This window comes from Dendropsophus ebraccatus, chromosome 9 (assembly GCF_027789765.1).
Source record: "Dendropsophus ebraccatus isolate aDenEbr1 chromosome 9, aDenEbr1.pat, whole genome shotgun sequence".
NCBI lineage: Eukaryota > Metazoa > Chordata > Amphibia > Anura > Hylidae > Dendropsophus > Dendropsophus ebraccatus.
This window is the reverse complement of record NC_091462.1, coordinates 114,421,682-114,490,566: the sequence shown is the minus strand read 5'-3', so window position 1 is coordinate 114,490,566 and position 68,885 is coordinate 114,421,682. Positions and strand designations below refer to the sequence as shown.

The 68,885-nt window shown below is 46.6% G+C and overlaps 3 protein-coding genes across 3 annotated transcripts; 1 reads left to right on the top strand and 2 right to left on the bottom strand.

The window, feature by feature from the left end:
• The first annotated feature begins 10,397 nt into the window (after positions 1-10,397).
• On the top strand, positions 10,398-27,106 carry PRSS53 (serine protease 53). Its single transcript, XM_069984608.1, has 14 exons — positions 10,398-10,480; positions 19,381-19,410; positions 21,268-21,430; positions 21,529-21,812; positions 21,892-22,058; positions 22,153-22,396; positions 22,756-22,906; positions 23,180-23,442; positions 23,540-23,700; positions 23,813-24,041; positions 24,476-24,638; positions 24,717-24,985; positions 25,614-25,756; positions 25,840-27,106. The coding sequence occupies exons 1-14, from the start codon at positions 10,441-10,443 to the stop codon at positions 26,296-26,298; spliced, it is 2,766 nt and encodes a 921-aa protein (XP_069840709.1). The 5' UTR covers positions 10,398-10,440; the 3' UTR covers positions 26,299-27,106.
• Positions 27,107-30,348: 3,242 nt separating this feature from the next.
• On the bottom strand, positions 30,349-36,405 carry LOC138801870 (cardiotrophin-2-like). Its single transcript, XM_069984969.1, has 3 exons — positions 36,390-36,405; positions 33,430-33,566; positions 30,349-31,341 (listed from the first exon to the last, which is right to left on the bottom strand). Exons 1-3 carry the CDS (start codon positions 36,403-36,405, stop codon positions 30,844-30,846), a joined length of 651 nt encoding a protein of 216 aa, XP_069841070.1. The 3' UTR covers positions 30,349-30,843.
• A 10,208-nt stretch (positions 36,406-46,613) lies between these two features.
• FBXL19 (F-box and leucine rich repeat protein 19) lies at positions 46,614-60,747 on the bottom strand. Its single transcript, XM_069984607.1, has 11 exons — positions 59,739-60,747; positions 59,460-59,648; positions 59,186-59,329; positions 58,285-58,371; positions 57,684-57,854; positions 57,429-57,461; positions 56,709-57,343; positions 55,753-55,916; positions 54,411-54,575; positions 49,355-49,570; positions 46,614-47,867 (listed from the first exon to the last, which is right to left on the bottom strand). The coding sequence occupies exons 2-11, from the start codon at positions 59,625-59,627 to the stop codon at positions 47,677-47,679; spliced, it is 1,974 nt and encodes a 657-aa protein (XP_069840708.1). The 5' UTR covers positions 59,628-59,648; positions 59,739-60,747; the 3' UTR covers positions 46,614-47,676.
• Between the last annotated feature and the right edge of the window lie 8,138 nt (positions 60,748-68,885).

Sequence of the window (68,885 nt, the reverse complement as noted above, 5' to 3'; positions counted from 1 at the left end):
TGTAAGAAATAATGGATGAATGGCAATGGCTTGCTAGATCGAATCTACATCTCAAATCTGAAGAAAACTGCTTTTGTGCAAACTTAACATCCTGGATATTTAGGTGTCCATGACCCAACCAATCACGTCTGTGTATCTGAGGCGTTAGAATTTTAGTGCTCCATCCAGTAGTGATTCTACCTTCTCTCCGTTTCTGGTAGAAACCTGGAGGATATAGTGGCTGGTGGAGGATATGCAATCATATTGAACCCATCAGTGCGTGCCACTACTAGCAGACATCTACATTAGGGCCTTGAGTAGCTATAAAACAAAATGGTTTGGGATCCTGTCATTGGAACTTATGAGTAGCAGTCAAAATGTATATATGTTCGAAGAAGAAATGGAAGCCAGAATTTTTGAGGAGAGGAAAGCTGGGCTATGGTCTTAAATCCCTCTCTGCCAAGCATAATGTCACCCGTATGGCCAAAGCAATCACTGATCTCAGGGACACCAGCTAAAGAAGATACTGTAGTTCACTGTTTAAGGCGCCCAACACAGCGACACTAAGTGTATTACCTATATTACCAGACCATTTCGGTCAAAAATATAATGTAGATGTGATAGCAGATGTTCTCTAGCTTACCTTGTCAATCAAAGAATATAGACTAGTTGGGGATACATTGGCAAATAGATTGCTGGAACCAGAACTAAAGGTCTTCATACACATTAGAAAAAAAATCAGATGATGATGTTGAAGCATATAAAACTATAAAAAATATAATCATTTAGCAAGGGCTGCACAGACTTCCTTAGTAGAGATGAGCAAACCCGGTTCGGGTTCGAGTCCATCCGAACCTGAACGATCGGTATTTGATTAGCTGGGGCTGCTGAACTTGGATAAAGCTCTAAGGTTGTCTGGAAAACATGGATACATCCAATGACTATATCCATGTTTTCCACATAGCCTTAGGGCTTTATCCAACTTCAGCAGCCACCGCTAATCAAATGCCGAAAGTTCGGGTTCGGATGGACTCCAGCATGCTCCAGGTTCGCTCATCTCTAATCCTTAGCGAAATCCGTGCAGCCCTTAACCAAACAGTTCTTACTTTACCTGTCCACGTTTCCAATGTTTTCCTGCTCCTATGATTATGATTAATTAGTAGTATTTAACAACACAATTAATTTAAGAGCCTGCTTGTAGGCAGCAGTAAATTTATTACGATGGGATGTTGTGCTGCCTCGGGACTCATGAAGAGGAAAATTTGAACCTTCCCTTACTTTGCTAGCAGCACATGGCAGGGAAATTGAAAAGCAATAAAGAAAATGGGAATTAAATAAATTCCATTTCAAGCATTTGTCTACTGAAGATCGCTGCTTGGTTAGCCAGGATATCCAGTCTGTAATAGTTGATAACTGTACATAGAGGCTGCCCTGCAGATTTCATCCAAGCACATCTGGTTCAAAAAGCTGCTACATATTGTAGAATATCCTCTAAAACCTTTTGGAATGACCTGAAGAAGTGCTCTCTTGATCTCCTAAAAAATTAGATGTGAAAACTTTCTTAATGGTTCCTGGAAGCCACCAGGAACAGAGTCCACTCAGATAGTTGGCTCTGGTAACAGAAATCCAAGCATTTTTTACCCTTGCAATTCCCTTACTATTGGTGATGGTCACAAAGTAAGGTTTCCCGTGTTCGATGTTTGACGTCTGCCAAGCTAGTTGAACTGAAAGCTGGTCGTCCTCTGGATGGCTGCTAAAGGAAAGTGTCCCTTAGTGATGAGTGAACTTGACGAATAATTGGGTCATCCAAAGACTCAGCATTTTACTCCCACTGCCTCCCTAGGGAGTCCTGGCTGTATCCATGCTTTCCCAGCAGCCCTGGGACTATATCAAGCTTCTCCAGCTACCAGGAGTCACATGCTGAGTTTTTGGGTTCAGATGAACCTAATCGTTTGGCAAGTTCGCGCATCACTAGTGTCCCACAGACCAGGGCAAAGCTAATACACAGGAGGTTTCTGTAAATTTCTTGGCTTTCTCTTTTCCTCGATCTTTCCTTTTCCTCGATTGAGTTAATATGGCCAATATAAACTGTTATCTAGGTTAAACACACCACCTACTCTAAGGGTTCTACATTCTACGTAGTTGGGAAACGCAACAAACCAGCGATGTGTGTGGGATGATCTCTGCACCGACCACATACAGTAGCAGCATCACAAACATTCACTGTTTAAACACGATCAGCACAAACCTGGTTAACCGCAGATCATTACAGACAACTATTCACACTAAGGTAACATGTACTCTGATACCGTGATCTTTCTTTCTCTCACCCAACCACAAATGCCAAGTGTACTGGAGCACTGCAGACGGATCTCCCTGAGGAGAAGTGGAGAGAGACTTCGCCACTCACACCAGCTCCGAGAGAAGCTCACCTGAGAATTACAAATGAAACGGTCCTGGTTCCAGGAATGTCCGTTCCATTGGAAGAATAGTAAGTGGTGACATGGACCTTGGTGCAAGCCACTGCATCTACAGAAAAGAACACAATACCCATGGTCATCATATCTATAACCCCTGATAACTAAGAACTGAATCCAAGAGCTGGATGTAGTCACTCTTGCTCTAACCTTGGAGAAAGGGGAGACTGGTGTAATTGGTTAGAGTTCCTCCCTCAAGAGATTCTTTTTGAAGTAAAAAGAGGGGCCCCTTAATCCTGGGACATTGCTGCCCACCTCGCCGTCTCTGAAAGGGTCCGAACCTAGACTTTTTGGGAACTTGAGGAAAGCCTGCACCCTTTTTCTCTTTCAGGGGCTCCAGGATGAGCTTTAAGTGAGGCCTAATAAGAGTGTTGGGTTGGAAGAGGAGGTCATAAAAATATTTCTTGGAACTGACCTCTCCTGACTATTCCTTAATCCTGAGCCCTCTCCTGGATCTTGTGGACAGGATCAGAATCTTTAAGCTCAGTCTTTGCAGATCCGAGAGAACGTCTGCCAGAAATTTACCTGGGAGGTGCATATCAAGGAAACAGTACTTAAAAGTGAAAGAATCTGTAGCTTTTATTCACACCCTAAGGGCCCTATTCCACAGTAACGATAATCGGTCGAATAGAGATAACGATCCACCGATGATCGTGTCATCGGCTGATCGTTCATTTAGCGCCAGACCTAAAATCATCGTTCCCCCACCGCACATCGCTACGGTTGAATAGCGGTGCACGGCAGGCGACCGACGCTTTGAGAAGCAGCGGCCTGTGATTGGCTGAGTGGCCTGTCAGATGACAAGCCATTCTGAAGCCAGAGCGCGTGGGACCCGGGGAGGAAGACGGAGCGGAGCAGAAGACCTGACAGGTAATGTATGCTGCAAGGACATCGGTAACGATGTCCCTGCAGCCCTCGCTCAACGATCATCGGGCCGTGGAATAGGCCCAGTAAACGAGTGGCGATCTAGCAGATCGACGCTCGTTTACATCGTTGTTCGGGCCCTTCTCGGCCCGTGAAATAGTACCCTTACACAGTAGCCTTTTTTAATTTGAAAGATGTGAATAAAAAGGCACAGATTTTTTTGCTGTCTCCTTCAGTTCTTTGGATGATCTGGACATGAGCCCAGTCTGGTGAGGCGTGCACTATCCTTAAATATTGTGGTGGAGCTTCTTTTTGCCAGTGCTGTTATACCTCCCATGTCATATCAAGAAGAGACTTAAGAATATCTTTCCTGGAAACTCCATCCTGAAGAATTCTGGAAAGCCGACTAAGATAGATCTTGAGAGCAACAGGAATAGAGGCAGTGGAAGCTTTACAGGGAGAGGCAGCCACAGAGAAGATTCAGACAGATCTTGGAGAATCTTATGACTGCTAAATCCACCTTAGGGGGATTCTCCCAGGTCACAGAGCAATTATGTTCTTTATTGGGTTTAGCTCAATGAGACGGCGTAAAGGACGTCAGTAGAATCCTTAATACTGGAAATACAGACATAAAGGTTCTGCAGAAAATGGTAGAGAACTTCCTTCTTTGGCAAAACTTGAAAAATGACCTCACTTTCAACTACCTCCTTGACTTAAAGGAGAAGTCTGGCCGAAACATCTGCTGCAGGCAGGGGGGTGCAGGAACATTATAAAGGATGTATACTTACCTATCCCAGTGCTCTCACAGCACTGTGTCACAGACGGGAAGGGCCTGCTCAGTCAGTCAGCGATTTCAGCAGTGTCTTACCCTAGTCACTGACTGGCTGAGCAGGGTTATGGCTTTGCAGGAGCAGAAGATGCAGTCAGCCGACGGGGGTCTGGGAGCAGTAACACAGCACTGCAGCGCCACGGGAGGGGTAATTTGACCGGGCACAAAATGAGGAGACGTCCTCTGTACCACTGTCAGTGATTGTTAACATTGCAGGGACATCCTGAGCCCTTCTGTCCTGCTTCTTTTTCCTGAAGACTTCATCTGAGCATCCATCTTCAAGAAGAGGAGCCAAAACCTGATGCCAGATGTTATATGATACACATAAGGAGACCACTAGGACTAGGGTTCTTCTAACACTAAAGAGCATAGCCTGGTAGGGTAAAGCACATACAGTACAATTGTAAAAAGGCAGACGAGACTCTGACACCGATGTCCTGCCCTCTTAGGACTGACAGGAGAGGGACCAATGAGTGTGACGGTGGAGAGGAGAATAGAGCCTGGAAAAAAACACCTGTACCAGCTCCTGGACTAAGGGCAAGGCAAAAGTCAATGCTGACCATCCAGCAGATAGGCCAAAGCTGATAAAGTTTACCACAATGGCCAGACATGGCGTGGACTGTGCCAACATAGACTTTTGGAGGGCGGCTGAGCACCATATTCCTTTTAATCAGATAAGAACAAAGCAGCCTGGTTCAGGGTTTCTATTTTTATAGACTCTTTGCTTGTTATGTTAATTCCTGTTTATGCATTAGGCGTGTTTTTTTTTTCTATCTTCATAGGAAAAGAGGAAGTGTTAAGGGACACGATGGAAAAATTCTGGGAATTGATTATTCTATATGTAAATCTACCTCTGCCCTTGCATCTCTGCCGGTAGCTCATATATGAGGTGTGTTCAGGCCTCTAACATTCCTAGTCATACACTTCATTTTGATTTAGCCATCGGTATATATTATGGAGGTGAAAATTGTAGTGGTTGGGAAAATATGCAGGTCAATAAGAGGAGTGTTACTCATAGGGGTTCATGAACTATGTTCTAGTATGTCGTATCTGTATTCTTCCAGCCAGCCCAGAGTGACTGGTGCCAAGGGCCTGCTTCTTGCAGACGGGTTCTGGTGTCCATGTTCTGCTGGGTACAAACTCCTAGTGCCCTGAATACCAAGTGATTAGGAAAGTCTCATTAGCAAATACACAAATCACAGATATGACACAAGGCAATGTTTTAATAGCAGAGCATTCCGGCTTCATGGAAAATCCCTCACACGCATGAAAGGAAATGGTTTTATTACTTTTTTAGAGTTCAGGTAAAGGACAAGATTATGGAATCGTTCACTAATGAAAACGTTTTGGAAACACCTCAGAATTCCATTTGTGAAAGAAATTCCGCACAAGGCTAACACGTAAATGATCTGCAGATTAATGACAAAGTGCACAAAGATGTTACCGGACTGATGTGGCCTCAGTGATAGAAAACATGGCCCCACAGGAGAGCTGTCTATTGTATCAGCTGGAAGATACAACTGCCTCAGGATGGAAAACATAGCAGAAGATGGTGTCGATACTTAGCCGACGATCGGTGTCGATCATCAGCCGATGATCGTTAATCGCTTCGTGTAATAAAGACAACGATCATCGGCTGATCGTGTCTATTGGTTTGGACGTAAAATCATCGGCCACCAACCATCCAATGCTTCATGTGATAGTGATGTGCGACCGAGGGCTGATGAATCTGTAAAAAATATAATAAAGTACATATGTTACATGTCCATGCTCCTGGTGTCTTTCTGTCTTCTCCCCGCTCCCTGCAGCCTTTGGTGCAACTTCAGAGCTGGTGTCTGAAGTGACAGGCCGCACAGCCAATCACTGTCTGGGACCGCTGTGGCCAGTGATTGGCTGAGCGGCCTGTCACTTCAAAGACCAGCTTTGAAGTTGCACTGAAGGCTGCGGGGAGAAGACAGAAAGACACCAGGACCATGGAGAGGCAACGTATAAACTTTGATAGATTGATATTTAAACTTTAATAGTTGATAGAAATATAATCCTGAATTGATAAGAACTCATTGTCTACCTTCTTTGGGGGCTCAAGGGCCTAAGACCACAGGGGACAGATCCCACTGAGGACCAAAACTTTCAATCTGGTAGAATCTTTGAGGTATGTCTTGATCAAGGGATCCTTACATAAGAAACTGCCTTGGAAGATGGAGATGGCTTATCTCTCCAATAACAAATGGGTCGGCTGGTGAAAATTTATCAATCCTATCTCCACCTACATGATGAGAAGCGTCCATAATCCCTTAATAAAGTTATCCGCACCTGCTGCTTGTGGCAGGTTCACCTGTCGTGTATGAGGGCTTTTTAACTTCGGTTGAGACATGTGGCATCTGAAGTCGACCTGCTATGGAAGGTGTAGGCTCTGAGGTCTAGGTCAATGGATATGATACACCTAGTTTCTACATCCTATCCTATGTACTCCCTGAAATGCTGCAGAATTAAAACTTTAAAAAATTTGTAACCATTCTGCGTGTCAAAGACCAAGACCAACTACACGGACTTTGTCCCACCGAATACCTTTACATATGTGGGAGCTGACGGAGTCCCTTGAGCATCATCCCAGGCCTATGGGACGTGTGACACATCGGAGCTGAATGACTTCTGCAATGACTGGGTGTGTGACCGTCTCATTATTTTAATGGTTCCCTTGTTATGGATGATGTAAGGACATGCTATGTGCTGTATGTCTATGGGGACGGCTCCTTTAAAGATTTATTTTAGGCTCAGTCTGTACATTACACAATTACTCCATTACTCAGTGTTTGTGTCTGTCATTGTTTGGATCCCAAAGGAAATTTTTTTTTTTTACCGAGACCGTTTCCCATCCATGTCAAGTTGTCTAGTGTTGGTTGAGGTGAATATTTATCAGCTTGTATGATTGTTAGTCTCCTGGGGCATTGAACGCCCAATGCTGGACGGGATCCATCATTGCGTAACTACATAGACTTGCCGCAGAGAAGCTGAGTGAGAGCCCAGTACATATACAGAACATACATTTATATAAACTGTTGACCATCTCAGAAATTTCAAATATTCTAAGGATTTTGGTTAATATGTGAAGTTCCTTGTCTGTGAGATCATGGCCGTAGTAAGAGAAAGGGCTCAGACCTTACATTAGAGAAATGTTCATTATCCAACTTACAAGATGGTTACTCATAATTCATCACCGCTATGAATACCTAATTGTTTTATAGACACATTGTGATTCTCATTACCAGCTGTGCCGACATCCCCGTACATCACTCATCACTCTGGATCTTGTGGCATTCTCCGATTTGTAAACACTGCGCTGACGTTTCTACGATAGAGCCATTATTCCATTATTCCAAACTTGATTGTCGACAACGAGCCCGAAATCTCCCTCACTTCTCCAACATGATGACTTTTCAGATCGATCCCAACTTCTTACTTCACCATCTCTGAGTTACAAATATCAAAAAAGTGGGAGAACCTAGAACATCACTTTTATTTACCATATGTAAAATACACCAAATTGTGAACCCATCACCAAAGCAAAGGTAAGTTCTCAACAATAACCCACCGATGTAGAAAAGCCACAAAGTATACACAATCAATGACCAATCGTAGTCACAAAGAACTCAGGTATATACAGGCTATGGGTGAGAGAAATCACTGTAATATGTACATAGGTTATCATCAATGGTATTGTAAATAACCACTGGATACCATATCAATTTCTCCCAACGAGTTTCTGCTGCAGTATCGCTGTGTCATCAGGGGAAAATGGGAGAAACATAAACTTATGTAAAGGACCATTCCCTGTAATGTGTAGCAGGGTTGAAGTAATTATAAATTGCAATCTGAGGGGTAAGCGTAGTTTGCACAGCCTGGTCTAATAGTTAGAGGCTACTCACTGTTCCCCCTGGACCATCAATAGACCCTCCAACAGAAGGCTGCTGCAAGGTTCTACAATGTAAATGAATATACAACATCAGTTTCTCATGTATATTCTATATATATATATAACATGGATAAGCATTGCTGTCCCATGGTGAATAGCACCACCAGTCACCATCTCTGAGTCACGTCACAGCCACCCAAAATCTCTCATCTTCTCTATTCAAGTCTAATCCAAACCAGCCCTTTTGTCTATGTAGCTATGAGTATGCCGCCTCTACCCGAATCCAGCCTATCATTAAAGCATCTCTACACCAGTCTCACCTTCTTGGTGGATTCACCTCCCATTTTATCCATCATCGGAACCCTCCATCACTGTATTCTGAAGCATCATCCACACATAGGTCTCTATATGTCCACCAGAGGGTCACCTTTAATCCAACCCATCAACATCCGATCCCATCAGCTTCTTCCTCTCCAGGCCTCTCTGCCCTGTGTCTTCCCCCCCCCCCCCAGCTCCTATCATGCACTCTTAGTTTTGATCTATAGGGGCCACACTTGGACTCTTTAAGGGGCCAAACGCCTACTTCTTACCTTTCTCCCACTTATCCTAACTAAGAGTATTCCACCAGGATCCTGTGAAGGTGTCCTTGCTTAAGGTGTGCTATCCTGATCCCAATAGTGTTTGTATCCTGACCCATGCTCGTTTCCTGATTTCTGATTCTGCCTGACCCTTCCCCCCATCATATATGTCATTTATCTCCGCATAAAGATAGCCATTGACATAACCCATACACATACACTGTTCGGCTGATAGGTGTTTCTTCCAGTTTCCTTATAAACATGAACACTCAGCTCTTTCAGAATGGAGGGGAATGTCTGTACCCTAGGCCCGCACCTCTCCTCCTTCTTCTTCCTTCCACCCCCTTGTCTTTAGTTATGTACCTGGCCTGGATTTCTCCTATTCAGCCCTGCTTAAAATACTGCACAAGCGCATGGACACAGCGAAGCTTCCTGTTCTAGGCTACCATGTCAGTGCGCTTGCTACCATGAGCCACTTCAGGTCGCTCTTGCACATGTGCAGTATTTCAAGCAAGGCTGAATAGAAGAAATCCAGTTTGGAAGCCAGAAGGAGGAGAGGCCCAGGCCTGGAGCACGGACGCTCTAGGCTACACCTATTTTATAAGACATGGGATCAAATGAACGATAGCAGTGTCTTAGCGGGGGGAGGATAGTGGATACAGATTCACTTTAAAGTCAGGAATTTGATCTAAAGCTCAACAATTTTAGAATTCTATGGTCATCATCGTATCCCTTGTCTCCTTCAATCACAGTAACGTCCACGTGGCCATCCTGCAACAAACCATATAATTAAACGTTTCTAAACCTTGGACTTGCAGTCGAGTGTTGATGGAACTTGTTCTCTCCTGATAAAGGAGTTTCCCACAATGCCCTTCTTCTTCATGACTCACAATTCTTTACACATGAGTATTCATTGGAAACAAATTCCAAAGCAAATTTTTTTGCATTTCCTTTTAATAATCTTGAAGTATTTGGCAATCATGTGGGATAGGCAGCAACGTTCTCCTCTAACATTCCACCTAACTTATGTGTCCCTAATAATCAGGGTCAATGGTTGGAGTCTACTTGGCCTTAATTTCCAAGTTGGCCCACTTTTCCCGGACTCACAAAAAAAAATATTTCCTAGTTTATATAGTAGAGATAAATGGATTTGGCATATTCTGTGACGACTCGTCAATCTACCCTTATGTCATGCTCATGTTTCTATCAACCTGATGGACCTTGGAAAGGCTAAAGTCATGAAGTTACCCAGAAGAGGACACCTAACCTGCAAGTTACAAATTGCCCTGTCCAACCCTCCTTGATCAATAACCCAACAATTGGTGCAAAAATCCAAATTTGAAGAACCTTAAAATTTTAGCCAAAACTGTCATCTTCTGGTGGAATTTGCAAGGTTTACTTTGTGCCTCGACCAATTTCCTCCATAAAATAAATTTTCCTTCTCGTAAATTAATAATTAGACGTCCAAAAACAATTAGCTTCATGCCTAATACATGACGTGGACGTGATGTTAACCGTTGTAATCGACTAAACAACAACCAATCAGCAAATGAGTGGTCAGAGGAAATCATTAGCGACGGCGTGGAGCCATCACGTGCAGATCAAGGTGGCATCTGCCATGTCAGGACTCCAGGAGAAAGTGACTAGTCTTCAGAGATGAATGCCACATGTTCAGACAATGATAGAGGAGGAGTGGAGGGTGTGTCTGCGCTCGGCTACATAGGTGTGCCTGCTTCATCTATATATTTACACCTGACAGGTAAACTCATCTAGAAATACAGTCTCATCCAAAGACGCAACATGGTTCTGCTGGTGGCTACACTTCTCTTCTGCACCACAGGTAAGTCTAAAATCCAGGCTTACTACATGAGGTCAGTATACTAGGGGCAGGGGGTAAGTACGTAAGGCCATACCCTGGGCACAAGGGGCTAAGGCTACCTGGGAAATAAGCACAGGAGTCTGCAGGTCAGGGACATAGTCTCCATATTTCATGTTCTGCTAAGTTGGTGAATGTCCTGTGAAATCTTAGTAACCAATATGGTGGCCGCACCACGTTCACAGTGATAATCCCCCAGGTTAGAATTAGAGAAGAATTAGGAGGATATTTTCTGAACATTTTCGAGATGCTTAAGGCAGAATACGGCTTGATGGAGTTGTAAATGATGAGACTAGAGTTTATATTCTCTCTTGTTCTGTACTCGGGTTATAATCCCTGTTTACAACTTCCAGTAAGGTTTATAGGGAACCACGGTGACCCACTTCTCGTAATCCTAATAACGGTGCTAAGTACACCGCACGCTCCTCTTACATTACTGCAACCATTGCTTGTTTATAGCCGTATGACCAAACACCAACCATATACTGTCACATTTTATGTATGTTCTATGACCGATTATATCATATATTGACTTATGCAATGTATACCATTATTACCTGATATATAACTACTCTAATACTACTACTACTATAATACTGCTTCCTATATACAAGAATACAACTACTATAAGGCCATATTCATACAACGTAAGTTCCGTACTAATCACAGCTGTTGTGCTGCAGGCCGAGGGAATCCCTAGCGGTGTTGTAGAAAACTGACATGCCGAAATCCCTGTCAGTGCACAATATGGAGTGTGCGGCCAGAGTGTGCAGTGGGGAGTTCTGATGCGGGCGCGCACGGATGCACCCACATCGGAACTCAGCGGTGCTAAAGGATGATCTTTTCTGAGAACGGCCGGGTCACGGAACGGCCGGTCTTATACAGCGTGTGAGCATAGCCTAATATAGCATCCTATATACAAGAATATAACTACTATAATACTGCTCCTATATACAAGAATATACTACTATAATACTGCTCCTATATACAAAAATATACTACTATAATACTGCTCCTATATACAAGAATATAACTACTATAATGCTGTTCCTATATACAGGAATATAACTACTATAATACTGCTCCTATATACAGGAATATAACTACTATAATACTGCTCCTATATACAGGAATATAACTACTATAATACTGCTCCTATATACAGGAATATAACTACTATAATACTGCTCCCTATATACAGGAATATAACTACTATAATACTGCTCTTATATACAGGACTATAACTACTATAATACTGCCCCCTATATACAGGAATATAACTACTATAATACTGCTCCTATATACAGGAATATAACTACTATAATACTGCTCCTATATACAGGAATATAACTACTATAATACTGCTCCTATATACAGGAATATAACTACTATAATACTGCTCCCTATATACAGGAATATAACTACTATAATACTGCTCTTATATACAGGAATATAACTACTATAATACTGCCCCCTATATACAGGAATATAACTACTATAATACTGCTCCTATATACAGGAATATAACTACTATAATACTGCTCCTATATACAGGAATATAACTACTATTATACTGCTCCTTTATACAGGAATACAACTACTATAATACTGCCCCCTATATACAAGAATATACTACTATAATACTGCTCCTACAGTGAGTCCAAGAAGTATTTGATCCCTTGCTCATTTTCTTTGTTTGCCCACTAATAAAGACATGATCATTCTATACTTTTAATGGTAGATATATTCTAACATGGAGAGACAGAATATCAAGAAAAAAATCCAGAATATAATTTTAAAGAATATATTTTAATTAATTTGTATTTTAATGAGGAAAATAAGTATTTGATCCCTCTTGCCAAACACACTCAATACTTAGTGGCAAAGCCTTTGTTTGCAAGCACAGCGGTGAGACGTTTGTTGTAGTTAACCACAAGTTTAGCGCACACACCAGGGGGAATTTTGGCCCACTCTTCTTTGCAGATTCTCTCTAAATCATGAAGGTTGGTGGGCTGTCGCTTGGCAACTCTGACCTTCAGCTCCCTCCATAGATTTTCCATCGGATTGAGGTCTGGCGACTGGCTGAGCCACTCCATGACCTTAATGTGATTTTTCTTGAGCCAATCCTTTGTTGCCTTTGCTGTATGTTTAGGGTCGTTATCATGTTGGAAGACCCAACCACGGCCCATTTTCAGAACCCTGGCAGAGGGGAGGAGGTTGTCCCTCAGGATTGTGCGGTACATGGCTCCATCCATCTTCCCAGTGATGCGGTGAAGTAGCCCTGTACCCTTGGCAGAGAAACACCCCCAAAACATTATGCTTCCACCTCCATGCTTGATGGTGGGCACAGTGTTCTTGGGGTCATAGGCAGCATTTTTCTTCCTCCACACATGGCGGGTGGAGTTGAGGCCAAAAAGTTCAATTTTGGTCTCATCTGACCACAAAACCTTCTCTCAATAACTTGCTTCATCTTTCAAATGATCATTGGCATACTTGAGGCGCGCCTCCACATGTGCTCTCTTCAGCAGGGGTACCTTTCGGGCACTGCAGGATGTGAATCCATTGTTGCGCAAAGTGTTGCCAATTGTTTCCTTGCAAACTGTGGTCCCAGCTGCCTTCAGGTCATTTGCTAACTCCTACCGAGTGGTTGCAGGACGATTTCTGACTGTTCTCAGCATCATTGCCACCCCACGAGGCGAAATCTTCTTTGGAGCATCGGGCCGAGGTCTGTTGATTGTCATGTTATACTGTTTAAACTTTCTGATAATTGCACCAATAGTTGCTACTTTCATATCCAACACCTTACTAATCTTTTTGTAGCCCATTCCAGCTTTGTGAAGGTCAACAATTCTGACTCTGAGGTCCTGTGACAGCTCTTTGGTTTTACCCATGTTGGAGACTTGAAATCTGTGTGATCTGTCTGATTCTGTGGACAGTTGTTTTTCACACAAGTGATTAGTGAGAACAGGCGGCTTCAGGTCAGGTAACAAGTTGATTGGGAGTGTCTAACTGGTCTGTAAAAGCCAGAACTGCTAATGAATACTAAGGGATCAAATACTTATTTCACTCGATGAAATACAAATCAATTAATATATATTCCTTAGATTTATTTTCTGGATTTTCTTTTTAATATTCTGTCTCTCCATGTAAGAATACATCTACCATTAAAAGTATAGAATGATCATGTCTTTATTAGTGGGCAAACAAAGAAAATCAGCAAGGGATCAAATACTTCTTGGACTCACTGTATATACAAAAATATACTACTATAATACTGCTCCTATATACAAGAATATAACTACTATAATGCTGTTCCTATATACAGGAATATAACTACTATAATACTGCTCCTATATACAGGAATATAACTACTATAATACTGCTCCCTATATACAGGAATATAACTACTATAATACTGCTCCTATATACAGGAATATAACTACTATAATACTGCTCCCTATATACAGGAATATAACTACTATAATACTGCTCTTATATACAGGAATATAACTACTATAATACTGCCCCCTATATACAGGAATATAACTACTATAATACTGCTCCTATATACAGGAATATAACTACTATAATACTGCTCCTATATACAGGAATATAACTACTATAATACGAACTGGAGAGAGTGGAACGGCTGCACATCCCATCTATGGCTGATACTAATGCCGCTAGGCCTATATTAAAAATCAACACCAGAGTGTCTGTATATGAATTGATCAAGCCATATTGCCCCGTGTACCACCGCGCAGGTCCTCTGGTCCACACGGGTCCCTACGCTAACTCCACACCGTGTCGGTCAGCGACCGCCAACCCCGCAAAGCGTGCAGGTGCAGGGAAGGGAGGCCATGGAACGGCCCTGCAACCCCAATGTCACAGGACCAGACCCAAAAAGCCCCACCAAAATTAGCAGGAGACACCTGAGTGCACATGGTTTTAATGCCTCCTGTTTTTTCCCATTCTGTTTGCTGCAGCTATGGTGAGTGTAATTCCTTATTCAGACTTGTGCTGCTTGGGGGCGACCTTCTCCGCCGGTGGTGCTGGCCGGGTTCTGGTGTGGTGTTTTTGGGTCTGGTCCTGTGGCATGGGGGTCGCAGGGCCGTCCCATGGCCCCCGTTCCCTGACTGTGCACGCCTGCGGGGTTGGTGGCCACTGACTGGCACGGTGTGGACTTAGTGTAGGGACCCATGTGTATCAGATACCGGCACGAGGTACATGGGGCAGTATGGCTTGATCAATTCATACACTAAATTCTGATGTGTTTTTTATTTAGCCAAGCGGCACTAGTATCAGCCATAGGTGTGAGGTGCAGCACTCTGTTTCTTCCCTAAACCGCATAACTACTATAATACTGCTCCTATATACAGGGATATACTACTATAATACTGCTCCTATATACAGGAATATAACTACTATAATACTGCTCCTATATACAGGAATATACTACTATAATACTGCCCCCTATATACAGGAATATAACTACTATAATACTGCCCCCTATATACAGGAATATAACTACTATAATACTGCCCCCTATATACAGGAATATAACTACTATAATACTGCCCCTATATACAGGGATATAACTACTATAATACTGCTCCTATATACAGGAATATAACTACTATAATACTGCCCCTATATACAGGGATATAACTACTATAATACTGCTCCTATATACAGGAATATAACTACTATAATACTGCTCCTATATACAGAAATATAACTACTATAATACTGCTCCTATATACAGGAATATAACTACTATAATACTGCCCCCTATATACAGGAATATAACTACTATAATACTGCTCCTATCCCCTATCTGGTATAGTACGGTGTAGTCTCCATGTATGACTATGCTGTGATTAGTAGAGACTTTGGTTGGATTTGTAGGACGCTGTTCTCTTTATCCTTATCTGCTAGTTATAATGTTGCTCGGGGCTGTACACAGAGGTGCGATCATCTGCATAATCCGCACACAGGAATGAACATGTTCCGCTTCTCTCGGTGACTGATATAAATGTTCATAAGAAATGGCGACACCGTTATCAGAATCTGCACATAGTGTCCGGACAGGGTGCGATGCGCTGTAATGCTCTGCAGGTATATAGGAGTTATAGACGTATACACTGATCACAGTGATCATTGCTCCACTGAGCTGATACTGAGCCTTACGACTAGCAGATAGAACAAGAGAAGTGGTACTGTGCATGTCCATACATACAGGATAAGAGAAGTGGTACTGTGCGGTGTCCATACATACAGGATAAGAGAAGTGGTACTGTGCGGTGTCCATACATACAGGATAAGAGAAGTGGTACTGTGCATGTCCATACATACAGGATAAGAGAAGTGGTACTGTGCATGTCCATACATACAGGATAAGAGAAGTGGTACTGTGCATGTCCATACATACAGGATAAGAGAAGTGGTACTGTGCGGTGTCCATACATACAGGATAAGAGAAGTGGTACTGTGTGGTGTCCATACATACAGGATAAGAGAAGTGGTACTGTGCATGTCAATACATACAGGATAAGAGAAGTGGTACTGTGCGGTGTCCATACATACAGGATAAGAGAAGTGGTACTGTGCATGCCCATACATACAGGATAAGAGAAGTAATACTGTGCATGTCAATACATACAGGATAAGAGAAGTAATACTGTGCATGTCCATACATACAGGATAAGAGAAGTGGTACTGTGCATGTCCATACATACAGGATAAGAGAAGTGGTACTGTGCATGTCCATACATACAGGATAAGAGAAGTGGTACTGTGCATGTCCATACATACAGGATAAGAGAAGTGGTACTGTGCATGTCCATACATACAGGATAAGAGAAGTGGTACTGTGCATGTCCATACATACAGGATAAGAGAAGTAATACTGTGCGGTGTCCATACATACAGGATAAGAGAAGTGGTACTGTGCATGTCCATACATACAGGATAAGAGAAGTGGTACTGTGCATGTCCATACATACAGGATAAGTTGTGTGGTAACTACTGTCATAGTGGCCATATTGGTTGCTATTATATACATAGGTGTATATATATATATATATATATATATATATATATATATATATGTGTCAGTGTGCGTTCCTGGCCCCTCCAGGTGTCACACCAGGGAGGGCACACCACTGTATATGGTGTATGTAGGTGTGAGTGTGCGTTCCTGGCTCCTCCGGGTGTCACACCACTGTATATGGTGTATGTAGGTGTGAGTGTGCGTTCCTGGCTCCTCCGGGTGTCACACCACTGTATATGGTGTATGTAGGTGTGAGTGTGCGTTCCTGGCTCCTCCGGGTGTCACACCTCTGTATATGGTGTATGTAGGTGTGAGTGTGCGTTCCTGGCTCCTCCGGGTGTCACACCACTGTATATGGTGTATGTAGGTGTGAGTGTGCGTTCCTGGCCCCTCAGAATGGCACACCACTTTATATGGTGTATGTAGGTGTGAGTGTGCGTTCCCGGCTCCTCCAGGCGTCAGGGTGTTGTCCTAACAGAAAATAATTATCAGGAAGCAGAACCTTGAGTCATGGCTGCAGGAATCCTCCCGTTTGACTCTCTACAAGTGACAGTGGCCGCATAAACCTAGTCAGTCAGTGAGGAGGTCACATCGCAGACACTCATCGAGTCATCGCACTAGCCACAAGGGTCCCTGACAGCAGAGAACTGTGACTCGGGGCCTCAGGGATGATGTGCAGCAGGTGGTGTCTGGAACCCATCAGTTCCATCACCCTCCTGGGTCCTGGTCCAACATACTGAGTAGTTATAGGTAGTTATAGGCTGCTACTGGCTGCGGTGAGACAACAGCTACAAGCATGGACACGGGGGCAGGAGACAATGACCTTCCTGATGACTAACACAAGTGATCGGACCTTGTAAACGACCTCAATCACAGTCAATCGCAAGGATCGGTGCTCGTTTTACAGGTGGCCTCGGACCATCGAGTAGGGCTCTTGTACAAATGGAAAGGCGGCCATACACATAACATAGAAGTAGGCAGCAGAAGCATCGAACAAGCGGTTCTCTGGTAAATGATCATGTCACTAACACGGCCATACATTTATTAGTCCAGATTGGCCGTAAAGGTGCCCTTACACCTTCAATAATTGTCTACCGACTGTTCATTTGGCCAAAACCTATTCTACCTGTTCAATGGTGAATGGTCGGCTTGGCTGAATGTAAATGTGTTGGGAATAATGAGGGGAGGATAGCCAAGGTCAGACTCCTCTCGCAATGGATCATCTCCTGGAAAACAAAATGGTTGTGTAGTGGAAATTCAACATACCTGTTCGGGGGAGAGCATCCTGGGACATACACATTGGGCCATCATCCACAGAGTCAGCCAGTCATGCTAAAATTGTTGTGGTCATATGACTTTTCTCTAAAGTGTATGGGGACCTTAAAATAGCTGTTGCTCCCTAACAGTGTTGAGCGAACCTGCCGAAAGTTCGGCTTCGGCAAAGTTTGCCCAAACCTGAATTTGACTGTCGCTGGCTGGAGGAGTTGGATGCTGCCCTTGGGCTGCCAGGCTACATGGCCTATGACTGTATCCATGTTTTCCACCCTCAAACGTTGAAGGTTTGGGTTTGGCCAAATGTTGCAGAACCTGAACTTTCAGCATGTTCCCTCAACACTATTGCCTAACCCCCCGATACACATAAACACTTGGCTCATGTATATAGTAGAGGCAGGGAGGTTAGCCATTGGCTGACTCCAGAGAACCACAGGATCAGCGAGTTGATATGTCAGCTAGCCCAATACTTCTCTTCCCCAACATCATCTATCGGGATAGTCAGAAGGTCTCCATACACATTAGATGGTCGCTGGTCCCATAAAAGTTCAGTAAAGTCAGATGACACATGTCCAAGGTATATGGGGGTCTTCACAGACCTCAAACTGACCATGATGGAGCCCATCGGCTGAATGGCATTCCGAGACCAATCTTTTCTGCCCAATTTCAACCGTATTCTGCCTTGGTAATTATAATATTATTATTATATTGGAAGAAATATTTTCTTACCTTCATTGTTGAACGAACTTGCTAAAGGTTCGGCTTGGGCAATGTTCGTGTGAACCCCAACATTCGACTCTCAGGGTCTGGGGAAGTTGGATGCAGCTCGACTTCACCAGCCAACGGAAGTTAAATGCCACCTGTTCGGGTTCAGATGAACGTTGCCGAACCCAAACCTTTAGCAAGTTTGTTTAACACACGTTACCTCACCTTAAATGTAACAAGTGAGTAAAACTGAGCTATTGAAGTTTATATGATTATTAGTACAGTGTTGAGTCACCCAGCACCCAGTGTCAGGCAGCTGCTGCCAAGGCCGATAAGATTACGTGATGCATAAGTGCATGATAAGAACATACTGTAATTTTCACTGACTGGCCCGCACATTGTTTACAGTCCTGAGCGCCATTGTTATGGTAGGATGCAACAGAGTTGGACGGGGTCCAGACCTAGTGACCTTAATAATTGGCGGAATGTCTAGGTTACATTACCCAGACAAATTACGGAAACTGTGGCCGCCCAGGTGACCTTATTACCCGTATAAGTATAACCCTGGTCAGGCATCTGGGATGAGGTGAGACGGATGCTGGCAGCGAGCAGGCACGTTCCTGTAATACTTACATAAATTATTATAATTTACAGACTAACAGTATATAAATATACATATGATATAGATATATATACGTAATTGAGATTTCCTGTACTCTGTGGGGTGTGGTGAATCTTCTTCTGGTTATTAGTGTTACGGCTGGATTAATTTTATTACCAATGTTGTAAAGCAGAATTATGATGGTAGATAACTGTAATCTATGTCTCCCCACAGTGCTCCAGTCTGCACCGGGCGTGATGGCAGGTAAGAGAGCATCATCCACACCCATAGGTGGCCCCCCACCCCACCAATCCCCCATCTCCACATCTCTGATATAGTGCTAGTGGTTCCCTATGCCCTAGGGCAGGGATGTGAAACCTTCGGCCCTACAGGTTTAGGTTCGGCTGTCCAGACATAATGGGAATTGTAGTTTTGCCACAGCTGGAGGGCCGAAGGTTCCCCATCCCTGCGCTAGAGGATGTTGGCTAAAGACTAGAGTATTTTTGTGTTGGTTAAAGGGCTTTTCCAAGACTAGAGTATTGACAACCTCCTTAGAATAGACAATCAGTCTGACAAGATGGGTTCCAACTAGAAATGAGCGAACTGGGTTCAGGTTTGAGTCCATCCGAACCCGAACTTTCGGCATTTGATTAGCGGTGGCTGCTGAACTTGGATAAAGCTCTAAGGGTGTCCGGAAAACATGGATACAGCCAATGACTATATCCATGATTTCCACATAGCCTTAGGGCTTTATCCAACTTCAGCAGCCGCCGCTAATCAAATGCCGAAAGTTCGGGTTTGGATGGACTCGAGCATGCTCCAGGTTTGCTCATCTCTAGTTCCAACCTCCCGAAACCCTACAGACCCGCACAATGAAGTGGTTGCAGCGTTGCATTGTGCTGGTCAAGGGGGTCTTAGAGGTCAAATATCTATTGGTCCATGAGCTGTGCCAGACACAGGACTTGCACCACTACCATACCTGACCATACTTAAAGGGGTTATCCAGCACTACAAAAACACGGCCGCTTTCTTCCAACATGACTCTTGTCTCCAGGGCAGGTGGGTTTGCAATTAAGCTTCATTTACTTCAATGGAACTAAACTGCAAAAGCTGCACCCAAACTGGAGACAAGAATGGTGCTTTCTCTGGAAGAAAGTGGCCGTGTTTTCTTAGCACTGGTTAACCCCTTTAAGGTCTCACACACACATCTGTAATTTATAGCAGTGTTCCCCTACACCAGTCCTCAAGGCCCAACAACAGGTCAGGATTTGAGGAAATTCCCATACAAAGGTCACCTGTGGCAATACCTAGTGCACTGACTATAATTATATCACCTGTGAAATACTCAAAACATGGTCTGTGTGTGGTCCTGGAGGACTGGAGTTGGGGAGCACTGATTTTTAGGATACACTAAAGTCTACAGGCCAAGACACACAACCGTGAATGCCAAGGTCCGTGCATTTGCCCAGAGCCCGGACCACATAAAAAATAGGGCTCCAAAGTCTTTAATCCCCTTTACGAGTGCACAGTCTGTGATTGTGGGTGGCTTACAGTATATGTGGTCCACCCATAATCATGGACCAAGTGTTAGTCGCACACAGACAAGGCCTTAGCTTGGTAATGGGCCTGAAATATCACCGTAAACATTTTGGCAGTGATGTGAATTATTCCACTTGGATAGTAATAAATCTTCAACAAAACCAACTTCCACTTGACCCAGTTCCTTCTCGATTGAGTTCAGTTTGTGGTCTATTTCCTCAATACCTTTTCCACTCGCGTGTGGTTCTTTTAAATTATAATAAGTAAAGACAAAGTTTGACTATACTTGGTGTTATTTCTATGGGTTCCAATTGTCACCACCCCCATCTTATATGCAAGAGCATTAAAATATCTGTACCCAGGGCCCCACACCCATAGACCTAGATATAGACCCTAATAGTGTTCTAGTCTCAGAGGACATCTTTATGCGACAACCATTGTTATTGTCATCTCCCATTCCTCGATGCTTTTGGTAGCTCTACAATGTCCTCATCGTGTCTTTGTGGCGGTATTACTATCAATGGGGAATGTAATAGTGGTCACCAGTAATAACACCTAACCATATCCCTGTGTACATTGCAGATTGTGGGAGGCAGGGATTGCATGCCAGGATCTTTGGTGGAACGAGGGTATTCCGGGGAGAGTTCCCATGGCATGTCTTACTGACCTTAAACGGGAGGCCATATTGTGGAGGAAGCCTGGCCTCTGAGAGTTGGGTCATCACAGCTGCACATTGCTTCGACAGGTAAGACAGAAAAAAAGGGGCAAAACATTTCTTATCGGAAGGAGTATTTTATTGCTCAACTATTGTGGGCTTATGTTGAATTTATTCTTCATTTTAAGGCCAGAGAAAAAGAACCCGGTACTGTGGAGAGTACACTTGGGTGTCACCCAGATGGGATATGTCCCTGAAGAAAGCTCAGCAGTCACTATTCAACCATCTATGATCGTGATACATGAAGACTATACACACTACACTAATGGAAATGACATTGCCCTGGTGAAACTGTCCCAACCCGTAACCTTTACGAGATTTATTCATCCTGTGTGCGTCCCAAAGAGTGTCCACCACTTCGCCTTCCGCAGCGACTGCTATGTAACTGGCCTGCAAGATGTTCCCGAAAATGGTGAGTGGAGGGGAAGACCATAACTTTATCTTATTACAAAATGTTCTTTTTATTACATGACTCCATTGTTTTTCCACAGTACCCCTGGAGAGCCAGAGGTTATTGGAGAAAGTTACCCAAACATTGATTGGCTGGAGAACATGTAACTGCATCTACAATAGTCAGAAGAGACCGGACATGTCCAACCCTGCCAAGCCCGGCATGTTGTGTACACTGGACACAAATGGAGAGAAAGGACCCTGTCTCGTAAGTACAGAAGACTGTGACCTCATGTTTTCGTGACTAAGTACCATGACGGCACGTCTCTGTATTCATCCATCTTCTGTCCTGTGTGTATTAGGGAGACTCTGGGGGCCCAGTAGTCTGTAACGAAAATGGGGTCTGGTTCCTTGCTGGAGCAGTCAGCTTTTCTAGTGGTTGTCATCTACAAGATAATCCCACCATTGTCACTTCAATATCCTTCTATCAAGACTGGATCCAGGGGAAGACGGGCTCTTCTGTAACCTTCTCTGACCAATCCATTACTGTTACCGATGATGTGGATAATGATAGCTGCAGTGATCTTCTCAGTAATCTGACCTCAGGTAACCTCTAGGACTGGACATACTCAATGGCTCCTCAAGATCTAGACTCTCGGCAAGGTACATATAGTTATAGAAAATTTAAATTTCATTAAATGTAGAGTTCAATAATTGTCAAAGGCCATGGAAGCCAACCGGAGCATGCCTCCACCAATCACCTACAATAATGTTACGCAATGGGATGATATTTCACATCTTATCATATGTTATACTCCATTCACATCTAGAAGTGCTTCCTCAGTTGTGCTCGAAAGTTGTAGAAACTCACAACTGGTTCATTGTCCAAAGAAACCCACCATTACTACAATGACCTTGAAATGATAATTGTTCTGTATAAACCATTTCCGAATATGTTTTTCAAGGTTGTGGATACTCGGATATTGATACTTTCGGCTTAGTAAGTCCTGGGCCTTGGCCTTGGCAAGTTGACCTCTGGAAAGATGATCGGCGGGCCTGTGGAGGGGCTCTGATCTCAAGCAATTGGATGATAACTGCGGCACAGTGCTTTGTTGGGTGAGACAACCTACAATGATAAAATTGAGGTTTGGGAGGGAGAAGAGGTAATAACACAGATAGAGAGCAAAAGAAGAAGAACTGGATTTATGGGAAAGATATCGGCATGGGAAAATTCAAGGGCAAAAACAGGGACTACAAAGTAGACTAGTTTAGTAAGTCATTGTTGTAAGTAGGTGGAATTACGGGACTGTCATGTCGTAGAATTGTGTCCTTGTCTGGATCTTAACCGTGTCGTATTTTTGGTTCCATGTCTCCTCTTCGGTCTTACAGCCCGGCCTCTTCCGATATTCCATCAGATTGGTCAGTCACTGTGGCCTCTGGGACACAAGCAATGAGGCAGCTTGCCGTTCAGAAGATCAGTATTCACGGATCATATATCACTCCAGAACAGGGGAACAATGTGGCCCTCGTCCAGCTCTCCACACCCGCACCAATAGGTCCCTACACTGAACCGATCTGCCTTCCCCAGTCGTCCCATAAAATTTCGTATAACTCTTCCTGTTGGTTTATTGGCAATGATGATGGTCAAACAGGTGAGATCCTCCAGATTCGTCTTCCTATAAGGATGTCCACCAGGGTGACATCTTACAGAGCCCTTAGTTCTGATCAGTTTTCTGTTGTATCCATCAGGCGACACAATGCAGCCTTCCCGTGGAGTGAAGATGGATCTGGTTGGCCCTAACCAGTGCAACTGCATTTACAGTCGTCCAAATTCTGACAATCCCAGTGTGTCTATACTGCCGGGCATGATATGTGCCACCAGGCAGGAGAATATCGGGGACCAGTGTCTGGTAAGTGTTGCTGGGACACCAGAATCTTATGATCTCTGTGTAGCACCTCTAGTGGCAGAAGGACAGAACTGCATGAATGAATATAATAATTTTTTTACTATTTTCTTGACAGAATGATTTTGGGGGGCCACTGGCCTGTAGAGAAAATAAGACCTGGTTCCTGATTGGAGTGCAGAGCTTTGGAGGAGGTTGTGACACTTCACTGCCTAAGGTGTTCACCGACCTTACACAGTATGAAAGTTGGATATTCCGGGAGACACGAGACGCTGCCTTCCGATCACAACTGGACTCTCAGCCTGCAGAGATGGATACAGATAGGTGCTCATTCAATAGCCCAAGAGGTAAAGAGCAGCCGGGCCTGGTGTCTATGTGGCCAATTTATGATCTGAGACCACATAGCGAGATTCCAGACATCACTACTACTCCTACTAAAGGTTATGACATTGTTACTCTCCAACTATAAGTGATGACATCACTACTCTCCATCTTTAGTTGATGACATCGCTACTCTCCAACTATAAGCGATGACATCATTACTCTCCAACTATAAGTGATGACATCACTACTTTCAAACTATAAGTGATGATATCACTATTCTCCAACTATAAGTGATGACATCATTACTCTCCATCTTTAGTTGATGACATCACTACTCTCCAACTATAAGCTATGACATCACTATTTTATTTCCACTACAGAAATCACTATTCTGTTATTTTCTACAACTGCAATAGATACCATCACAATATAACTATAATATAACTGTGTGTTGTAGCTTGCGGGCGATCAGTCACTTCTCCTGCACCCGGCTCCATTGATGACGTCACAGAGAAGACATGGCCATGGCAGGTCAGCGTACAGCTGTACGGATCCCATGTCTGCTCCGGCGTCCTGATTGCTGAAACCTGGTTCCTCATCGCTGCTCACTGTATTCCCAGGTATTACAAGGTGGTTATGGAGGGGGGGGGGTGTTCTACATGGTGCCAACCTTGTGCTCACGTGGATTTCCTCCGCAGGTATACCACCATCAGTGAGTACACTGTATCACTGGCCAGACAGTTCCAGGATAGGCCCAATCCCCGAGAGGTGACACGTAAGATCAAGAGAGTGGTGCCCTACCCAGGATACAAGATGAAGACTGGTGAAAATGACCTGGCACTGGTGGAGATGTTCTATGGAGTCACATTGAGTGACTACATAATGCCCATTTGCCTCCCCCAGGAACAGTCTCTATTTCCTCCTACTAGATGTTGGGTCAGTGGCTGGGGAAGGCTGTACCCCTCAGGTAGAACTTTGACTTTTACACCACTAAACACAATAGCACTAAATACAATGGTCATCCATCTGGAGGTGTCTAGACTTAAACATATCGCAGGTTTCCTCGGTGGCCACCTAACCAACACTGACGTCTCGAAGTCTTAGCCTGGAGCCGCCCTCAGATATTGTCAAATGCCATCTATATATAAAGAGATGGAGGCCACTTGTCCCTATGTATACTTGTTGGGCCAACCGTACATCAACTTTATTCTGCTGGATCCTGTTGTTGCCTCTAAAACAAACCAGGCCAGAGATGTGCCAAAGTAAGGGTCAGCTCTGGTTCTACGTGGGTCACTGAGTGGCCAAGTCACAGTGGGCATCCATCCACCCCTCGTTGGCTTGAGAAGTGTGGAGCATGTTTAGTTCCCAAGCACCTTTCCCTTAATCGTAGGATTGGTGGGTCATTAAAAATGGAGATTTAGAAAAGTTCCTGAAAGTCAGCAAGACATCTGTCTATCCTGGTTTACTCCTGGTCTTGCACAGATGGACGTATCTCATATTGTTCCTCCATGGCTAGTTCTCTACACTGCACCTCCAGGATAGGCAGATATTTCTCCTAGACATCATTTATTGACCTTTGTTCTTCTCTTCCCCAGTCAGTTCCTCCTCCACTCCTCCTCTGAGACATTTGGAGGTCTCTGTGTTGGATATGAAGAACTGCGGAGCTCAAGTAAACATGACACAGAGTGGAGGACCACTGTGCGTAGCCGCCAAAAAAGACAACACATTGACTTGCCTGGTAAGAACCTGAGTAGAAACCTGAGGGAAATGATGGGAGGAAGAAGTCCTTAAACTCATGATCATCCATGTTGTTGTCCACAGATGGATTCCAGTGCTCCACTTGTATGCCAACCAAAGCCTGGAGGTCCCTGGTTGTTGTATGGTATCACCAGCCAGAGTTCTCCACCTAAGAGGAATCCATGTCCTGGAAACTTTACGGCAGTCATGCCCGAATTGTCATGGATCAGAGAGGTGGTTCCCAAGAGGGACCTCAGCTACTTGGACAGTATTAAGACGAATGACTCCATTCCTTCTGCCAACACAACAGTTATACCACCAGTTCAGCACAGCACAACTCTGATCTCACAGACCACCAATACCACCCTCGCCAACGTCACCACAAGTGGGCACACGACAACGACCCCCCACACTGTGAACTCCACCACTCAAGATGGGAAACAACACACCAACTCAACAACGACCTCTGGAGCACAATCTTTAAGGTGGAACCTATCTACACGTGGTGTTCTACTTCTCCTCAGCTTAATCCGCTACTGCTGATTGCAGCTGTTTTTTTTAGCCCCCAGAAGAGCAGGATCACCATGAGAAGTGCCACCACAGGTCATATATACCCACAAACAAGTCGTAATACTGCAGGTGACCACTGGGAGCAGGCACATCTACGATATATTTTGTTACTTGGACTTTATAGACTCTTCTAAAGAGGGTGTGTATATACTGTATACCTTACAAGGGGGGTAATGTAAATAAGGGATTTCTTATAGCTGGGTACACACCGGGTGGGTAGTATTACGGCCCGGCCTTTGTATATATAAGACTTCCTGTCTGGGTGACCACCAGCTATGTGTCCAGAAGTGGTCACATGGGTCTCCATGCTGTACACTAGACTGCTTCTCTATGCGGCACAGACTTGTGTGCAAGTAATAATCCAGGGGAGCAGATCTGTAGCGCCTGGTGCACTGGGGCCCTCTACAGGAGCAGGAGGGGACTTCATGCAACATTTCAGCAGTTGGATATTTCGCTTTTGATAATAATTGCTTGTACTGTATATCGGTGTGGGATGTAATTGCAGTATACGGATGTATGTAGTATATGTACCGTGCCGGGGGAGCCGGTGATGCAGGGAGGCAGTGTTTGGGGGGGGGGGGGGCAAAGTTAACTTATGCCCCTCTCTACCCCCCTCCCTCACCTTCCTGACATGCTGTGTAGTGTATTTTGAATACAACAGCCTTTCTAGGACTACAAGTCCCAGCATGCCTCAGCATAATGTCATTTCCTTACTGTAAATAAATGTATAAATATTTGTGTAATTTTTTTAACAAATAACCAATAAATTCTGTTCTATAAATTTTCTTTATGTTTTCTGTTACTGAGAACGATATAAACGTCAGGACCCGAGCCGATATCTGGAGATGAACGGACGTCCCTCCCCCAACAGTGCGACACGTCCCCATCTCAGATCACATCCAAATATAATACAGTTCAGGGAGTTATTATCTCACATGCTGACTTATTATCTCAGAGGACAGACCTATCATATCATAGAAATAAAATTCTCTAAGAGAACTGACTTATTATCTCAGAGGACGGACCTATTGTTTTCTTATCTCAAGGATCTGATTTATTATCTCAGAGAACTGACTTATTAGCTCAGGAAGCTGACCTATTATCACGGAAAATCTATAAAAAAAGACTTATTTCAGAGAACAGAGTTATTACTTTAGATAATTGACTTATTATCTCAGAGAACAGAGCTATCATCTCATTGATATTACATATGGAAGCAACTGCTAAATTTCCACTGTCTGACACCATCCAAGGATCCTGGCAGCCCCTCCACTAAGAACAGACCTATCAGCTTATACATACAATGAAATGTCTCCAAAGAACTGACTTATTAGCTCAAAAAGCTGATTTATTATCCCAGAAGATTTACTTGTTGTCTAGAAAGAGTAGATTTATTATCCCAGAGCGAGGATTCATAAGCTTAGAAAAGAGACGACTTAAGCTGCATCTGTATGACCATTTTATTCCTTCAGAAAACTGACCTATTAGGTTGAGGAGCTGACTTATTATCTCAGAGAACTGACTTATTACCTCAGTTATTATAGAGAACTGAGTTATTACCTCAAAGAACTGACTTATCTTAGTCAATTGACTTACTACCTTCGAGAACTGACCTCTTATCTCAGAGAACAGAGCTATTGTGTCAAGGTGCTGACTTATTATTTCAGAGAACTGACTTATTACATTAAATAACTGAGCATAATAATACTAGGTGATGACGCCTGTTACACAAAATTTACATTTATTAAATCGTTTTTGCAATTTTAACATTTTTATTAAAATAAATAATCAGTTTATTGATATAAATAATATAAATACTCCGTGTCCGGACATAATATAACAAAACCGCCGGGGTCATGTGACCTGCGGATACAAACATCGTCCTGTATAAATAATACAAAGTCATCAATAAAAAAAAGTCACATAGCAGCAAAACAGATATAAATATTATTGACAGGAGGAGACGCGGCGCGGAGTGCGGGGGTCGCGCCGGGGGGGGGGGGGACATGTATAAAAGTATTATTCTCCATAATAACCAAACTTCTGGAACTACTAAAAGTCTTGTAATAAAAAAATTATGAAAATAAAAAGCTGAAATAAATCCCTCATAGTGCTGGTATATTATCTCATGGCTCTGACTTATTATCTCATGGCTCTGACTTATTACCTCATAGTGCTGTCATGCTGACTTATTACCTCATAGTGCTGGTATATTATATTATATCATGGCTCTGACTTATTACCTCATAGTGCTGGTATATTACCTCATGGCTCTGACTTATTACCTCATAGTGCTGGTATATTATTTCATGGCTCTGACTTATTACCTCATAGTGCTGGTATATTATCTCATGGCTCTGACTTATTACCTCATAGTGCTGGTATATTATTTCATGGCTCTGACTTATTACCTCATAGTGCTGGTATATTATATTATATCATGGCTCTGACTTATTACCTCATAGTGCTGGTATATTACCTCATGGCTCTGACTTATTATCTCATGGTGCTGGTATATTATATTATATCATGGCTCTGACTTATTACCTCATAATGCTGGTATATTATCGACCTAGAACCCTGCCAGTGCTATAATCCCACTGACCTAGAACCCTGCCAGTGCTATACATGCCCGGCCTAGAACCCTTCCAGTTCTATATAAACCTGATTAAGAACCCTACCAGTGCTATACATCCCTGACCTAGAACCCTGACCTAATACCCCACACCTATGACCTAGTGTCTTGCCAGCATTACACTTACATACACACATGACCTAGAACCCCTGACCTAGAATCCTGCCAGCTGCTCACCTATGACCTACTGCCCTGCCAGCTGCTCACCTATGACCTACTGCCCTGCCAGCTGCTCACCTATGACCTAGTGCCCTGCCAGCTGCTCACCTATGACCTAGTGCCCTGCCAGCTGCTCACCTATGACCTAGTGCCCTGCCAGCATTACACTTACATACACACATGACCTAGAACCCCTGACCTAGAATCCTGCCAGCTGCTCACCTATGACCTAGTGCCCTGCCAGCTGCTCACCTATGACCTAGTGCCCTGCCAGCTGCTCACCTATGACCTACTGCCCTGCCAGCTGCTAGCCTATGACCTAGTGCCCTGCCAGCATTACACTTACATACACACATGACCTAGAACCCCTGACCTAGAATCCTGCCAGCTGCTCACCTATGACCTAGTGCCCTGCCAGCTGCTCACCTATGACCTAGTGCCCTGCCAGCTGCTCACCTATGACCTACTGCCCTGCCAGCATTACACTTACATACACACTTGACCTAGAACCCTTCCAGTGCTCTAACCCCTGACCTAGAATCCTGCCAGCTCACACACACACACACACACACACACACATAAATGGGGGGGCAGGTATGAGAAGTTGGTGACAGGAGAGGAATGCTGGGAATGAGGAGGATTTTCAGGCCTCTCCATTGATCTGGAGCTGACATCATCCTCTGTATTACAGGAACTGTGGCTGCCAGGAATCCCTGCTGGGGGGATGAGGGTGACTCACTGCTGCTGACTCACAGGATTCCTTCACACCAGTGACGTCACAGCTGCTGATGACATCATAGAATGGGAAGATCAACAAGCAAGAGATACAACCATTGCCTGAAACTGATATTGTACTTCTTATATCTGAGGCCAAGAGAGTCTGCTGGGATCTGTAGTCCTCGTGAGAGACCTGCACGCACAACATAGCCCTCAGTCACGTGCTCTTTACACGAGGAGCGAGAGATTGTCCGGTCAGCTGCTGCCCCCTGGTGGCCGATATAGAGAAGTGCAGCCTAGCGGTGAAAGTGCAAATTATAGCATGGAAAACCAGATGATGGGGCCTGGAATGTATCACACAGTAGGGACTTAGATACAGTTGTATCCTGAACCCACTATACACCATAGAATAGCAGATAATGGGGCCTGGAATGTATCACACAGTAGGGGATTAGATACAGTTGTATCCTAATCCCACTATACACCATAGAATAGCAGATAATGGGGCCTGGAATGCTTCTCCGAGACTGTATCACACAGTAGGAGCTTAGATACAGTTGTATCCTGACCCTGCCTGCTATATACCATGGAATACCACTAGTGCTGTGTGCTTCTCCGGGACTGTATCACATTATAGACTTAGATACAGTTAAGTACCAAACCCTGCTATAAATCTTGGAGTACCAGATAACCAGCACATGTAGTGAGACTGTATCACACCATAGGCTTAGATACAGTAATGTACCTAACATTGCTATACACCATGGGATACCAGTAGTGCTGTGTGTTTCTCTGAGGCTTAGATACAGTTATGCCCTGACCCTACGATACATCTGGCACTGCGTTTTCTAAGGCCTTTGCTGACGGTCTAGGCCAGGTGGAGCTCCGGCTCCAGGAGGTGAGGGCCCCTGCTGCCTCCTCCTGGACGGGGCCGGTATAGCGGCCTGCAGCCCTCCTGTGACCTGTGGCTTCTCCTCAGGAGGTCTGTGCCTCCTCTTCCATCATGGTCAGCAGCAATCCTTCCTGTCCTGCCCGGCAGGCTCTCTCCTGCTCCTTGTAGTCCTCAATATGTCCATGTCCTTCTGCACCCGCATCAGCCAGTCCCCGTACTCCCTGCACAGCACGTAGCCTCGTACCTTCCTCTTGAAGGTGTAGTCATTTGTAGAGGTCCAGCTGAGGGGTTCGGGCTGGCTGGAGGGGAGCTGGTAGCCCAGGATACTCATGGCGTTACTGAGGTTGCTGAGTAAGGCCTCCGAGGATCTCTGGGCCGTCTCCAGGAGTCGGTGGAGATCGGAAGCCAATGGGTTCAGGGACATCTGATCATCCCGGACCAGCTGGAAGAACTCGGAGATGGCGGCAAAGGCTTGTCTGTCCTGCAGAAGACGGTCACCGGGACATAGACATCTCCAGGCCCTGTAGCCCAAAGCAGCGGGGGGAAGACCATCCTCAAACCAGTTGGGGAAGCTGAAGTTACCATCGCTGAATGGAGGACCCTGGTACCGCAGCTGTGGGAGAGAAGACAGTGTGAGATAGGGGCCCCAAAGCAAACCTCCACACGGGCCCCGCACATCAGTGGCCAGGTACTGCCTCCTCCACCTCCTTACTATGACCCACGGGCCAAGACTCCATCCCCTGGAGGTGCCTACACATCTTCCACAGTCAACTGAACTTTTATTCGACCAACAAATGGGTCGAGCTGTTGAAATCCAACATGTCTGACCCTTCTCTGCCCCAATATCATCTGTCGAGGGAGAGTCAGGAGTCACCATACACATTAGATGGTCTCCAGGTTCCCTTAAAAATAATGGGGGGGGGGGGACAACTTTTCACTAATATGTATGGGGGGCCTTATGAGCAAACAATATAGATCCTCTATGAGGGGGTCATGCAGGGGTTACTACAACCGATGGGAATGACCAAGCTTGGGTCCCTCACACAATGGGCCCTATAGCAGCTGCACGCTCTGCCTCTAGGGAATGTAGACCCTTTCACCTTGCTTACTTCTTAAAGGGGTCTTTCTGTCTGGTGAATTTACACAGGATATACAGGATAGGGCAGAACTATGAGAACACTGGAGAGAATGGGGCCCCCAAAATCCCTACTGAACTGAGCTGTAGGCGGTGCATGTGGAGCTGCCGCCCTATACAGAAAGAATGGAGCTGCCACTCCATAGAGAATGAATGGAGCTGCCACTCCATAGAGAATGAATGGAGCTGCCACCCAATACAGAAAGAATGGAGCTGCCACCCCATAGAGAATGAATGGAGCTGCCACCCCATACAGAAAGAATGGAGCTGCCACTCCATAGAGAATGAATGGAGCTGCCACTCCATAGAGAATGAATGGAGCTGTCACCCCATACAGAAAGAATGGAGCTGCCACTCCATAGAGAATGAATGGAGCTGCCACCCCATAGAGAACGAATGGAGCTGCCACCCCATAGAGAATGAATGGAGCTGCCACCCCATAGAGAACGAATGGAGCTGCCACCCCATAGAGAATGAATGGAGCTGCCACCCCATACAGAAAGAATGGAGCTGCCACTCCATAGAGAATGAATGGAGCTGCCACTCCATACAGAAAGAATGGAGCTGCCACTCCATAGAGAATGAATGGAGCTGTGGTGTGTACATTGGGCCTGCAGCTCCATTCACTGTGGATTTATGGAGTCTCCTTCTCAAAACTGCAGGGAGCACCAGTGGGTGGACCTTCCTGAGATCTCTTAGTTCCCCATATGGGATTACCCTTCTAAAGGGGTTGTTCACAAAAAAAAATCTTTAAAATCAACTGGTGCCAGAGTTTGGTAATTTACTTCTATTAAAAAGTCTCCAGACTTCCAGTATTTATTAGCTGCTGTATGTGCTGCAGGAAGTGGTGTATTCTGTCCAGTCTGACACTCTCTAGACTGTAAAGAATACACCACTTCCTGCAGGACATACAACAGCTGATAAGTACAGGAAGATTGGAGATTTTTTAATAGAAGAAGTCTTTGGCACTTTCTGGAACCACTTGATTTAAAAGAAAACATTTTTTGGTGACCTACCCCTTTAAGCTGTCCACACATTTCAGATAGCTATCGGACACGTGGTCATTCAGCAGACAGCTGTCTCTCCTGATCCCTACACACACATGCACACACGGCCTGGCCGTGCATTCATGTATTCTAAATGGGGAGAGCGCAGAAAGCCGCTGCCAGACTCCCGTGACGCCAGAACGGAGACACAATCTCCAGTTTTATATGAATGTAATAATATCCGGAGATTATAGGTAATAAAATCACACACGTATGTGGCCATCGCTCCACAGGACGAGACGATCGGGTTACGAGGGCAGGGCGTAGCTACGTATCGATCTGGACGGCCACATCACTACTCTGGAATTGGGTCAGTGGCGCATGACTGTGGTAGGGAAATCAGATTACAAGAGAAAAAATACAAACACTGTGGAATGTTAATAATAATAGTGGAGGAGCAGAGGGGGCGGGGCTGACAACGACCTGGTGCAGCTGGTTGTCAGGGGGAGGGGAGGATGCTCTAAAGTACTGCAGGGTGTGGGGGTCCGGCAGGGTGTGGGGGTCCGGGGGGCCTACTTACATAGGTGTTCAGCACCAGGGTGGAGTTGTTCTTGTATAGAGAAGCCAAGCTGCGGATCTGGGTGACAACCTCTTCTCCCGATAGAGGAAGGGCAGCAGATCCTCGGTACCAGGCGGTGACGCTCAACGCCATAAACACTGCACAGAGAACACAGAACATAAATGTATGCACCCATGGGTGGCTAAGATAGGATGCACAGTACCACTGTCGCACAGTACCACTCTTATGAATCACATGCAGTCATCTAGTTACGGGCAGTTCCATTTACTTTGTTGTGGGGGAAAAAAGGATAGTTGCTTTCTAACAAGAACAGCGCCCCACCTGTCCTCTGGTTGTGTGCGGTATTACAACTCCATTTACTTCAATGGAACCGAGCTGCAATACCGCACTCAGACTGAAGGCAAGAGTGGCGCTGTCCCTGGAAGAAAGCAGCCATGTTTATCTAATCCTGGAGTACCCCTTTCATTTACAAACAGATTCACAACTTTTCAACTTTTACTATACACAGTACAACTACCTCAGTTACAGTTTCACTTCTTATACCATGCACAGTACAACTACTAATGTTAACACTAAGTTTCACTTCTTTTACTGAGCACAGTACAACCACCCAAGCTACACACAGTGTTACCACGCACAGTACCACTAGCGTCTAATCACAAGGACTTCCCTTTAAATACACAGTACAACTACCATGGCACACTATACACAGTACAACTACCATGGCACACTATACCCAGTACAAGTACCCTGGCACACTATACAAAGTACAAGTACCCTGGCACACTATACCCAGTACAAGTACCCTGGCACACTATACCCAGTACAACTACCATGGCACACTATACCCAGTACAAGTATCCTGGCACACTATACACAGTACAACTACCCTGGCACACTATACCCAGTACAACTACCATGGCACACTATACACAGTACAAGTACCCTGGCACACTATACCCAGTACAAGTACCCTGGCACACTATACCCAGTACAAGTACCCTGGCACACTATACCCAGTACAAGTACCCTGGCACACTATACCCAGTACAAGTACCCTGGCACACTATACACAGTACAAGTACCCTGGCACACTATACCCAGTACAACTACCATGGCACACTATACACAGTACAAGTACCCTGGCACACTATACACAGTACAAGTACCCTGGCACACTATACACAGTACAACTACCATGGCACACTATACCCAGTACAAGTACCCTGGCACACTATACACAGTACAAGTACCCTGGCACACTTTACATAGTACGAGTACCCTGGCACACTATACACAGTACAAGTACCCTGGCACACTATACACAGTACAAGTACCCTGGCACACTATACCCAGTACGAGTACCCTGGCACACTATACCCAGTACAAGTACCCTGGCACACTATACACAGTACAAGTACCCTGGCACACTATACACAGTACGAGTACCCTGGCACACTATACACAGTACAAGTACCCTGGCACACTATACCCAGTACGAGTACCCTGGCACACTATACACAGTACAAGTACCCTGGCACACTATACACAGTACAACTACCCTGGCACACTATACACAGTACAAGTACCCTGGCACACTATACACAGTACAAGTACCCTGGCACACTATACCCAGTACAAGTACCCTGGCACACTATACCCAGTACAAGTACCCTGGCACACTATACACAGTACAAGTACCCTGGCACACTATACCCAGTACAAGTACCCTGGCACACTATACCCAGTACAAGTACCCTGGCACACTATACCCAGTACAAGTACCCTGGCACACTATACACAGTACAAGTACCCTGGCACACTATACCCAGTACAAGTACCCTGGCACACTATACACAGTACAACTACCCTGGCACACTATACACAGTACAAGTACCCTGGCACACTATACACAGTACAAGTACCCTGGCACACTATACACAGTACAAGTACCCTGGCACAATGCAGCTGCTCTACACACTACTACTACTTTGTACACAGTAACACTACACACATGCACAATACAACCTCCTAATTTACATATAGTGCAGGTGTTCCTATCAAAAGCACTATTTCTTCTTTTACTATACACAGTACCACTTCTATTACTGCATAGTATAGTACTTCGTCTTTCACTATACACAGTACCACTTCTATTATTTGCATAGTATAGTACCTCATTTTCCACTATACACAGTACCACTTCTATTACTGCATAGTATAGTACTTCGTCTTTCACTATACACAGTACCACTACTATTATTTGCATAGTATAGTACCTCATTTTCCACTATACACAGTACCACTTCTATTATTTGCATAGTATAGTACCTCATTTTCCACTATACACAGTACCACTTCTATTATTTGCATAGTATAGTACCTCATTTTCCACTATACACAGTACCACTTCTATTATTTGCATAGTATAGTACTTCGTCTTTCACTATACACAGTACCACTACTATTATTTGCATAGTATAGTACCTCATTTTCCACTATACACAGTACCACTTCTATTATTTGCATAGTATAGTACCTCATTTTCCACTATACACAGTACCACTTCTATTATTTGCATAGTATAGTACCTCATTTTCCACTATACACAGTACCACTTCTATTATTTGCATAGTATAGTACTTCGTCTTTCACTATACACAGTACCACTTCTATTAATGCACAGTACTACTGCATATTTCACACGTGTTCCCCCTGCCCCAGTACACAGTGTTGCCACTATCTGCGCACAGTACCACTGGCACTATCTCAGCTCTGCACATGGCAGCTCTGCTATGTTCCTCTACAGGGATGGAGACTGTTACGACGCACAGTAAAACTTCTGTAAGTATGCCGCTCTCCATGTCTTGTTCTGCCCAGTAGCACTGGTTTCCATTGCCCAGTAGCACCACTCCTTCCATCACACCCTCAGCCTGTCCATGTGTGGAGATGCCACTTACCTGCCGGTGCCAGCATCCTGCACCCTGCTGCCTGTACCTGTGCTCCACCTGCCCTGCAGGTGACCAGTCTTATACCTGCCGCCCCCCCCCCCCCATCCATGTCCTTCTGGCTGTGTAGTAATCTGTAGACGTCACACACCCCCTGCCGTGCAGTCTCAGAAAGGAATCCCCATTCTCTGCTCCACAGCTGTGATTCCTGCTTCCTTCTAAGAAAGCCGGGAGGAGGAGGAGGAGGAGAGCCGAGCCGTGACTCGAGGAGAAGGTATGTACGGGGGGGCGGCGATGTGACCCTACAAGAATACACCTGACAGGTGACTCGTGGCCCTCACCCCCCAGAGCTGTCACCTCGCAGCTATTGAGACCTGACGGAAATGGTGCCAAGACAATGAGGCACTGCAGGAGTTGGGTTACCATCCTTCACCCCCCTTAGAGGTATTATATGAGTCGCCCGCCTTTCCCTCCCAGGGATTTGGCACAGACCGGGTGTAAAACACACGTACACACGTGAAACATGTAATTACACTTCATGCCTGATGTACTGTGAATCGCTACCTGATACCGGCGCGTGACAAGTGCCCCCGCCACCCACCGCTGTGCCCATCATGGAGGGCTGAGTGAGTGCCACCAGTTCAGGTATCTGCAAAGGAGATAAAGGAGTTGTGCAGAAGGTTTCTATCCTCTCTGTATTGAGAAAACACGTGGAGTGGAAGAAATAGCTGTTGATTATTTATTTGAAGGCCCTTAAACAACTTTCCCATGTGTACGGACACCTATAGGGCTCTACTGACAACCATCCCATGTGTATGGACACCTATAGGGCTCTACTAACAACTATCCCATGTGTATGGACACCTATAGTGCTCTACTGACAACTATCCCATGTGTATGGACACCTATAGGGCTCTACTGACAACCATCCCATGTGTATGGACACCTATAGGGCTCTACTGACAACTATCCCATGTGTATGGACACATATACAGCTCTACTGAAACCATCCCATGTGTATGGACACCTATAGTGCTCTACTAACAACGATCCCATGTGTATGGACACCTATAGGGCTCTACTAACAACTATCCCATGTGTATGGACACCTATAGGGCTCTACCGACAACCATCCCATGTGTATGGACACCTATAGGGCTCTACCGACAACCATCCCATGTGTATGGACACCTATAGGGCTTTACCGACAACTATCTCATGTGTATGGAAACCTATAGTGCTCAACCGACAACCATCCCATGTGTACAGACACCTATAGTGCTCTACTGACAACTATCCCATGTGTATGGACACCTATAGGGCTCTACTGACAACTATCCCATGTGTATGGACACCTATAGGGCTCTACTAACAACGATCCCATGTGTATGGACACCTATAGGGCTCTACTGACAACCATCCCATGTGTATGGACACCTATAGGGCTCTACTGACATCTATCCCATGTGTATGGACACCTATAGTGCTCTACTGACATCTATCCCATGTGTATGGACACCTATAGGGCTCTACTGACAACCATCCCATGTGTATGGACACCTATAGGGCTCTACTGACAACCATCCCATGTGTATGGACACCTATAGTGTTCTGCTGACATCTATCCCATGTGTATGGACACCTATAGTGCTCTACTAACATCTATCCCATGTGTATGGACACCTATAGGGCTCTACCGACAACCATCCCATGTGTATGGACACCTATAGGGCTCTACTGACAACCATCCCATGTGTATGGACACCTATAGTGCTCTACTGACAACCATCCCATGTGTATGGACACCTATAGGGCTCTACTGACAACCATCCAATGTGTATGGACACCTATAGGGCTCTACCGACAACCATCCCATGTGTATGGACACCTATAGGGCTCTACCGACAACCATCCCATGTGTATGGACACCTATAGGGCTCTACCGACAACCATCCCATGTGTATGGACACCTATAGGGCTCTACTGACAACCATCCCATGTGTATGGACACATATACAGCTCTACTGACAACCATCCCATGTGTATGGACACCTATAGTGTTCTGCTGACATCTATCCCATGTGTATGGACACCTATAGTGCTCTACTAACATCTATCCCATGTGTATGGACACCTATAGTGCTCTACTAACATCTATCCCATGTGTATGGACACCTATAGTGCTCTACCGACAACCATCCCATGTGTATGGACACCTATAGGGCTCTACTGACAACTATCCTATGTGTATGGACACCTATAGGGCTCTACCGACAACTATCCCATGTGTATGGACACCTATAGGGCTCTACTGACAACTATCCTATGTGTATGGACACCTATAGGGCTCTACCGACAACTATCCCATGTGTATGGACACCTATAGGGCTCTACCGACAACTATCCCATGTGTATGGACACCAATAGGGCTCTACTGACAACCATCCCATGTGTATGGACACCTATAGGGCTCTACTGACAACCATCCCATGTGTATGGACACCTATAGGGCTCTACTGACATCTGTCCCATGTGTATGGATACCTATAGGGCTCTACCGACAACCATCCCATGTGTATGGACACCTATAGGCTCTACTGACAACCATCCCATGTGTATGGACACCTATAGGGCTCTACTGACATCTATCCCATGTGCATGGACACCTATAGTGCTCTACTGACAATCATCCCATGTGTATGGACACATATACAGCTCTACTGACAACCATCCCATGTGTATGGACACCTATAGTGCTCTACTGACAACCATCCCATGTGTATGGACACCTATAGTGCTCTACCGACAACTATCCCATGTGTATGGACACCTATAGGGCTCTACCAACAACCATCCCATGTGTATGGACACCTATAGTGCTCTACTGACAACCATCCCATGTGTATGGATACCTATAGGGCTCTACAGACAACCATCCCATGTGTATGGACACCTATAGGCTCTACTGACAACCATCCCATGTGTATGGACACCTATAGTGTTCTGCTGACAACCATCCCATGTGTATGGATACCTATAGGGCTCTACTGACATCTGTCCCATGTGTATGGACACCTATAGTGCTCTAGCGACAACTATCCCATGTGTATGGACACCTATAGGGCTCTACTGACAACTATCCCATGTGTATGGACACCTATAGGGCTCTACCGACAACCATATCATGTGTATGGACACCTATAGGGCTCTACTGACAACCATCCCATGTGTATGGACACCTATAGGGCTCTACTGACAACCATCCCATGTGTATGGACACATATACAGCTCTACTGACAACCATCCCATGTGTATGGACACCTATAGTGCTCTACTGACATCTGTCCCATGTGTATGGACACCTATAGGGCTCTACCGACAACCATCCCATGTGTATGGACACCTATAGGGCTCTACCGACAACCATCCCATGTGTATGGACACCTATAGGGCTCTACCGACAACTATCCCATGTGTATGGACACCTATAGGGCTCTACCAACAACCATCCCATGTGTATGGACACCTATAGGGCTCTACCGACAACCATCCCATGTGTATGGACACCTATAGGGCTCTACTGACAACCATCCCATGTGTATGGACACCTATAGGGCTCTACTGACAACCATCCCATGTGTATGGACACCTATAGTGCTCTACTGACAACCATCCCATGTGTATGGACACCTATAGGGCTCTACTGACAACCATCCCATGTGTATGGACACCTATAGTGCTCTACTGACAACCATCCCATGTGTATGGACACCTATAGGGCTCTACTGACAACCATCCCATGTGTATGGACACCTATAGTGCTCTACTGACAACTATCCCATGTGTATGGACACCTATAGGGCTCTACTGACAACCATCCCATGTGTATGGACACCTATAGGGCTCTACTGACAACCATCCCATGTGTATGGACACCTATAGGGCTCTACTGACAACCATCCCATGTGTATGGACACCTATAGGGCCCTACTGACAACCATCCCATGTGTATGGACACCTATAATAGTTTAGCTGACAGCCATTGTATGTATACGGTCAGCTTTATGTGTATTTCCAGCTTCAGAGGACCCTGTATTATGGTTTCTATGGGAAAGATTTATGGTGCTGATTTATAAAAAGATTTCCTTTGTTGCCCATAGTAACCAGTCACAGCTCCCACAGTAACCAATCACAGTCCAGCTTTCATTTTTAAACCTGCTCTGAAAAAATATAAAGTTTGAATCTGGTTGCTATGGACAACACTAACCTCTATGTTGCCCATAGCAACCACAGCCCAGCTTTCACTTCTCACATTGCTCTTGTAAATTCTGATATTGGTTGATATGGGCGACATGGAGAATCTTAAGGTCCTATTACACGGAGCGATACTTAGCGATTAACGACTAACGATAAATTATCGCAAACGAGATATCAGGGTCCTTTTACACAGAAAGATTTTCTGACAGATTATCTGCCAAAGATTTGAAGCCAAAGCCAGGAATGGATTTCAAAAGAGGAGAAATCTCAGGCTTTCCTTTACAGCCTGTTTCTGGCTTTGGCTTCAAATGTTTGGCAGATAATCCGTCATATAATCTTTCTATGTAAATGGACCCTTACACAGAACGACAACCGTTAGTTACCATCGTTACTATGACCTTTTACTCCAGTAAAACAATAAACAATGTGCAAATACACTGGACGATTAGAGAAAAAAGTGCGGAACTACAGCGAACAATTAGCGAACGAATAACGATAATTTTAGGTTACCCAGAACAATTATCGTTTGAATTCGAACAATTTAACGATTTTTCGCACAATAATCGTCCCGTGTAATAGGGCCCTTACTGTGTAAGTGTAAGTAGGGCCCATCATCCCGTGTAATACCACCCTAAGGGCCCTATTCCACCGGACGATTATCGTTCAGATTATCGTTAAATTGTTTGAATGTAAACGATAATTGTTCGGTTGAATAGCAGTTAAGGACTAACGACCGAACAAGAAATCGTTGATCGTTTAATAAGACCTGGACCTATTTTTATCGTTTCTCGTTCGCAAATCATTCGCATAGAATAAGAAGTCGTTCGGTCGTTCACAGTAGTGACGGACGCAATAGCGACGACAAGACGACCGCAAGAACGATCATAAGTAACGATTATCTTTCCCGATTATCTTTCCATGTAAATGGGCAAACGATTTCAGGTCTTTCGTAATAGCGGTCGTTTGGATCGTTTATCGTTAACGATTATGCGAACGATAATCGTCCGGTGGAATAGGGCCCTAAGTAGGGCCCAGACAGTGTCATAAGGCTCAGATTCCACTCTCCGCACAGTTGTCCACTCATCAACCTACTTCTGTCTAATGTGAATGGACACCATGAGACGCTGTGGGGGCAGCAGACGTCTAGTCATGGCCGGCTCAGGGGGATGACACACTGGCATTTATTCAGCTTTTATGATACAATAGAGTAGAAATCAAAGCAGCTAAAGAGAAGCCGTGATGTCACCGGCTATCGGAGCCTCATGACTCAGCGTGACGACACCCACCCCTGCAAGAATTCATATCCCAATGATATGACACACAGGACGGGCTGATCAGAGCGTGCCAGGGCCCACCATGATTGAATAACATGATAAGGATACATCCTGGATGAGGTCAGGAGGCTGCAGGGAAAGCTGCCGAAATATTGTCATCCTGTCACTCAGCTGAGCATTGCCACAGACTCCAGGGCCATAATATAATATTATAGGGCTGATCAGAGTGTGCCAGGGACCACCATGATGGAATAACATAAGGATATAGCCTGTATCTACGCTGGCTGAACCCGATGATCTCGGTAATTCTCCCCCGATGGTGGACGTTGGAGAGAGAGATTGGGCATGATGGATTCTGGCCATCCAATCCTTATGTCCTCGTAGAGGTGGTTTTCTCCTCGATTCCCAATGGTCAAGTATATGGAAGATTGGGAGGGATTAAACAGTTTATCTCCTCAAGAACATAAGGACCAGAAATGAAATTCAGCATGTGTGATTCTTCGATCCTTCGAGGGGGACGGGTCGGGAGGCCTCCATACACATTAGACACTGAAACCATCACGTGTATAGAAATAAGCCTCACGCCAGCCGTGTAAGGAAATAGTCGCTGCCAGGCGCCTGGGACGATGCGGTGATGTTGTGATGACAGGGATGTACAGACCTCGCGCCGCTGACACATCTAGGAGGCGGAGGTTTAGTCATTGCGGCATAGATCACATCCATAATTATTTGTATGTGCCCCCCCCCCCCCCCCACCCTGCCCCAGCGGTGACGATGAGTTTCGCTTGGTCGGGCGTGTCCCCGTCACACTGTCCCCTTTGTATTTTTAGGGACACAGAGAAGGGGATGTGGTCGATGACAGTGACTGGGGAACTCCTGTATAGTTTGGTTCCGTCACTTGTCAGGAATCTAGACACATACCACCGTCCCAGCGGCAGCGGCTGCCAAACATAACGTCTGCGCGGTCTGCGTGCCAGCCGTGCCCGCCGGGCGCCCTCCAGCAGCATAACTGAGGCCTGATGAAAACCTTTCATAACCGTCTACTAATAAAGCAATTTGCTGCACAGCCCAGAAGCCAAACAGATGTGGCCTGCGACCGACCCGCGCCAACACCGATAACATCTGTTTAGCTGGTTGCCATGGGTTACAGCACCTCTGGCGACACGCGGCACCATTTATACCATCACGTGTCCCTGTATTGTGGCTTGTTATGTATAGAAACAGGAACTACAGTGACTAGAGTCTGTATCAAACACGATAGGATTAGATACGTGGATCAGCAGGCAGTATCAAACATGGTAGGATTAGGTACACGGATAAGCAAACAGTATCACACATGAAAGCGGTAGATGCAGCTCAGCAGCATATGATGGGGTCTGTAGTTCTGCCACATCCTGCCCACAAAGGCTTAGATACTGGGAGAGATACAGATTTTTGCCAGGACGTTGTTATATTCAGATTTCATCCTCCTTTCTGCATAACAAGGAACAGGAAGTAACATTTCCTCAGAACGGCCGTCGTATCAGGGAAATACTAAGGAAGTCTCTTTAGTGAGAAATCAGAGCTGGCATGTAATAGTGATGGGGGCGGACGTGACGTGTAATAGTGATGGAGACGGCCGTGACGTGTGATAGTGATGGGGACGGCCGTGACGTGTGATAGTGATGGGGGCGGCCGTGACGTGTGATAGTGATGGGGGTGGCCGTGACGTGTAATAGTGATGGGGAAGGCCGTGACGTATGATAGTGATGGGGGCGGCCGTGACATGTTATAGTGAAGAGGACGGACGTATAATAGTGATGGGGCGGCCGTGACGTGTAATAGTGATGGGGGCGACCGTGACGTGTAATAGTGATGGGGACAGCCGTGACGTGTTATAGTGAAGAGGACGGCCGTGACGTGTAATAGTGATGGGGGCGGACGTGACGTGTAATAGTGATGGGGGCGGCCGTGACGTGTAATAGTGATGGGGAAGGCCGTGACGTATGATAGTGATGGGGGCGGCCGTGACATGTTATAGTGAAGAGGACGGACGTGTAATAGTGATGGGGCGGCCGTGACGTGTAATAGTGATGGGGGCGACCGTGACGTGTAATAGTGATGGGGACGGCCGTGACGTGTTATAGTGATGGGGACGGCCGTGACGTGTAACAGTGACGAGAACGGCCGTGGCGTGTAATAGTGACGAGAACGGCCGTGGCGTGTAATAGTGACAAGGACGGCCGTGACGTGTAATAGTGATGGGGACGGCCGTGACGTGTAATAGTGATGGGGACGGCCGTGACGTGTAATAGTGATAGGGGCGGCCGTGACGTGTGATAGTGATGGGGGCGGCCGTGACATGTTATAGTGATGGGGGCGGCCGTGACGTGTAATAGTGATGGGGAAGGCCGTGACGTATGATAGTGATGGGGGCGGCCGTGACATGTTATAGTGAAGAGGACGGACGTGTAATAGTGATGGGGCGGCCGTGACGTGTAATAGTGATGGGGGCGACCGTGACGTGTAATAGTGATGGGGACGGCCGTGACGTGTTATAGTGAAGAGGACGGCCGTGACGTGTAATAGTGATGGGGGCGGCCGTGACGTGTAATAGTGATGAGGACGGCCGTAACGTGTTATAGTGGACGGCCGTGACGTGTTATAGTGACGGGGACGGCCGTGGCGTGTAATAGTGACAAGGATGGCCATGGCGTGTAATAGAGACAAGGACGGCCATGGCGTGTAATATTGATTTCAGGTTAGTTCTGTTTTTCATCTTTCTTTTCTATACGTAAATTCCATTTAATTTGGCGTTTGTATCCTGCCGCTTTCTCCTCGTGTTGTGTTGACCATAATACAGACACTTTGGTGAGTTTTGTTTCCTTGTGCTTTGTCCTCTTTGCCGTTTCTGTAGGATCACATTTTATGATCCTCCTATTTTCTTTACACTTGCCCTGTATGTTGCACACAGCTAACTGGGAACAACCAACATCTCCTATCCACACTCCAGACTGGATTTCCTGCATCTTTAAGATTTATAATCCTTTCTATTGATAAAATTATACTGTATATTAGATATTGTTGGGGTCATGAAACAGATGTGCCAGGGATCACATCAGTGATAATCCATTGACAAGTGACAGGAGAGACCATGATCGGCCACATAAATCTCTATACTTTGCACGTCCACATATCAATAGCTTCATCTTCCAGCAGTTGTGGTTGGTAAATTTACTATAACAATGTAAACTGCCTGGTATAAACATATATCTATCCTAAGATAATAAGAAAGGATATACTAAAAGGGCAGACTACATGGACCAAGTGGTCTTTTTTTGCCGGTAATCTCCTGTTTCTATCTTCTTTGGTTTCTGATGAATTTTCTCCCACTAAATCCATGCAGATAATTACGACTCCCACCATGACATTTTACCTTCACGTATGGATATGCTAACACCACATTATAGTTTGTACCAGAAAGAACTCCAGCCCCTAACCAGATCACCCACCTGTTTAGTCAGGATATTATGGGTGATGTGAGACCCCACTGCGGTGCCCATGGATATGATGACATTAAATTTATCATGTCTTGAAGAGAATATCTTTTAAAACACGGTAATTGGAGGCTTATCCGTTTAAAGATGGTTCCTCCTATTAGGTGAAGACAGTGGTAATTGTGGCAATAGCGATTATTTTAGAGACCAAATAGCAGAAATGCAACCCCAACCACCCACTAAAAACTAGTCACATGCTAACATCTTTAACAATTATTAAAGCTAACAATTTTAACATTTACTGTACACAAAAAGGGACAACATGAGACCCCATTACGGTGCCCACAGGTCCGATCAAAACATTTTCTTCATTTTCTCATAAAATTTGTTTCCTTTTATAGATATGATAGCGGAGGAGGGTACTATCATATTTATATTGGTCCAAGCAGAAGTCCTGTAAAGAAACTTTACAATGTGCTTTTGCTTACTAGTCAGATTGAGTATGTTATCTAGACATAGGGGGTGACATGAGACCCCACTGCGGTACCCATTCCCTAATCAAAATTAAGCTGGAGTGAAGGTTTACAGAAAGTGATTAAGGTTCCAATACACATGAAAAGTAAACTCAGCCAAACCCACAAATTTTGATTGGACTAGACAACTATGTGTACTGGGATGCTCTAAAGGTGGCCATACACCTTCAGTGACTGATGGCCAAAGGATCACCGCCAGTTATTGCTCCTGTCCTTCCTATACACAGGAATGTTCGGTATGGCCAAGCGTTCCTTTGTTCTCTCTGGGATGGGTAAGCTGCAACCAAACTGCTCTAGCAGTGGCTTATGTCTCCTAAAACAAAGGGGTCAGATAGTGATTTTTCATTATGTCCGACATTGACATTATAGTTACATGGTACAGTTAAATAGAAACACATCCATAAATTTCAACCAAGGAGGTGATGGATAAGGGTAGATTCTATACATATACACTTATGTTATTTTGGTCTAAGAACTTGTCTAATCCTGTACTGAAGCCTCCACTTTTGCTGTGACCAGATCCTGAGACGTCTGTTCCACAGATTCACTGTTCTCATGGTGGAGACGTCTTGTCGCCTCCAGAGATTGAACCTTTTGATGGATCTCGTCCGCCTAGTTTATTTCTCCACTCTTGAAGTATTGAGCTTCACTCTATAAACAAGAACGACAATCGGGCCAGATGTATACAAAAACCACTTTATATAAAATAAAAAAGAACAAAAATAACAGAGCAGAATTGTAGAAACCGCAACAACCCGCGGTGAGAAGGGGAGGGGAGGAAGGAGAGAAGAGTGATATGTGCCGGTAACCTGTCACCTGTAGAAATCTAACAGACGAGTCTTCTCTCCGGTCCCCCTCCCGATATATAGCTGCACAGCGATGCTCTTCTAAGCCTTCCCCTCCCCCCCGCCCCAAATACAGCCAGAGGCGATCATCAATACCAACCGAATACTTAAGCATCCCTCCGCCGGGGATGAACATGCCGATATATAGAAGATTGATCTCCCCACCTTTGTGTAATACTCAGTGTTACCGTTTTAGGGAACACTCGCCCCCTTTACCCTGAGAAAAAGGCTACAGACGTTGGGAGTATCAGCAGCCTCTCAAGCAGGACGGGGATCGTGAGAGAAGTTCCGCACCCTGAAGCCCTGCAGTTCTGTACCCAGTTTCCCAGAAGCTTGTCCCAGTTTATTATATGACATTCATTGCCCATCCACCACCGGGCATTATTATTCAGTCCAAGATCCCTTCCTATCATCCTGCAGAGACGTACCCACATCCCAAACCATGACGCCCACCCCGTCCCCAACCAACGTTTTGCTAACAGGCCCATGAAGTACAAACTACCTCCCAACCTCTTCTCCTTGGAGTGAGCCGATCCCTTCAGGCCTTGCAACCAATGTGGAGGATGGAGATAAGAATGGAAGGATTGTACAGGTGGATAGAGAGGTTTCTGTAGTACTTTGCCTGTCGGTACCCTTACATAACACCCCCCAGAGTGTACACACCCCAGATCTCAGGCTGAGCTAGTAGGAAGTTCTGTTTTCCCTGCCAATAACCATTTTGACACCAGATACGACCGTAGCCTGCAGTAGCCACCCACTGGCATCACAATAGTTAAAAAGTTGGGAAGATTCAGTGCAACCTCCTTTCCAATGTCCAGGTATAAAACCCACCCAGACAGGTAAAGGAGGCAGATACAGTAGAAAAGCCCCTGCCTGGGGCAATAGTGCTCTGACGGGAGCCATAATGTCTGACGCTAGCTCTCGCGGCTCAGCACGTGCTCCTCCACACACTGGAAAGGTTTCCCCTCGGATTCGGAAGGTGGATCTTGGAGCAGACGCTGAAAGCCTTCGTTGGTGAGGAGGCGGCAGGAGCGCAGATCGACTTGTCGTAGGTGGGGGCAGCGCTTGAAGAAGGCCAGAGATTGGTCCGTCAGTCGATTACACCCTGAGGAAGACAAGCACATTCATCATCAATGCAACCAAAGTCAAGGGGCAGTTCTGAGGCTTAAAGGAGAAGTCCGGCCAAAATTAATTTTTGATATGTTGTTACTTATGAAAAGTTATACAAATTTCTAATGTACATTAATTATGGGAAATGCACATATAGAGCTATTTCCCTTAATTTAGTAGATCAGGAAGTGTTAGAAATATCTCTGAAGTGACGTCACGACCCAGGGTGTAATTCCTATGGAGTGTCCAGCAGGGGGCGCTCTCTATATAGAAGTCTATGGGACTTTATTGTTTCTATGGGTTTCTATGTAATGTAATGTAGTGTACAGTGCTTTATTGAATGAATACATCTATGGAATACTTTGGGGAGCAAGTGTCCTTGCTCCCCAAAGTATTGCATAAATGTATTCATTCAATACATTCAATACACAGTAAGCCCGCCGATCCGCCGCATTTCCGCCGAATTTCCGCCGCATTCCCGCCAATCCGCCACACGCTGATCCGCCGCATTCCCGCCGATCCGGACCATATACATTGAACTACAGCTCCCATCATCTGCTTCTAGTATGAACAGGTGATGGGAGCTGTAGCTGGGTAAGGGATATGACATGCCGCCGGGCGCAGGGGGGAGCCGCTCAGTACACAGGAGCGCTCCCCCCTCCTCCTCCTCCTTCCGTGATAACTTCCGCCTATACCAATGCTGAGTCCCTGCCTGGCCGCCGCTCTCCCCCCCATACATACCGGCTCCCGATGCATCCTGGTGTCCGCGCTGATGCCGGGAGCCGGTATATGTGAGCGGAGAGCGGCGGCCAGGCAGGGAGTCAGCATTGGTATAGGCGGAAGTTATCCCGGAAGGAGGAGGAGGAGGGGGGAGCGCTCCTGTGTACTGAGCGGCTCCCCCCTGCGCCCAGCGGCATGTCATGTCCATTACCCAACTACAGCTCCCATCACCTGTTCATACTAGAAGCAGATGATGGGAGCTGTAGTTCAATGTATATGGTCCGGATCGGCGGGAATGCGGCGGATCAGCGTGTGGCGGATCGGCGGAAATGCGGCGGATCGGCGGGCTTACTGTGTATTGAATGTATTGAATGAATACATTTATGCAATACTTTGGGGAGCAAGGACACTTGCTCCCCAAAGTATTCCATAGATGTATTCATTCAATAAAGCACTGTACACTACATTACATTACATTACATTACATAGAAACCCATAGAAACAATAAAGTCCCATAGACTTCTATATAGAGAGCGCCCCCTGCTGGACACTCCATAGGAATTACACCCTGGGTCGTGACGTCACTTCTTCAGAGATATTTCTAACACTTCCTGATCTACTAAATTAAGGGAAATAGCTCTATATGTGCATTTCCCATAATTAATGTACATTAGAAATTTGTATAACTTTTCATAAGTAACAACATATCAAAAATTAATTTTGGCCGGACTTCTCCTTTAAGTGAGGGCGCAGAAGAGGTACCTGCGAGGTTGAGGTGAGTGAGGCTGTCCCTTAGTGGAGAGGTGGCTGCGGTCAGGATGTGGACCCCGTGATCGGTCAGATGGATGCAGTGACTAAGGTCCAGGCGGTGAAGACGAGGAGTGTATCTAAGCAGCAGGCGCAGGGCGGAGTCCCCCATCTCAAGACCGCACAGGCGCAGCTCTGACAGGGAAGGCAGGCGCCCCCGGAGGTCAGATCCTGAAATACAAGAGCAACACCAGTGAATTACACTGCAAAAGAGAGGTGGATGGAACAATAGAACAAACATCGGCCGCTAGTAGAGTTGAGCGCAACGCCAGCACGAAGATTCGTCATTCGATTACTGGAACAGCTAGATGCAGCCCTAGTGATGTCCTTAGGTCAAAGGCTGCATCCATGCCGAACGATCAGGCTCGAGCATATCTAATAGCTAGTCTGGTACAGGGACACCAAATGTGCAGATCAGCACAATCTACCTCTCTGTTATCAGCCACTCTCTATGAGAGGAGGAGGACTATAACGTAACAGGGATGAGTAACAGGAAGTGTAGAAGCTTCTGCTCCCCCACAATCATCGCCTTCAATAATATCATATGTGACTGATATAATCCGCTCCTCTCATAACGCTCTAGCACTGATATAGCCTCCCGGTATTGGTCAGATATCACCTAATGTATCGGCTGCCACCTATGGACTCTGGAGCAGAGACGTGTTCCAGGGAGCGATGGCTTCCCTTTCTAGTGTCTGATGAATGTTCTCTGTCTGACTGCACTGTACCGGCTGTACTGCTTAGAGGAGGAGGACAATGGTATGGGGGCTTCCTGCACTCCTGCTGCTAGATGTAAGATGGACACGCCCCCGCAGTGACTGCCTGCTCGGCCAATCACTGATCGTGCTGCTCTCATACTTGTCAGTGATTGGCTGAGCAGACTGTCACTGCTGAGACTGATCTAGCGGTGGGAAGGTTCAGAAGAGAACCCAAAGGAGGACCATGGGTGAACCCTTCAGAATTTTCCTATATTTCTGCATAAATTTGACCTAAAGTATACTTTGATTTTGACATAAATCCCTAAAAGTAGATAAAGAACCAAAATTGAACAAGAAAAGTCAAAAAGCAGCAGATGTGGTCATTTATTTAAGGAATAGGACCCAATGTCTGTGAGAGGTAAAAGTATGTGACCCTTTAGGATCAGTGGATCACGTCTTCAATCAGGACTCAGGACGCTGGGAGGGATTCGGCTGAAGACGACTTCGCTGACTGAAGATCGGAGACGAGTCGGCACGTGACAGGTATGTATAGCGCACCACACTTCCGGGTACACGGGTGGGGGTGGTGAGACACAGGGAAGGGGGCCATTCACAGACATAACATACATTACAAAGTTGTATAACTTTGTAATGTGTGTTATTCTGTGAATAATTCTTTACCGCCGCACAACCCCTTTAACAGAAGTAAATTACAAATCTCTGGCACAAGTTGATTTAAAAGAAAAATATTTTGGTGAACTACCCCTATACCCCTTTCCTGTTCAGGTTTCACTTTTTTGTTTATTTTTGCCTCCCACAGTGCTATGATTTCTCTCTATATGGGTCAGTTTGATTACAGCCATACACTACTTATATAGATTTTATTTCATTTTAGTATTTCACTTCCCATCAGTAACACACACACATGTATATATATATATATATATATATATATATATATATATATACACGTTCCTGGCTTTAGGGGGCTGATGTGTGCGGGTCCGCCGCAGTGAGAGCAGCCCTGCACACATCAGAGTCCAGGAAGCCCAGCATAATGACAGGCAGCTGTGATCCCGCAGCTGCTTGCCATTAACCCCTTAAACGCTGCGATCTATAGCAATTGCGGTGTTTAAGGTACTCAGTGACAGAACAAGCTTCTGTCACTGAGTGATCGGGACCCCCAACGGGCGGGAGTAATCCACTTACCTCAGGCCTGTTGAATCGGCCATCTATGTACTGTATAGAGTCTGCTCTCAGGCAGGCTCTATGCACAGATTGCCGATAACACTCATCTATGCTAAGCTGTGGCTATGTTTTAAAAAAAAAAAAAACGTTCAGTGGTTTTCCTGGTCCATGATTGTAGGCTGCTACCTACCTCCATGATCCATGCAAAACCGTTAGTGTTGTCATCCGCTTTGCATCCATGTCCGTGTTTTTCACTGTTTAGATTACACTGATTACATCACATCCGTGTTTTTTACAGATGAACACTGATGTCACATCCGTGCAAAACACACATCTCATAGATTTCTATAGGGAACCAGATCCGTGCTTCCGTTCCGAGTTATGACACGTCCAATTTTTAAATTGAACGAATTGGAGATCCGTGAAAACACTGAACATGTGAATAACCCAATACAAATCAACGGGCTATAAATTTGTCTGTGTGCACTGACAACTTCACGGAACGTGTGAATACAGCCTTAGGTTTTAAACCCCCTTGCCCATTATAAAAATATTTAAAATAAACATATTACATATCGTAGCGTGCGGAATTGTCCAATCTATTATAATATAACATTTATGTTCCTGCACGGTGAACGGTGTAAATGGAAAACAAAACACCAAGATTGCTGATTTTTTTTTAAAGTATATATCAGAAAAAAATAAAAAGCGATCAAAATTTTTCTCTTACACCAATATGATATTAATAAAAACTAGAGATCATGGCACAAAAAAATTACACCACAACCAGCCCTGTAGGTGGAAAAACAACAGCGCTCTGGCTCTTAGAAGGCACAGAGGAACATTGTGTTAACTTGACCCGGATATCCGGGCATCAATGGGCTCGGTCTTGAAGGGGTTAAGAAAAAATGATTTTTTTTTTTGTTTTTTTTATATATCAAATGCTAAAAAATTCTCTGTTCTATCTTCACTTTCTAACCCATTAAAGTGATTGTTCACCAATTTTTTTTTCTTTCAAATCAACTGGTGCCAAAAAGTGCCAGAGATTTATTTTCTTGTATTAAAAAATCTAGTCTTCCAGTATTTATCAGCTGCTGTATGTCCTGCAGGAAGTGGTGTATTCTCTCCAGTCTGACACAGTGCTCTCTGCTGCCACCTCTGTCCATGTCAGGAACTGTCCAGAGCAGGAGAGGTTTTCTATGGGGATTTGCTGCTGCTCTGGACAATTCCTGACATGGACAGAGGTGGCAGCAGAGAGCACTGTGTCAGACTGGAAATAATACACCATTTCCTGCAGGACATACAGCAGCTGATAAGTACTAGAAGACTGGAGATTTTTTAATAGAAGAAAATGACAAACCTCTGGCACCAGCTGATTTGAAACAATATTTTTTTGGTGAACAACCCCTTTAAGGCCTCAGTACAAGCATGGGCTTCATCTCACTATTCTAGTAACGCATTGTCTCCAGTGCCCAAGGGCAGGATTCCATTGTCCTAATTGCAAAGACGTACAACAGCCCTGGACATGTCTGGGTGAATATTAGGGGGAGCGATAACAAATGCCCATCGTCTGTCTGGTCTTTGCGCACATAACAGGACCTTCAGTCTAGGTTCTCGCTGCCTAAGGAAGACGCAGATACCTGAGAATCAGACAATGAACCCGTCTGGTCACCTGAAGGAGTCGCTGTTGAGCTCACTCTCTGGGCCCTTCCTTATTATCGCTTACAAACCAATCTTACCCCATGAGACTATGGGAGAGGGATCTCCGGCAGACTGCTCATACACTATCTGCAGTATTTATAAGGCTCGCTCATGCAGATCACACGTCCGCTCATAAATCAGTGCTGAGGTGGTAATATACCCCTGCTGATAAGTTACCAGAACTCTCCAGACTATTGCTGGAGAAATTGCCACCATACGGGATCCTTCCCTCATATCCTGTGGTATCATCCAGGTATCTCTAAGTATTGGGAAGACTGTAAGTAACTCCCATACCAAGTCATACCGATAACGCTCCAGTACTGATATAACCTCCTATTACATCCTATGTGACTGATATCAGCCGCTCCTCTTATAACGCTCCAGCACTGATATATCCTCCTATTACATCCTATGTGACTGATATCAGCCGCTCCTCTTATAACGCTCCAGTACTGATATAACCTCCTATTACATCATATGTGACTGATATCAGCCGCTCCTCTTATAACGCTCCAGCACTGATATAACCTCCTATTACATCATATGTGACTGATATCAGCCGCTCCTCTTATAACGCTCCAGCACTGATATAACCTCCTATTACATCATATGTGACTGATATCACCGCTCCTCTTATAACGCTCCAGCACTGATATAACCTCCTATTACATCCTATGTGACTGATATCAGCCGCTCCTCTTATAACGCTCCAGTACTGATATAACCTCCTATTACATCATATGTGACTGATATCAGCCGCTCCTCTTATAACGCTCCAGCACTGATATATCTTCCAGACATTACATCTAGAGATGAGAGAACCCGGAGCAGCTGGAGTCCATCTGAACCCGAACTTTCGGCATTTGATTAGCGGTGGCTGCTGAACTTGGATAAAGCCCTAAGGCTATGTGGAAATCATGGATATAGTCATTGGCTGTATCCATGTTTTCCAGACAACCTTAGAGCTTTATCCAACTTCAGCAGCCCCCGCTAATCAAATACCGAACGTTCGGGTTCAGATGGACTCGAACCAGAATCCGGTTCACTCATCTCTAATTACACCATATGTGACTGATATCAGCCCCTCCTCTTATAACGCTCCAGTACTGACATAACCTCCTATTACATCCTATGTGACTGATATCAGCCGCTCCTCTTATAATGCTCCAGTACTGATATAACCTCCTATTACATCATATGTGACTGATATCAGCAGCTCCAGCACTGATATAACCTACTAACTCTTTCACGACAGGTCAGTGATAGTTACTATCAGAACACAGAGCTTTAAATAAGTCAGACACTGCCACCTGATGGCAAGGATGAGGTACTGCATTCATTTGCCACTCAAAATATCCTGGGACATTGGAGAATTCTCAGCCCAGTAGGGATCAGCGTGTGCCTGCATGGTTCGGGTCCCTCACCTGTTTTGCCATCTGAGCTTGGAGGGGAGAGCAGCTCTCGGAGGTGCGAGGTTTTCATCCCTTGTACCCAGCCGAGGTCAAGTAAAGACAGACAGGGGAATGTGGTGGTCCAGAGCGAGGAGACCGCCATCCATGTGCATCCGGCCAGCAGCAGCTCCTTCAGTCCTGGGGAGAGAAACGACATCACCTGATTAACTCAGAACATCTCATCTGTGACAGCTCGGCCCCGGCCGACACACAGCTACCGACAGCTCGGCCCCGGCCGTCACACATCGACCGACAGCTCGGCCCCGGCCGACACACAGCGACCGACACTTCGGCCCCGGGCGACACACAGCGACCGACAGCTCGGCCCCGGCAGACACACAGCGACCGACAGCTCGGCCCCGGCAGACACACAGCTACCGACAGCTCGGCCCGGCCGACACACAGCGTCCGACAGCTCGGCCCCGCCGACATACAGCGACAGACTCAGCATCGACAGCTCGGCCCCGGCCGACACACAGCGACCGACAGCTCGGCCCCGGCAGACACACAGCGACCGACAGCTCGGCCCCGGCAGACACACAGCGACCGACAGCTCGGCCCCGGCAGACACACAGCTACCGACAGCTCGGCCCGGCCGACACACAGCGACCGACAGCTCGGCCCCGGCAGACACACAGCGACCGACAGCTCGGCCCCGGCAGACACACAGCTCGGCCCCGGCAGACACACAGCGACCGACAGCTCGGCCCCGGCCGACACACAGCGACCGACAGCTCGGCCCCGGCCGACACACAGCGACCGACAGCTCGGCCCCGGCAGACACACAGCGACCGACAGCTCGGCCCCGGCAGACACACAGCGACCGACAGCTCGGCCCCGGCCGACACACAGCGACCGGCAGCACGGTCCCGGCCGACACACAGCGACCGGCAGCTCGGCCCCGGCCGACATACAGCGACATCACCTGATTAACTCAGAACATCTCATCTGTGACAGCTCTGCCCCGGCCGACACACAGCGACCGGCAGCTCGGCCCCGGCCGACATACAGCGACATCACCTAAATAAACTCAGAACATCTCATCTGTGACAGCTCGGCCCCGGCAGACACACAGCGACCGACAGCTCGGCCCCGGCAGACACACAGCGACCGACAGCTCGGCCCCGGCAGACACACAGCGACCGACAGCTCGGCCCCGGCAGACACACAGCGACCGACAGCTCGGCCCCGGCCGACAAACAGCTCGGCCCCGGCCGACAAACAGCTCGGCCCCGGCCGACAAACAGCGACCGACAGCTCGGCCCCGGCCGACACACAGTGATTGGCCCTAGATGACTCCCATCATCCCCCTCACCCTGCAGTCGGTGGATCAGCCACGTCAGCTGTTTTTCTGATATGTTGGTCCAGCTGAGGTCTAGTCGGACTGGTTGCCTGCGGACTATACCACTTAGCATAGGAGGGGTGATTGATTTTCTTCTACTCAGGTCGATGGACGTCCACAGCTGCCGATCACAACACCTGAAACATCAAATCACACATCAGAGAGAAGATAACACACAGGATCCATGGAGGACGGACAGCCCGGACGATCAGCTACGAGACCTGTCTCATCCCATGGTGGGTGCTGCTCCGGGCTCACTCTGTACCCATTCTCCTCTATAGCACCATGTCAGCTATAGATCTGCATACATAGTGTCACAGAGGAGCTGACTGCACACTAATATATGTAGCTCTACACCTGTGCAGAGGATTTGGTGCTCTGTGTCAGGAACCTGGAACCCCTACAGAGCAAGTAACACAGAATCCAATGCCGAGTGCCCCAAACAACACAACCAATATACAGGTAAAACCAATACTGCAACCATTACCCAGTCACCTCATAGATACATTACTGATCCTGAGTTACATCCTGTATTATACCCCAGAGCTGCACTCACTATTCTGCAGGTGGGGTCACTGTGTATATACATTACATTACTGACCCTGTTTTATACTCCAGAACTGCACTCACTATTCTGCTGGTGGGGTCACTGTGTACAAACATTACTGATCCTGTGCAGGCAGTGAGCTAGCAAAGACTGTTTAGAGATTTCAGCTCTGAAGCAGCAGAATTATGAGCAGGAGTATAACATACAGCAGTAATGTCATGTAGTTATAGTGTCTATGTGATTCCGTTTCCTCTGCTGTTTACTTTTTGGTGTCTCGGTCCTCTATTTTCCCTGGTTACCCCCCCCCCCCCTTGTGACGCTCATATTGACAGTCACTGTACGCCGTCCCCGCTCCCCCCCCCCCCCCCCCCCCCACTCTTACCACCGGTTCCAGGTCCGGCACACCCGCATACAGACGCATAGCTCTTTTTGTCCCAAATGCCTAAAAACGGCCAGCCAGACCCCCCTCTGCATTACATGGTCCGTTCCACTGTCCAATGGCAGAGAGTCTGGTTCAGGGCTGTGCGGGGGGGGTCGTACCACGTGTCTCTCTAGCTGGAGGGGAGGGGGTTTAGGTGGAGATGGCACCAGCGGCCTTTTTAGTATCTGAGTCCTGGATAAAGCCTGCACCGCGTTGCGACCACATGTCCCTTTCCTGGCGACCGCCCCTCCCCCTCCTCTCCGGTTCTCCTTCTCTCTGCTGTTTCCCCGGGGAGATTTCTGTTTGCCGTTCCTGGTGCCATTTTGTCCGTCTGTGGCTGAGCCTCCTCCGTCCTCGTCTTCCTCGGAGCTGGTGCTGAAGCTGATCCGGGATGACCGCCCCTCTCCCCCCTCGCCGGTGTCGCTGCTTCCCCGGGAGGCCTTGGAGTCAGAGTCAGAATCGGAGTCGGAGCTGGAGCTGGAGGTGCTGCTGCGGGCCCGCTCCAACATCTGACACATCTGCTTGAAGCGCTCGATCTTCTCTCGCTGGTGGGAGCGATCCGACACCGGGACCGGTTCTGTGGGCGCCTGCGGCTCCTGAGGGAGAAAGAGGACGTCAGCGCTGTAACCATACAAACAAAACAGACCAGAGAAAAGCAGCCGCCACGGAGGACGCACGCACCTTCTTGATCTTCTTGTCTTTCTCTGACTTCACCTGCAAAAACCAGAAGAAGAAACGGTGTGAGAAGAAACCTGTGGAGCGGGGATCATCACCAGGAGCCTGAGGAGGCTGGCGACGTCACATGATGGCCCAGGGTGTCACTCAATAGCGTCCCTCATGGGCTGGGGGGGGGGGAGGAGGCTGGCGCCCCTCATGGGCGGGGGGGGGGGGGGGGGAGGCTGGCGAGCAGCTGGTTTCCTCAGACACATGACCGACCTTCTTTTTGACTCCCGCGTCCTGCACCGGTTCCTTCTCCTTCTTCCTCTTATGTCCCTGGTTCTCGTCGGGCGGCTTCTTTCTGCCGGGGGCCGGGTCATCCGTCAGTTTCCACCGTACGGCATCTTCTCTGTTGTCCAAGCGCCGTTTACCTGAACCATCCAGTGGATCCTAAGGAGGGGGGCATGGCGGATTATCAGAGGGGTCTCACGATCACAGATCTACACCTATAAACAGCAACGTGCCCCACAGCACCGACCCCAAACCCCTCAGCGCACTCACCTTACACTTGTGTCCTTCCCTCACACAGCAGTGACACCACCCCCACACACACTCACCTTACACAGCAGTGACCTCACACCCCCATAGACGCCCTCCCCTGCGCACTCACCTTACAGGTGGGGTCTTCCCTCACACAGCAGTGACCCCACACCCCCAGAGACCCCCGCACACTCACCTTACAGGCGGGGTCTTCCCTCACACAGCAGTGACCCCACACCCCCATAGACGCCCTCCCCCGCGCACTCACCTTACAGGTGGGGTCTTCCCTCACACAGCAGTGACCCCACACCCCCAGAGACCCCCTCCCCCGCACACTCACCTTACAGGTGCGGCCCTCCCTCACACAGCGTGGACACTCCCAGCAGTTGGGGATCTCCGTGTCGATGACGGCTTCTGATTTACCCATCTGAGGAGACACAATGATAAGAGAACGCCGATCCCGTCAGTCACGTCCGCCACAAGACAAGCAGTACGTTTGAGCAGTTTTTGAGGTGCAGCTTTTGCCCCCAATCCCAGCAGCACCTGCAACCTGGAGACTGGGCCCCTGACGTTGGGGCGGTGGTCACACCTGTGCGCTGCCCGTCCATTCATTCTCTAAGAGCCGCGGAAACAGCAGAGGTTGAATAAAGGGTCAGCGCATAGGTGACCGGACCTCCCCAATCAGCTGGTTAGGCCTCATCCCGGGGGGATAACACATCACAACTCCCAGCATGCCCAACAACAAACATAAAAAAAAAAAAATTTAACTTGTGGCTCTCCAGCTGTTCCAAAACTACAACTCCCAGCATGCCCCCATACTCTTAAAGTGCATCTGTCATATTAGATCCAATGAGGGTCAGGCACATTATCATCTGATTGTGTCTCCGTATCCATGGAGACCAGGACGTCCGGATTAGCAGAGGATACTGACACTGATCCGGAAGGGCCAATCATGACAGGCAGACTTTGAGGCGATGTTCCCACAATGTAAAATTAACAACAAATAACGGCCATGACATTGAGGAAACATAGACTAAAGCTGCGCCCCCAAATCTGTGACTCTACGGCTGTTACAAGACTACAACTCCCAGCATGCCCTGATACCCTTACAGCTGTGTACCCCGATCAGTGACTCTACGGCTGTTACAATGATGGGAGTTGTAGTAGCCACTGGGGCCCCCAGACGAGGTGACACTGATGTGAATACAGGTATATATGTATATATATATATGGGGTTGTACCTTGATGCAGCCGGGGTGGACGATCTCGTTGCATATGGTACATTCCATGAGGGAGAGGTTAAACTTCTGCTCCTCGTCCTGAGCGGTGTCTTCCTTGCCAGCGTCCCCGCACAGAAGACAGACGGCCGTGTGCGGCAGAACGGGCTGCAGGGGAAGAAGGAGGAGGCGTTAGATCAGCGGACTACAACCTGTTGAAAAACTACAACTCCCAGCATGCCCTGACAGCCGTTGGCTGTCAGGGCATGCTGGGCGTTGCAGTTCAGTGGGTTCTTACCGCGGTGCACTGCCTCTTCAGACAGGACTGCTTCATCCGCCCGGGACCCCCAAACTTCTTCATGTCCTTACAGAAGTTGCACTCTCCGCACTCGCTGCGCACACAGGCCTCGCACTTCCGGCAGCGCGTCCTCCTGCGCCGCGCAGCCCCCAGGCCCTTCCCCGACATCTCCCTCAGCTGCGCCCGCACCTGGAGGAGGAGAGAAGACAAGACGCCTCAGTCACATGACCCGATCACCGCCATACTGGCCATGCTCCACCACGGCGGCGGCCGCATTACCTGCTCTCCGCTGCTGACTGAGCCGGCCCGGGGCTCATGATCAGAATCAGGGGGTCTTCTGGGGGTTATTACGTGCAGCCCCCCACCATGCTATAAGGTGGTCCGTACCTCGATAATAGAAGCTAGGACTATAACGTGCCCCCCCTATACTCCCTGCATGCTACAGGAAGGGGGTCCGCCAGCAATCACTAGGAGGGTCCAGTACCCTATAGTGGGGTGTCTAGAGCCCCCCTCACACTCCCACAATGCCCCTGAACCCCCAGATATCAGGCTGACCCCAGGCTGAGCTGTGGCAGGGGGTGGCCAGTAGGGGGCAGTGGGGATGGAGTGTGGGGTGGGGAGGCCTGCACCCCCTGTTCCCTGCACTCCCAGCGCCTCCTCCTCCTTCCTCTATGACTCCCCCACCACCTCCCTCATCTTCCTGCTCGCTGCCCCCGGATCTCCGACTACACGGGGTACCGCCGACTACCCTCTTTCACGAGCGGCATGGGCTGATTCCGTGAGTGGCCCCAGATTGCCAAAAGCGGGCCCTAAAGCAGCTGCCCCCCTTCCCCTGCTTGCCTTCCCCTCACATTCACACTCACACACATAACAATACCACATCCAACATGGCCGCTCAGTGGGAAAGGCTACAGCTCCCGCCCACAGAGCCGCGGAGCACGCCGGGAGGTGGAGTCCCCTCGCGAGCCCCGCTCACTCTCTCCTATGGAAGGCGGAAGCGCGCTGGACTACAGCAAAGATGGCGCCCGCTGGGCGGCCGCAGGGGACGCGTGGAAATGTAGTCTTTGAGCGGGGACGCGAGGAGGAAAAGGAAGTGTCCGGCTTCCTGGCACCGAGGGCTGATGGGAAATGTAGTTTATTGACGCAATGAGTAGTAAATAGGTCATGGGGCGAACGTGCGACATATCCACAGTGTGAGGAGAGTTTGAGGGTTTAGAGGTCATAGTACAAGTTAATGTATAAGACCCTGTGCAGACAGAGACTGAAGCTGCTGCCCTGTCAGCAATGGATAGAAGACAGATGGAATATGGTTGCTATGGGCAGCTGCAAACCACCTATAGCAACCTTTTAGCAATGACTATAAGACACATGGCATCTGGTTGCTATAGCTGTCACCCATAGCAACCAGTCAGCAATAGTCTGAAGAAAGCCGGAATCGTGTTGGTTGCTATGGGCAACTGTAAACTAGTAACAAGAAAAACATAGCTGACACCCATAGCAACCAATGGAATCAGGTTGCCATGGGCAACTAAACCAATAAAACAAGAGCTGTCACCCATAGCAACCTCTCAGTAATATATGTAAGACAGATGGAATCTGGTTGCTAAGAGAAATGTGGCTTTGTCACCCTTAGCAACTGATTAGTGAACTAGTAAAAATTTATAGGCAACTGTAACGCAGTAAAGCGATTCCCACTTATGCAGCACAGTCAGTGAGCGCCCCCTGTGGGTGACCATGTAATGTGGCTCCTGGTTGCCGCAGGTCCGGCTCCAGCACCCCGGGCAGATAGCGGAATTCTCTAGAACCCATCATGGCCAGACAAGTATAAGGGCACATGTAGAGTTCAGCTGAATGTGGGGACCCACTTTCTTGTCTATTAACACCATTCCTGGTGCTGTCAGAGTGGCGTGCAGTGTACCTGGTGCTGTCACAGTGGCGTGCAGTGTACCTGGTGCTGTCAGAGTGGCGTGCAGTGTACCTGGTGCTGTCAGAGTGGCGTGCAGTGTACCTGGTGCTGTCAGAGTGGCGTGCAGTGTACCTGGTGCTGTCAGAGCTGCTTCTGGTGTACCTGGTGCTGTAAGAGCAGCTTGCGGCATACCCGGTATTGTCAAAGCGGCATGCGGTGTCACTGGTGCTGCCAAAGAGATGTGCAGCATTCCTGGCACTGTCAGAACAGGGTGCAGCATTTCTGGTGCTGTCAGAGTGGCATGCGGAGTACCTGGTGCTGTCAGAGTGGCTTCTGGTGTACCTGGTGCTGTCAGAGCGGTGTGCCCCATACCTGGTGCTGTCAGAGCCGCTTCTGGCATACCTGGTGCTGTCAGAGTGGTATGCGGAGTACCTGGTGCTGTCAGAGGGGCATGTGGCGTACCTGGTGCTGTCAGAGCAACTTCTGGCATACCTGGTGCTGTCAGAGCGGCTTTTGGTTTACCTGGTGCTGTCAGAGCGGCGTGCGGCGTACCTGGTGATGTCAGATCGGCTTCTTGAGTACCTGGTGCTGTCAGAGCGGCTTCTGGCATACCTGGTGCTGTCAGAGCGGCGTGCGGCGTACGTGGTGCTGTCAGAGCGGCTTCTGGAGTACCTGGTACTGTCAGAGCGGCTTCTGGTGTACCTGGTGCTGTCAGAGTGGCGTGCAGTGTATCTGGTGCTGTCAGAGCGGCTTCTGGTGTACGTGGTACTGTCAGAGCGGCTTCTGGTGTACCTGGTGCTGTCAGAGTGGCGTGCAGTGTATCTGGTGCTGTCAGAGCGGCTTCTGGTGTACGTGGTACTGTCAGAGCGGCTTCTGGTGTACGTGGTACTGTCAGAGCGGCTTCTGGTGTACGTGGTACTGTCAGAGTGGCGTGCAGTGTACCTGGTGCTGTCACAGTGGCGTGCAGTGTACCTGGTGCTGTCAGAGTGGCGTGCAGTGTACCTGGTGCTGTCAGAGTGGCGTGCAGTGTACCTGGTGCTGTCAGAGTGGCGTGCAGTGTATCTGGTGCTGTCAGAGCGGCTTCTGGTGTACGTGGTACTGTCAGAGCGGCTTCTGGTGTATCTGGTGCTGTCAGAGTGGCGTGCAGTGTACCTGGTGCTGTCAGAGCGGCTTCTGGTGTACCTGGTGCTGTCAGAGTGGCGTGCAGTGTACCTGGTGCTGTCAGAGTGGCGTGCAGTGTACCTGGTGCTGTCAGAGTGGCGTGCAGTGTACCTGGTGCTGTCACAGTGGCGTGCAGTGTACCTGGTGCTGTCACAGTGGCGTGCAGTGTACCTGGTGCTGTCACAGTGGCGTGCAGTGTCATGCTGCTATGACGTGAAGTATAGGAAGGTGGAGGGCACGGCGAAGGAAAACATAAGAAAGACAATTAAGCCCAATAGTGCCCCACATAGTAGCCAGCCCTCCTAAGAGTGTCCCATATAGTAGTCAGCCCCCTAATAGTGTCCATTATAGTAGACAGCCCCCAATAGTGTCTTATATAGTTGTCAGCCCCCCCCCCCCCCCCCCAATAGAGTCCTACATACAGTAGTAGCCAGGCCTTCCAATAGTGTCTTACATAGTAGTCAGCCCACTAATTGTGTCCAATATAGTAGTCAGCCCCCAATAGTGTTCGGCATAGTAGTCAGCCCCCTAATAGTGTCTAATATAGTAGTCAGCCCTCCAAATAGTGCCCCATAAAGTAGTCAGCACCCCAATAGTGTCCAATATAGTAGTCATCCCCCAATAGTGTCCCACATAGTAGTCAGCCCCCTAATAGTGTCCAATATAGTAGTCAGCCCTCCAAATAGTGCCCCATAAAGTAGTCAGCACCCCAATAGTGTCCAATATAGTAGTCAGCCCCCAATAGTGTCCCACATAGTAGTCAGCCCCCAATAGTATCCCACATAGTAGTCAGCCCCCAATAGTGTCCAATATAGTAGTCAGCCCCCAATAGTGTCCCACATAGTAGTCAGCCCCCAATAGTGTCCAATATAGTAGTCAGCCCCCAATAGTGTCCCACATAGTAGTCAGCCCCCTAATAGTGTCCCACATAGTAGTCAGCCCCCTAATAGTGTCCCACATAGTAGTCAGCCCCCCAATAGTGTCTCACAGAGAGAGAGATTGTATAATGTCAAATCTGTGGCCTAGTATAACATGACTAAGCTCTTTGCGGTCTGAGTCCAAGTCAAATGCAGGGATCATGCAAGTCATTGTCATGTGCACTAGCCCAATGCGGATGGTACACGGCCACATCTTTGTGGCCATGTGTATGAGGTCTACATGTGTGCTTAAAGGGGTACCTCCGCTAAGTTCTTTTCAATTAATTGATGTCAGAAAGTAATATAAATTTGTCATGTTCTAGCGATCACAGCAGCCTGACATCCTGATTTCTGGGGACCTGTCCCATCTGCACTGTGCCGTCAGCTGGATCCCCCTCCAGTGTCTCTCCCGTCCCACAGACTGTAACCCGGAGGTGCCGGCTGTGCAGCGGCTGCTGTGTGGGTGCAAACAGGATGACAGCTCCAGGGTGAGGAGACAGAGGGAGATAGAGACGTCCAGAGCAGCCTCACAATAACAAGCAGCCTGATTAGGAGGGCGCTGTGGCTGCAATAACATACTTATATTTAGCTTTGGGCTGGATTTCTCCTTTAAAAATACCCAGTCCTCCAGTACTTATTAAAAGCTGCATGTCCTGCAGGAAGTGGTAGAACTATCCAGAGCTGGAAAGGTTTTCTATGGGAATTATATACTATACTGCTACCACCTAGATATCACTATACTACTACCACATATATACCACTATACTACTACCAACTATATACCACTATACTACTACCACCTATATACCACTATACTACTACCAACTATATACCACTATACTACTACCACCTATATACCACTATACTACTACCAACTATATACCACTATACTATTCCTTACAGTATTGGTACATTGTATGAAATAACCATGTTTACTGACACTCACTAATTATTACTACTAGTGCTTACAAGGAGTGCTGGGTACCTGACTATATAATGTAACCACCTGCTGTATCCCTTCTCCAGCAGCTCTCCCTGTCACCTACCTGACTATATAATGTAACCACCTGCTGTGTCCCTACTCCTGCAGCTCTCCCTGTCACCTACCTGACTATATAATGTAACCACCTGCTGTGTCCCTACTCCTGCAGCTCTCCCTGTCACCTACCTGACTATATAATGTAACCACCTGCTGTGTCCCTGCTCCAGCAGCTCTCTGCCAGCTAACAGACCACAAGTGATTCCAGCATCTGGAGACCTGGGTCTATATTCACCCAGTCTATATACACCTAGTCTATATACACCTAGCCTGTATACACCCAGGTCACCTGATACAGCTGACCAATCACTGCTATGACAGCTGCTACGTAACAGGACCTCCCATATGGACCTCGAATGGCTGCGGATGGTGGACAAGATGGTGGATGTGTAGCATGGCAGAAGTGTGCAAGAATGGTCGGTGATAAAATCTAGATTTAATCTCGGTGAGAATGTATGGTGGGAATATTTGTGGCTGAGACATGCGTGGAGTCGGGAGAGGGAAATTCCTGAGTTATCTTGTGTCTCTGGTGTTGCGAAATGTTGTGTTATTATTACTGATTTCTTGTGTGCAGACAAGTACCGATTTGTGCAATAAAAAGTTAATAAAAACATACATATATATATATATATATATATATATATATATATATATAAAAAGTCGCCAAACCTGCGGGGAGGAGACTATCAATTTCATATCAAGTATCGAGATACTCAAGCATATAGTGAGCTCGAGAAAGTATACAGTAATCCCTCAAAGTACAATATTAATTGGTTCCAGGACGACCATTGTATGTTGAAACCAAAAATCTAGGGAAAACTGGTAATTGGTTCTGAAGGCCCCAAAATGTCATCAGAGAATGAGAAAAAAATGAAGTTTTAAAGGAAATAAGCAGATAATTAATATGGATAAAGCAAAAAGTCATTCTGTTCAGCTTCTCTGTCACTTTATGCTACCCTGAGATAGAACACCAAATACCTACCGACAGAGTCTCTTTAACCCTTTAAGGACCAGGCCCAAAATGACCCAGTGGATGGCGCCAATATTCATTTTTGTGTTTTTGTTTTTTCCTCCTCTCCTTCTAAGAGCTCTAGGACTTTCAATTTTCTATCTACACGGCCATCTAATGGCTTGTTATTTAAAGGAGTAGTTGTACTTTGTAGTGGCGTCTTTCATTCTACCATAACATGTATGATGGAACCCCAAATATATTATTTATGAAAATATAAATTGGTGAAATTTTTTTTAACTTTTGGGGGGTTCCTTTGTCTACGTAATGCACTATATGGTAAAAGCTACATGATACCATTGTTCTATAGGTCCGTCAGAACACAACCATATGCAGGTTACACAGATTCTCTAATGTTATATATATATTTTTCTATGAAATCCTTTTTTTTTGCAATTAATTATTAATATAAAGGGCCTATTGTGACGCTTAGAACGGTTTTAGTTTTTCACCTACAGGGCTGTATGGGGTGTCATTTTTTGTGCCATGATCTCTAGTTTATATTAACACCATATTTCTGTAGCTCGGACGTTCTTATCACTTTTTATAATTTTTTTATATGTATAATGTAACCCACAAAAAACATTTTAACTTTTTTTTGTTTTTACACTTTGTAAGGCCCCCTGGGGGACTTTTACATGCAATCAATAGACTGCATACACTGATTATTGCATAGTATTGATTAGTGTAATAGGCGCTCTGCTGAATCAGCCTGCCTGTGGCAGACTCAATGAGCAGAGCGCCGATCGGACCACATGGAGGAAGGTAAGAGACCTCTTGTGGTCCGTTAAAGAGATCGGTACCCCCGTAGTCACACTGTGGGGGTCGCGATTGTTAAATAACAGGAGCTGCCCCTGTCACTTACACTTAACCCTTAGGCGACCCTGGATGTACCCGTACGTCCAGAGCCGCCTCCCCACGCTCAGAGTGCCGCTCAGAGCTCTAAACCGCCACGGTCCCGGGTGCCGCTCGTAGCCCGGGACCGCGGGTATTAGCGGGCACGGTCCGATCGCCGTGCCCGCTAATACAGTAATCGGATGCAGCTATCAAAGTTGACAGCTGCATCCGATTACTGAAGCCGTTCCCTGGTGTCTAGTGGGGAGGATCGTCCCGGAGGAGCGATCCACACATCTTACCCCTTCCGGGGTCAGCGCCATGATGGCGCTGATCCCAGCTCGGCACTCGATTGCTTTCGGCTGCAGCAGCCGGAAGCAATCAATGTGCCTATCTCATGGATCTGTGCTGCATATCTATGCAGCACAGATCTCAATGAGAGATCAGTGCACTTATGCTAGAAGTCCCCCACGGGGAATAACCCTAACCCCAGGGGGGAATAACCCTAACCCCAGGGGGGAATAACCCTAACCCCAGGGGGGGAATAACCCTAACCCCAGGGGGGGAATAACCCTAACCCCAGGGGGAATAACCCTAACCCCAGGGGGAGAATAACCCTAACCCCAGGGGGGAAAACCCTAACCCCAGGGGGGGAATAACTCTAACCGCAGGGGGGGAATAACCCTAACCCCAGGGGGAATAACCCTAACCCCAGGGGGGGAATAACCCTAACCCCATGGGGGCTTCTAGTATAAGTGTAAAAGTAAAAATAAAAGTGTTATTATTAGTAAAAAAAAAAACTCCCCTAATAAAAGTCAGAATCACCCCCTTTATCTCATGTTATAAATAAAAATAAACAAATAAATAAATAAAACATGTTTGCTATCGCCGTGTGCGTAATCGCCTGAACTATTAATTTATCACATTCCTGATCTCGCACGGCAAACGGCGTAAGCGCAAAAAAATCCCAAGGTGCAGAATTGCACATTTTTGGTCACATCAAATCCAGAAAAATTGTAATAAAAAGCGATCAAAAAGTCGCATATGCGCAATCAAAGTACCGATAGAAAGAACACATCATGGCGCAAAAAATGACACCTGACGCAGCCTCATAGACCAAAGGATAAAAGCGTTATAAGCCTGGGAATAGAACGATTTTAACCCCTTAAGGACAGAGCCAATTTTGATTTTTTCGTTTTTTCCTCCTTGTGTTTAGGACTTGCACTTGCATTTTTCCACTTAGAAACCCACATGAGCCCTTATTTTTTGCGTCACTAATTGTACTTTGCAATGACAGGCTGAATTTTTGCATAAAGTACACTGCGAATCCAGAAAGAAAATAAATGTGTAGTGAAATTGAAAAAAAAAACGCATTTTGTTTATTTGGGGGAAATGTGTTTTTACGCCATTCGCCCTGGGGTAAAACTGACTTGTTATATATGTTCCTCAAGTAGTTACGATTAAAACGATATATAACATGTATAACTTATATTGTATCTGATGGCCTGTAAAAAATTCAAACCATTGTCAACAAATATACGTCACTTAAAATCGTTCTATTTCCAGGCTTATAGCGCTTTTATCCTTTGGTCTATGGGGCTGTGCGAGGTGTCATTTTTTGCGCCATGATGTGATCTTTCTATCGGTACCTTGATTGCGCATATACGACTTTTTGATCGCTTTTTATTACATTTTTTCTGGATTTGATGCGACCAAAAATGCGCAATTTTGCACTTTGGGATTTTTTTGCGCTGACGCCGTTTATCGTGCGAGATCAGGAATGTGATTAATTAATAGTTCGGGCGATTACGCACGCGGCGATAGCAAACATGTTTGTTTATTTATTTATTTACTTTTATTTATAACCTGGGAAAAGGGGGGTGATTCAGACTTTTATTAGGGGAGGGGATTTTTACTTATAACAATCCTTTTTTTTTTTACTTTTACACTTATACTAGAAGCCCCCCTGGGGTTAGGGTTATTCCCCCCTGGGGTTAGGGTTATTCCCTCTGGGGGACTTCTAGTATAAGTGCACTGATCTCTCATTGAGATCTCTGCAGCATAGATATGTTGCAGAGATCCATGAGATCGGCACTCGTTTGCTTTCGGCTGCTGCAGCCGGAAGTAAACGAGTGCCGAGCCGGGGACGGCGCCATCTTGGAGCAGTCCCCGGCCGGCTTCAGTTACGGAGATCACTCCTCCGGGATAACATCCCGGAGGAGCGATCTCCCCACTAGACACCAGGGATGACGCTGCGTCCGGTAATCGGATGCAGCTGTCATGTTTGACAGCTGCATCTAATTACTGTATTAGCGGGCACGGCGATCGGACCGTGCCCGCTAATACCTGCAGTCCCGGGCTACAAGCGGCACCCGGGACCGCGGCGGTTCAGAGCGGGGTCGCCGTGCAGCCCCGCTCTGAACGTCCTTACCAGCATCAGGGCGTAAATATACGCCCTATGTCGTTAAGGGGTTAAGGAACATATATTTGTTAACAATGGTTTGAATTTTTTACAAGCCATCAGATACAATAAAAGTTATACATGTTACATATCGTCGCA

Excerpts from the sequence above, each read along its gene's own strand:
- LOC138801870 (XM_069984969.1), bottom strand. Across the intron at positions 31,342-33,429 it reads CCCTGGTGCTGAACACCTAT|CTGCGGTACCAGGGTCCTCC; the intron begins GTAAGTAGGCCC and ends TCTCTCCCACAG.
- FBXL19 (XM_069984607.1), bottom strand. The coding sequence starts at position 59,627 with ATGTCGGGGAAGGGCCTGGGGGCTGCGCGGCGCAGGAGGACGCGCTGC. Across the intron at positions 57,462-57,683 it reads ACGCGGGAGTCAAAAAGAAG|GTGAAGTCAGAGAAAGACAA; the intron begins GTCGGTCATGTG and ends TGGTTTTTGCAG. Across the intron at positions 55,917-56,708 it reads TGCCGGACCTGGAACCGGTG|GTGTTGTGATCGGCAGCTGT; the intron begins GTAAGAGTGGGG and ends TTGATGTTTCAG.
- PRSS53 (XM_069984608.1), top strand. The coding sequence starts at position 10,441 with ATGGTTCTGCTGGTGGCTACACTTCTCTTCTGCACCACAG. Across the intron at positions 24,639-24,716 it reads GCTGCTCACTGTATTCCCAG|GTATACCACCATCAGTGAGT; the intron begins GTATTACAAGGT and ends TTTCCTCCGCAG. Across the intron at positions 24,986-25,613 it reads GGGAAGGCTGTACCCCTCAG|TCAGTTCCTCCTCCACTCCT; the intron begins GTAGAACTTTGA and ends TCTCTTCCCCAG.